Source organism: Gallinula chloropus (assembly GCF_964237585.1).
Source record: "Gallinula chloropus genome assembly, chromosome: 2".
NCBI lineage: Eukaryota > Metazoa > Chordata > Aves > Gruiformes > Rallidae > Gallinula > Gallinula chloropus.
In genome coordinates this window covers 96,897,188-96,969,276 of record NC_140086.1, presented here as the reverse complement: position 1 = coordinate 96,969,276, position 72,089 = coordinate 96,897,188, and the positions used below count along the sequence as shown (strand labels likewise).

At 44.1% G+C, this 72,089-nt stretch overlaps 1 protein-coding gene across 1 annotated transcript; it reads right to left on the bottom strand.

Annotated features, from left to right (window-relative positions):
- Positions 1–15,217: 15,217 nt before the first annotated feature.
- RNF144B (ring finger protein 144B) lies at positions 15,218–64,923 on the bottom strand. The gene is made up of 8 exons (XM_084279761.1): positions 64,835–64,923; positions 47,249–47,437; positions 33,262–33,366; positions 24,990–25,050; positions 18,758–18,962; positions 17,470–17,614; positions 15,690–15,779; positions 15,218–15,484 (listed from the first exon to the last, which is right to left on the bottom strand). Exons 2-8 carry the CDS (start codon positions 47,411–47,413, stop codon positions 15,344–15,346), a joined length of 912 nt encoding a protein of 303 aa, XP_084135887.1. The 5' UTR covers positions 47,414–47,437; positions 64,835–64,923; the 3' UTR covers positions 15,218–15,343.
- Between the last annotated feature and the right edge of the window lie 7,166 nt (positions 64,924–72,089).

The following is a 72,089-nucleotide window of genomic DNA, read 5'->3' as shown; positions in this document are numbered from 1 at the left end:
CATAGGCTGCTTGGTTCAGTCCCCAGGATATAAAGAAGTCTCTCCTCCCTCTCTTCTGCCAGGCCATGGGAACGCTGCAGCCCAGCAGCCGCCCCACGTTAGTGCCAGCTTTACAGGAACCTTTGGATGTGCAAAACCCAGTAACAAGAGGCAAAGGGCAAAACTTCAGCCAAATCTGTTCCGTCATTTCAAAGAATGAGTCGGGGCACGGGCGATGACACAATTTGGAAAGAGCAAAATAACTTCATCTTCCCCCTGCAGTGCAATGACCTTCACAGCCCCAGCACCTTATCATCCCTGCCCTTCTCCAGGCCTTGGATGGCTGCCATATGTCTTAGTCTTACATGTGAGGGAGTGTAGCAATTTCTGGGAAGAAACTGGTTACCTCAGGTGTTCTAAGATCACCGTGTGCATATAAATAAATAGCTAGATAACAACAATTATATAAAATTATACTCTATATGATTGCATAATGATAGCTTGTGAGTAATGGGGTTTATAACACCTCCAGTCGCCGGGGCTGTAAGTAATCCTGGTCACCACCGGCGCTAATCCTCCCCACGTGACATCGACTTAATGACAGTTACAGGCACAGACTGACACAAAGCCTGGGCCTGAGAGGGACCTGCCTTCCCAGAGGAGCAGGAGTGGGAATCGCAGGGTGCTTTGCTGCTCCTGTACAAATGAGTACCCTACCAGGGTGTGGGGACGTCCCTACCATGGGCGCACACGCTTCCCTACTGGGCACCATCACAACCCATGCTGGAGAAGGCCCTGCGGACACAGTGCTGTAGCCCACACCCGCACAGCCTCTGGGGCCTGCTGGAGTTACTCAGGAGTGAAGGTCTTTCTAGCAAAGCCACCATTGGCCTTTCCTTAATTTTAACTGGAAGGCTGAGTCCAGATGTGCAGCAGTAACATCCAAAATGCACGGACTCGGGATGTGAAGGGGACACAAGATGTTTGGAAAGAAATGGCAGGGGGCGGGGGGGGTGGGGGTGAGGGTGCACCACCACCCTCTACCCCCTCAGGTGACATCCGCAATAGATAAGCCTGCTGAAGGGAGGGCAGGCATGCAACCCCAGCAGCCCCTGTGCCACCACCATACAGGAGGTCCAGGAGGTCTTCTGCAGAGCTGCCATCCCACAGAAGTTGACACCCAGGCACAAACCTGGCGTGGAGTGGGCTGGCTGCAGGGGGACGCAGACAAATACATAACGTGGAGCACAACCACAGACCCAAGCCCGAGGCCATCCAAACTCGAGCTGCAGCTGGGAAAGAGTGACCAAAATGCTCAGAGGGATTATAAGCCACCAGAATCTTACAATTAGGGTTTTGCTTTTAATTAACTAAAACACATGCTATATTCTTGCCGAGTTACCCCCTGTTGTTTACATACATGCCCTCTTCTTTGAAATTTTTTATTGACCCCATATGCTTCAGCTCTGGCAGCTGAACTGAGTCATTTTATCAAAATTAGCATAAAAAATAACGTAGTCTTACACATTACTCCCATGATCTTTTTTTCCCCTTACACATCTCATTTGCCTTTCCCAACTTTGAATGCATTTTTCTTTCTTCCCCTCTCTGCATTTGTGTTTGTGTTTCATCTACAACATTCATCTCTCTAGGATTTCCAGGGGGCTTTGGAGGGGTTCAGAGAAAGGACCGTAGCCCACCAGGAGCTACTGGGAAGCAACTCTTGGAGAGACCCCAGAGCAGCAGCAGCCAGGTCTCCCCCTGCTCTTCCAGCACCTACATGGATATGCTCCTTGTGAAACATCTTCCACGTGCTCTATTGAGGTCCCCCCTGGAGGCCAGGACACTGGGAAAAGCTGCCACAACCATGTTCATGCATGCCTTTGCATTCAAGCATCTTCCCAAGCACCTCTGCAGCCTCAGACACTCCCTTACTCTTCTATCTTTGGCAGGGTCACCTCTCCCAGCCCAATGTGCCCAGGGGAACAAGATATGGCCCACAAATGTTGCTAGCAGTGCCACACCAAAGGCAGCCAGATGCCAGCAGTGAGGAGCTGGCTGTCCAGTAAGTTTTCCTTAGAGATGTCATGGCACTTTGGAGGCTGGGCATAGCACCCAGCAGACGCATCAGTGCAGAAGCATCTGCACGTGCATCCAACACAGGTGTCAGGGGCTGGGTCACCTGCTCAGCCTCCACCCTGGTGGGGAAGGAGCCACATCCTCAGAGTTTCTCCCTAAACTGGTCTCAGTTTAAGCACACTGCTAGCTTTCTTGGCTCATTGAGATGGGATTAGGTCTTTGCTGATTGAAATCGCCCCTACACGGAAGGGAGAAGTGAAGGAGCAAATTGGTAACAAAATTCTCCTATTATGTCACCATGGGAGGTCCCTGTCTGAGCTCCATACAAGCAATGAGCGGGTCCCAGCTGAGCTCCTGTGCAGTAGGGGAGCATTTCCCACCTCTCACAGTGCTCAGGCAGAGCCATCCTCTTGAATGGCTGGGCCGGGTGCCAAATTCGAATAATCCTGAAGTGCCACAAACATGAACCTCTTCCCCTAGCTGGCACTTTGCCAGCAAACATGAACCTCTTCCCCCAGCTGGCACTTTGCCAGCCACCATCCTGCCAGAGCTCAGCACTCCCCTGCCCTTGACCAGCCTCCCTACCATGCTGGAGGACACCGCCACACATGCACAGCCTGGGGAGGGCTTGGGAGGCGGGCAGAGGGGCTCGCTTCTCCCTCTTCACAGGATTAACATGCTGAAGTGTAACATAAAACTTAGTTCTTGTGGCTGGCACAAGCGTTTGTGATCCACAGACCAAGTGGATTGCCCCTGGCTAGCACAAACAAGGGCATCCCAGCTGCTCCTGCCATGGCTGTGCCACAGAACACCCGCTCCCCGAAGCAGAGATTAGGTTTTTAAAGCCCACAGGGAAGCACAGAAAAACCCCAAGTGAAGCAGTAGGAGAAAAGCACAAGTGTGGGGGTCACTAGAGCTCGGATGCCAGTCAGACACCCTGCACGTCGAAGCTTCTTGGTCGGGGGTCCCTGGCACCCCCGCTGTCCCTGCCAGGCCAGCTCAGCACCGTTGCTGCTGCACAGCCATGCAGAGCAGCCCAGAGGCAGAACGGGCACTTCTGCCCTCAGCAGCGTGAGCGGCCCGGCGTGGGTCTGCAGAGACCAGGCAGAAAGAAACCCCACAAGCATCCAAGTCTGTATGAGGCAGCTGATGTCACTGAAGTTACTGACCCACTTCAGTCCAAAAACATAAAATTCATGGGACACCACTCATCTTATAAACAGAATTAGTGAGACAGTCATATTCACTGGGGGAGCTTTCATCAGGCTAGTGGGCATCGTTTACTCCCAAAGCCACACGCAATGCAGACAGAAGTCCCGGGTTGGGGCAAGCACGCGGGTTACGGTAGGAAGTTTTTCTGTGGCCACCCCAGGCCCCCACTCTGCCTAGCACAGTCCTTCTGTGGCCGAGCGCCCCAGGCCACATACGGGGGAAGCATGAGGTGATGTGAAGTCAACAGGAGAGACCAGTGTAAAACCCAGCCAACCCAGCCCTCCCAGCAGCAGCTTCTGGGCCACCACAGCTGTATCAGCTCCAGTTGCACTTCCTTGCCCAGCTGAGAGGGACCCAGGTCTGGCTGCAGCCCAAAGCATCCCCCTGTTACCACTTGTAAACCATCACCCAAGGAACCATAGACTGCTGCCTTCCTGGTTGTGCCAAAACTTGTGGGTGACACAGGCCCGAGTGACACTGCCACATTTCAGTTGTTTGTATCTGTAACCCAAGCAAAGCTAGACCTTTCCTTTCCTTTCCAATCAGGTTTTGAGAATGGCACTCCCCCACCACGGTGCCACCAGTGCTGTAACACTGCCTACTTCAGCACACTTCAGCAGCAAGCACGCTGCAAGGCTTCTCCAGCTGAAAGATCATCACAAACAACATCCCTGCCCAGCAACAGCAAAGTTTCAGGTGAGCAAAACTGAACACAGTATACCAGGAAACAGACCAATTCCCCTCTCCTGGCTGTGCTGAGAACAAAGCAGGAGAATTCAGTCAAGCCTCAGCCCTCCAGGGAAGCAGATAGCAGTGCAGTTCTTCCCTTCATCTTTGCCATTGCACCTCTCACTGTCCACTCTGCCTGGGGCTCCCAGGGAGACCAGGAGGGGAAAAAACCCAAGCAAGCAACACACCTCCAAACAGGAACAGATAAAGTTAAAAAAGCCTCAAAGCTTTCTCAAGAGACATTCAGCTGACCTAGCCTCAAGGTCCTCCCTCCTCCAGTAGCCCAAGTTGCTGCTTCTGGGCACCTTCACAGGACACTCCCAAGAGTCCTCCTTCCTGGTCCTTGACCTGCAGATCCCCATCTCAGCACCGACCAAGCAAAGGGATGCTCAGACACACTCACATGGAAAAACACACCAGCTCCCAAGGCAGCATCCCCACTAGCCATGGTATCCCAGAAGAGGAGCAGCTGCTGGGGGTTGGAGGAGTCCCTGCCCTCTCATAATAGGCAGTGATGCAGACTGCTGCAGGCACATGCACTCACCTGAGCTAAAATTCAGTTCGTTAGCCCAGACCCAGGAAAAGTCAATTACTCACTAATTGGCTAGTCCTCTAGGCTTTCTCAAAGTCTGGCATTTTGGCACTGGTGTGGATCTCAAAAAGGCAAGACTGTGAAACTAACAACTGTGCCTGTTGATGGATTATGCTAATAAGGGGCCAGAATCAGGGAGGATTTGTCATTTCTTTGTCATATGCTACTACTACGGAAAAAGACCAAGGGGGTCTCTTGCTTGGAGGTTTCACTCCAACCCATCCACAGGAACTTTCTGCAGCCTTGTCATGGTTCAGTCCCAGCCAGCAGCTGAGCACTACATGCTGTCATTCTCCCCCAACCCCTACAGTGGGGTGGGGAGGACAATGGGGAGACAAAGGCAAAACCTCAGGGATTGGGATTAGGACAGTTTACTAGGACAGCACAGGGAGGGGGAAACACTACAGGACTTAGAATAGCAATGAGGGAATAAAATTAAAAATAAAATGAGGGAAATAACAACAGAGCATACACAACTGTGACAACACAAAGCACTTTACCAACCCAACGACCAATTGGATGTTCAGCCCACACTCAGACCGTCCCAGAGCCACCCCTCCCCACCTGGCCCCCTTTTATGGGGAGCATGCTGTCACATAGTATGGAAAACACCCTTGACCAGCTCCACTCACCTGCGCTGGCTTCTTGGGAAAATAAACTCTATCCTAGCCAAAACCAGGACAGGCCTCAGTTTGAGAAGTCAGAGATCCAGCAGTTCTCCCTGTTTGGATAAACCGTGGGCACATCTTCAGGCAGGTGTGGACACTGGGCTGTTGCCCACAAGCTTTGCTGCCGGGCAGCTGTTCCAGCATCCCTGCCGAATTTTAAAGTGTATAGGTGCGCTGCTTGCTGCCCCTGCCAGAGCTCAGGTTAAGGAACGACAAGAAAGGATTTATTTCTTATGTTGAATATCACAGTACAGATTTGCAACCTTGAGTTTGCCTGTTGGGCATCTGTGAGGCTCACCATGGCAGTGGGTGGAGATGTTGCTCACTGCATAGGTGTTAACAACCCAGGCTTAAGCCAAGAAGCTTGGCCTGAGAGGTCCCACACAAGAAGTAACCCATGGTACGAATGGAAAGTGTTTGCTCTGAAAAGTGTGCTCTTGGGGGTGGTTTTCTTTTTGTTTGTTTAGTTGGTTGGGGTTTTTTCATTCTGGGATATCCCTGGAAAGCTCTAGAAAGACAAGGCTTTTGGTTATAATTTTCAGAGATCTCTCATTTCCAAAAACTAAACAGTTTTCAGGTCAGAAGAGTTCTGGAGCTTGAAAGAGGAAGGAGCTGCCATGCAGCATCAGTCTAAAAGGTCACTGGAAAACCTACTTGCAAGGGCAATCCTTCTGAGAGGCCATCAATGCCCACAGAGGAGGAAACATTCCCAGGGGAAGTCATGGGCCCTGCAGTGTAGTGTGACAGAATGATGATAGGGTGCTCATCATCACCCACGGTCACCCCAGAGCAAAATATCAACCCACTTGTCGAGAGGCCAGAGGAGGCATTTTACAAGGGTGATGTGGGTAGTGTTTGTCAAATTGGAAGGACGGATCAGGCTGAGGGTAGCACTTAAGGCAACACTTGCCCCCGTGCAGAAGGGGGTGTGGGTGGATGGATGGCTGTTAGGACCCAGCTTTGTGGTGGTAATGTGTTGATTCTGTCAAACTGTTGATGGACACCAGCTGCTGGCAGCCAACCTGTAGGCACACAGGTTAAGAAGGCAAGCAACATCTTTTGCAATCTCAAAAAACACCAGGAGTCCAAAATCTGGGGATTTGGTTAAAATAACCCTGAAATAAAAAGCTGTTAGAGAGAACTAGTCTTCATGGCAAGTACAGGAACTGGGGGGGGGGGGGGGGAAACTGCATGTTGAAGCTAGGATCAAATAAATTTGAAGCCATTGATTCCCCAACCCAGACTTGGTCAGAAGATGTTTGGGTTGGAAGGAGTAGTGGCAAGTGCCAGTTCTCCACACACATTAAAGAGAGTGAACTGAATGTGGTAACTGGTTCCTGTTTTCTGCTGGAGAACAAGTGAGCATGGAAGAAGATGTGATCATACAGGAGCTGCAGGGCCTCTGGACTTTCCGCTCTGCTGAAAACTGCTTGGAGTCATCCGATCTGGAATTTTAAAAATCGGAGAGAAATTCAGAAATGTCCGATTTTTCTTGGAAAAGATTTGTTGGGTTTTTTCTTTCAAAGTCACCAGGTGAGGAGCTGGCATTTCAGTGGCCTACCAGGTGGGGAGCTGGGCAGTTTGCCCACCACCGGCAGCTGGTAGGGTGGTAGGGCACCCGGCAGGTTGGCTGACAGCAGCTGGTGTCTGTCACCAGTTTGACAGGATTGACACATTCCCACCACAAAGCTGGTTCCTCGGTAATCAGGAAGATCTTCTGAAGGAAAAGTGCCGTGCTGGAAACCTTCGGCCTGCTGCGGCCCATCACCTATGTTAGCATGTGGAGTGAGGAGAGCCACTGCTTTTTGGCACAGTCACACAACAAGACCAGAGCCTTGGCCAAAAAAAAAAAGTAAATCAATACAATTACTGTGTTTAAGTAGAATAACAGAAGTGTGTGGGGGGAAGGGAAGTACAGGTATGACCAAAATTTGGAGCTGTAGGTGACAGTGGTGACATTCATGTTAAATGAAGACAGGCTGTGAGCACTGTGCTTACTCAGTCTGGAGAAGAGAGGGCTCTGTGGAGACCTAATTGCGGCCTACCAATACTTAAAGAGGTCTGACAGAAGTGTAGTGATAGGACAAGGGCTATTGGCTTCAGGCTGAAGGAGGGCAGGTTTTGGTTAGATGTTAGAAAGCGATTATTTACTGTGAGGGCAGTGAGACCCTGGCACAGGCTGCCCAGAGAAGCTGTGGCTGCCCCCTCCCTGGCAGTGTCCAAGGCCAGGTTGGGTGGGGCTTTGGGCAACCTGGTCTAGTGAAGGGTGGGCCTGCATGTGGCAGTGGGGTTGGAACTAGATCATCTTTGAGGTCCCTTACAACCCAAAGCATTCTATTATTCTGTGATTCTATAATTCTATGAACCCTCATCCCAAAAACGTATCCTCAGAGGCAGACCTCTCAAGACCTTTCAGATAATCCTTTGAGGTGAGAAGCCCGACGGAAGGCATGCTGGGTTTTCACAGATGTGTCACCCAGGTGGAAAATCCTACTTGTTGATGCAGGGGAATTGTAGCTAAGCTGGAAATATTTAATAGTAAACACCACCTTAATATGCGATACTCAAAAACACAGCTGTGATTGTCTCCCCTGAGCACTGCAGGATGTGGGTGTGTGAGAAAACTAAGGAGCGTGTAGATCTGGAATTACACAGCAGGGCGTCGTGTTTCATCACGTCCGTTAGAAACACAGAGCAGGAGGCCTAATTCTGCTGCAAGGGCAGGCAGGGTTGAGGGAGCGAGGGAAGAGAAAGGAGGCTCTGCAGCACCAGACTTCTCTTTATGCAGCCTCCCATGTGTCACCCGCCCACAGCCTGGGGTAGCTCTGGCTCCTCCTGTAACACTGCAGGCCATGGTGTCCACCAGATTTTGCAAGGCAGCAGATTTACAGCACCCCTGCACCACTGTTCACCACTGTGGCAGCACTCAGGAGCTGACCCACAGCCTGCTCCCCTCCCCGCCCTCCCCCCCCCCCCAGCCCGTTAAAAGGATTTCTCACATCATCATTTAGTTTTGAGGAAGTAAGAGTCAAGATCCTTATCCCACCTCCTATCTTCAAAATTCCCATTAAGCACTCCAGATTTTGAATTCCCCCCATAACTTTTCTGTGTTCATCACTTTAAAAGCAGTTAACAATTACAACAAAGTGAGACTTTATCTTTGCACTAATCATTTAATGTTGCACATACTGTGTTTTATAACATTAGATGAAAAAAACCCCAAGGTAAACCTTAAAGACATAAAATAAATATATTTTTAATGAATATATGCAGCGAGAGTGCAAAAAATTGCATCTGTAAAACGCTTAAATGCTGAATCATACAACAAAAAAATTTACAAAAGCACTTATTTCATAGTATACGTCAGCCATCCTCTTATAAACACAAAAATATTTTAACAAATCTTACAAAGATCAAACCCTTTTGCCCTTCACCAGGAGAAAGGTGGTGAAGAAAGTGTATTACCAGGAGGAAAGGGAAAAATAACCAACCCAAAACCCAACCAAACCACAAACCCCAGATGAATGAAATGTAAGCTTAAACAGGTACCAGGGAAACATCATCTAGATGCTGAGGAGCGTGGGAGATGAACCCCCTCAAAGAAGAAGGGGCGGCCCTAGGGAGAAGAGCCAGATTCCTCCAGCAGAGACAAGGCTGCGCCACTCGCCCCGCACAGTAATGCAGTGCCCTCTCTCCTGCTCCTCTCAAGCCAAGGCTTTATTTCAAACAAACACATCCGAAAGCAGCGTCACTCCAGTCAGGAGACCCCAGAGAAGAGCTGGGAGCACTGCAAATAGCCCAGCTAAACCCAGTGCCTCGGCCTGCAAGGTGCAGAGACAAGCCCTGGCCTCGGATGGGGCAGGACAGGGGTCCATGACGGCTGTGGGTTCGCACGGGTGCTCAGAAACGTACCTCGGTTTGGAGACTTCAGATTTAAAATACAGCCTTTTATTTTTCAGAAACAAGCAATGCTGGGGCAGTTGAAGAGCACTCTCAAATTGGCCCTTGGCGCCTGCGATGCAAACGTGAGCGCGGCGCGTAACAGTGCTGCTTTTCTTCGTTCACAAGACCTGCTCATTAGGCAAAGTGAATGGTTAGACCAGCCGAGCTCCAGACAGCTCATCTGAACTGAGGTTTCTTTGAAACAGAAAGGGGCCATTAGCAGAGACTGGGAAACGAAAGGAACAGAGACTTGCTGTGGAATTTGGGGAGTTTTGGGAGTGGGCGGCTAGCTATGGGAAGGGCCAGCTTGAGATAGTGTCCCTGATGAGATACACTCGTGCATGGTGAAACGGCCCCGCATCACAGCTGTGGTGCAGCACCGGTTCCCAGCACTACCCGTGCCGTATAGTTCGCAGCACCCCTTGAAGCTGCCTGGATGAGCCCCTCAAGCACCACATCCACCTCCTGGCTCCAGCAAGCCATAAAGCTCAGGAACCTTCCTGAAATTTCAGCAGCTCACTGCACATGTGCTGCAGCATCACACATTCAACCTGTCTGGAATCTTCCGGCATGTGGCCACCAGAAGCTCCTGCTTCTGTTTGGACATCCAGAAGGCACGAGCAAACGGCTGAAGTCCTTAATTTTCAGCCAAGAAAAGAGAAAGCCTCATGGGCAGAAGGGGAAAGAATGAGCTTATGTCCTCTAAAAAGCTGGTGGACCTTGTCCACCACTATCACCTTATATGGCCCAAATCGGGATGGTCAGTAAAATTCATTTCTCGGAAACTACCTTTTGCAATAATATACATTTTCTTGATTCCAATAACTAACTTGGGGCATCATAACAAAATTTCTGACATAACTAAAAGGCAGCAGTAAAGATTTGCTGTGGACTGCACCAAATCTTTACCTTGCCAGGAACACCACGGCCTTCTCCACAGGGAGCAGAAAAGCAAAGACTTCCAGTATGAATGCAACTAAAATAAATCTATCATATGATAAAAGGCAATGACATTTTAAAAAATAATGTTTTATAGTTACTAATTATAAATAATATGTGAATTGTATAAATTATAATTATATATTATAAAACACCATTGGTACTAAGTTGAATATAGAGACACAAACAATACCTTTGGCCTTCCTGTTCAGCAAAACCACTCAGCTCCTACTTCGTTACTTTACTGACTAAAGGACAAACAAAAATAAGTTTTTCCAGAATCTGAGCACCAAATTCACCTTCCAGCAGCCCGCAGAACAATCAACTCTCCCTATTCCAGCAGAGGTAAATTTTCACATATTTATTCCCAGTATCATAAATGAGGGTCTGACCCTACGTGCTCACGTGTGTGAGATGTCTTACAACTGGTTTGTAACTGGAACTCTTCTGTTCAACTGCTTTGGTGTATTTTTAAAATATCGTACTGTATACGTATAACCTAGAAAGCCTCCAGCAGGTTCAATCCCTAAAATATGAAGCCATACAAGAGAAGCTTTTTTAATTTATGTAATAAAAATATGTGTGCAGGATGTAGACACGTTTTTCCCCCGAGCACATTTCAAAAAAAGTCTAGTTGTTCAGACCCATAGATCCATCTCTCCTGCGAACCTGAAAAGCTGCAGGGCTCCCTTACCTATAAGCTCTAACAGAGCAGTCATTATCTAGGTCTTCCAAAAAAACCCTTCTTAAGTCTGAGTGAGTTTTTCTAAACAAGCCAAATCTGGAATTTCTATCTTTGGTCATTTATCTCAGCATCAAATTTCTTATTAAAACCTGGCAGAAAATTGTTGGAAGATTTTTATCCTCACACAAAGGAATCTATGATTTTGCTCTAAGAATCTTTGGCCTGAGATAGAGGACAAAAAAATACGATCATGAAAGCAACTAGTTTGAGAAAGATGAGTGTGACGTGGAGAAGGAGATTAAAGTGCAAAACAGATTCCAATTTTTTAAAGTGGTGGGCACTCCAGCACAACCACCCACCGTGGTGCCAGAGAACAGAGCAGCCAAAAGTTGATTTCATTGTCCCACTGTGGAAATGCAGTTGATTTCTGTTCATTTGTATTATCTTCAAGAGGGTATGAACATATCATCCAGTTTCTCTTAGTTCATTCAAGTAAAAACTATATACATTTCAAACTCATCTTTGGACTCGGTGCTATGTTACTGGACAGACAACAGTACGTAGCATTTAGCATCATTAAACCACTGTAGAAACATTAATGACCGTTATCCCTTGTGCCCTTCTTTGGGGTAAGTAACCCCATGCACCATTAATAAATAAACAATTGCTGAACTGCAGCACTGACCATCTCCCATAGTTCTGGAACAAACCCTGCAGGGAAGTACTTATGCTACAGCACGGCAAAGATTTTATTTTTAGTAACAGGTGGGTTTGGGAGCCGGTATCATCGTCCTGACTTTAACACAAGGACATGAGATGCTGAGTGGGATCCTCCTCAGCTGTATTTGACACAGCTCCAGTGACTGCTGGGAAACTACCATGAGAAATGTGGCCATGGAGATTTGTGGCCAGTTGCAGTAAAAATCTAGATTTCTAGCACTGGCTTCTAATTTTAGGATCTGACCTTTCAGCATCTAGAACACAATTTTCAGAAGGACTGCATGCCTGCCGGTTCAGAGGCAACAGAGTTATCACCACTTTTGTTCTCCAAGAGGGATGTCTGCAGCCACTATCAACACGATGTTAATGGCCTAAAACCCCCAAGGTCTCTCTCAGAGATTAAAGGCCCCAGGGCAAATTTTGCAGTGGAGCCAGGGTGGGCGGTGTGCTGTAGACCACAGACCCTGCCCTGCCGCAGCCCTGAGCTCTCACCTGGGTGCTAACTGCACGCCAGCCACCTGCCACGGGGGGAAAGAAGAGAGATGGTAAGAGCAGTGAAGCCTGGTACTAACACACTAACCACATCACAAAAAGAAAGCTCAAGAGGGAGGCTTCACAGCTACATCCATTTAGAGAGTCCTGCTTTTGCTTATTTCTCCCCTCTTAGTATTATTTGTTATGCTTGCAATAAATCTCCTATAAAGCAACTTCAATTTTTCAGGTATCCCCGTGCAATGGAAAGCCAGAATATACAGTAGACTGGACACAGCCTCTTAAAGAAAACAATCCTTGTAAGACTTCTATTTGAGGCTCTAAAGCATGTCTAGAGCTTCTTGCTTGACCAGTTTGTTGCATCTATAGAGTGCAAGGAAGGTGTGCCTGTAGCTCGCGCTCTCCACATCCAACTTCTGCGTAAAGACCTCCAGCTAAAGTCTGGGCCACTGCTACCAATCTGCACACAGGCTCTTCAGATGCCTGGACTGGCACTCCAGCTGTCAGGTTGTGCTAACACCTGCCTACTGAATTTTTACTGCTTCTAGTACCCCCACCAGGCACCTAAACTGGCTCTGGCAATAAAATGTGCACATGGAAAAGGCACCGCCTCCCTTCTGCTCTGCAGGAATTAGCCTCTGAAAGGAGTCACCCTTCACTTAAACTGAGGAGTTAAAAATAAACTGAATAGTGTTGTTTTCCCCAGGCTTTACAGCTATGCACGTGTGTGATGCTTCCATAAAACGTTATCCTTCCAACCACTGAAACAAATCCCCACTCTGTGGAGAGATCTGCATTAACTTTAGACAACATTTAAAGAACCAAAAAAGGTCAAATTTGTATTACAGCTCAGATGGTGACCTTGTGTCCATTGTGTATTGTGGGCAAGGCAACTGCCCTGAGCTGCATTTCTCTCACAGAGGGAAGAACCTGGCAGTTTCATTAACACAGCAGTATTAATGAAAGAAACATGAGACCCCTTCATTCCAATAGGCATTTTAGTAAAAACAGGCCAAGGGAAAGAACGGAGAGGACAAGGGGAGAAACTGGACTCGCAGAGGGTGCACTGGGCATAGGTAAGACCACAAAACATGAAAACCCCGTGAATTTTAACATGTGAGGGATATTGGTACATCTCAATGCTGGTTATGGTTTAAGAGACCGAGCAGCTCCTATATCTTTGTCCTTGAGGGTTTGTTAAAGTAAGACTCTCAACTTGAAGTTCATAAATAAAATGGAAATGGCAGTAGTGCCATAAAAACGTAGGTAGAAAAATAGTACAAAGCCAAGGGCTGGACACTTTAATCTGTCACAAGTACCCCCAAGCACTACCATTACTGCTTTTAAAGAAAACACATACAGAAAACATTCTCTATTTATTACAAATGGCAGTTGCCTGCATTGCACTCTTTATTTAGAACGTACTGACTACCTTTCTGCTTCCCTTCGAAGCTGCGGCGGGAGAGTAAACGCAGCCTTTCACACTGGCGAGCACTGCCTGCCCTCCAGTCAGCAAAGTCAGACAATATTTTTAACAGAAATCGATTAAGAAGTAAACCAGACAAGTTCATTTAAGGCCTTTGTCCCTGCTAGTCTGCTCAGCAGACTACGCTTTCTTCAAATAAGAACATCTACCGCTTCTGTTACAGTAATAAGAGAGCAAAGTTAAACACACACACACACACACCCCAAAAGGTCACATTTACGGCTGCCAAGAAGGCAAAGTTCCTGAGGCTCGGCCACATGCAGCAGCAGAGACGCTCTTCGCAGGACTCTTCGGGCGCCTGGCACTGCGTGCGCAGGGCAGGGCAGGGCCGGCGCAGGGTGAGCCCCACGCGACGCTCAGGCTGAGCATCTCATTTAAATCCTGCAACCCTTATCGAAAGGGGTTTGGAATTACAACTGGTTATATAGTGCAAACTCGTCTCGCTTCCCACAGACATAAAATGCACGGACAGGAGTCCAGGACAAGAGCCGCCACCGGCCAGGGTTGTGAGGAGCACCAGCCATTAACGAAATAAACTCCGAGGACCAGATCTCAGCTACTCCTGAGTGAGCCTGGAGTAACTCCAGCTCTTCAGTGGGGTTGCAGCGAACTTATACAGGTGTAACAGATACCAGGGTCTGAATCAGTTTGGCGGTGAGGCACCAAATGAAAACGAAGAGTTCATTAAATTACAGCCTTTCAGATTTAGAGTATCTAAATGTTACTGGTAACAGTGTTTGTTCACCTTGAGCAGGACAGAAGAAATACCCACCAATGGATGGAGATTACAGTTACACAGCATTTCTCAAGTATTTACTTCAGCGGGTCCCCAAGGTTTCAGAGGGCGTGGCTTAGCCCGGTCTGAGTAATGTTTTAGAGGGTTCCTGCTGCCACCCCATGCAAACTGTTGGAAAAAATATACTGACTGTCTAGAAAGTAAATTGTCCATATGTACTTGGCCTATCCACGCCTATACGGAGACACTGTACACGCACAACCAAGATTCCAATACTGCGCACAAAACAGGAGCTGTATTGTGGCCCTTCTGAAAACATTAGCTTCGTGGTGAGTTTGCTACACCTATGTAATGGCAGGGAAACATGCATACTCCTAATCATGGAAACAGTCTGGGTTGGAAGGGACCCCAAGGATCACAGTGTTCCAACCCCCCTGCCACAGGCAGGGCCACCAACCTTCAGGCCTGGATCTACACAAGGTTGCCCAGGGTCCCATCCATATTTCAACGTAGAAGCATCATGTTTGATCTGAAAAAATATCAGCTTTCTCAAGGTAGTCCAGTCCATCAAATGAGAGCCCTATCTTTCTTACAACAAGTTTGGTTGGGTTTTACTTCTGTAATCGAGATCAATAGTGTAAATCAAACTGATTTAAATGCTTTAAGAAATGCCTTGGCAGCCAATTGACAGAAAACTGTCAATTTTTTTTCCTAACAGTTTGTTACCTTTGGTAGGAGACAAGCTAGCAGACAGAAGCACTGCATCAGGCTTATTCCCTCTCCCTCTTTTACAAAATATCCAAAGCTTCCTGAGAAATCATAGTGAAGATTTCTCTTCTCTGAATGGTACCCTGTTTTCCTTTTAGAAAGCAAAAACCTACACCACACGTACTGCACAATAATCTCGACTTTTCCCATGCTAGGACTTGTTAGTGATAGAGTAGCCTGTAGAGAATAGGCACTTATCCCAAGAATTGGCAAAAAAAGGGGAGTACTATTTGGTAGTTATGGCACCAAAACACAACCGTTGTGCTTTATCACATACATATGCTGTACAGATGGAGGCTCAATCAGACACAGAGTTTTAGGTTGTTGGAGGGCTGTGTTTCTTCTTTTTGCTTCGGCAAGACTTGCAAATGCAGCAGATGATGCATGGAGACGCCATGAGCAGCAAGGGAGAGGTCACCAATGCTATGATACCTAGTCCAACGAGGATCCCCACGACCTGAAAGACACGGTCATGAAAAATATGTATTTAGCTGGTGTAGAAAATAAAATACACGTGTGCATGCATAAGCAGAGCACAGCTCACAAAAGGAAAAATAAATAGATGAGAAGATGAAAATAATCATCTTAGTCCTTCATTGAAGGGTAAAGTCTCTTTGCCTCATGCAAGCGTGAGAGTTCTGTTCAGCTGGTGGGGAACACACCTGCGTCCTGTTCCACATCACGGAAGCCCGCGAGTGGCCCAGCTTGTTTCTGCAGGGGCCTCTGTCGTAATGCCGTAAGAAGATATCGTTCTGAAAAACAAAAGGAGAGGCTGTAGGAGCAGGTTACAGTACTGCAGGGAGGGGTTCAGGGCTGGACTGGAAACACAACCTTCCTGACACTGCTTTAAAATTACCAGCTGCCAGCAGGCAAGTTCACTCGTCTTCCAAATTATTATCTAGACCAACTTCTTGCAGTTTCGAGAAGTGTGGTGAGTTTGGGACCTGAGCTGATGTACAGCACCTTTCCCCCCACCCACTTTTAAAAAGCATAAGCATATGCACTGCCCCTGTTGCAGAAGTACCTACTCTGTAATTCGGGGATGATAAAGGAGTCTATAAACAGATATTTCTAGCGATCTTCCTGAGGTACTTCTACCTTCTGTTCTCCTGCTGTCCCTACACTTTACCATAATTTTCTTCCTAGGCTTAACAGGAAAATCTAAAAAGTAGGAAATCCCTGTTTCCTTTCCCTTTTTACCCATTAATTCTCCATTTTTTTCTTCAGACGGTGACTGCTGCCCTGCAGGCCCCTCCCCTAGCCAGCTGTGCTGTAACCTGATGCTGCTTCCTCTTTCATTTTTCAGTCCTACTCCCTGGCCCTGCACATTTAGAAAAACTCCAGGCACATCACTGCCACCTCTCTGAGGTTCTTTGTCTCTTTCTCATTTGAACTGACAAACACTTGGTGAAGGCATGTCTGTCTGTGCAGCCTGTGAGAATCTGAACCCCTCTCAGCCCAGCACGGTGTTAAGCAATCAACACACACCGTGTACGCTCTGAGGCAAGCCCGAGGACGCATGGTGAAAACGCAAGCTCACACACACAGAAACAGGACCTAACCCGACGTGAAACCTGTTCAGCGTGCTGAGAAAAGGAACTATGGAGAAGGAGGAAGTCTCACTCTTTGCTGGTTGTGGATAGAGTACCAAAAAAACACAAAGGAAAAAGCAAAGCCGTGCAGCATCTAACATTTTGTTCCAAGTGCTGATAAAGTCCTTTTCACGCTCCCACAGTTGTTGCTGGTGTCCATGTCAAAAAGGGAAGCTGTCATATGCACAAGCATGTTACTTCCTGTACTCTTAATCATGCTAGGGAACTTGAAGTCCATCCAAGTTCAGACTAGTCAGTATCACTTGAGAAGCAACTAGCAACTTGCACACCGTAATCCATGTTCATAATCCAACATTTTTATCCTCAAGTCTACTAACCTATCATTGTCTTCAGCAAACATGGCACTAGAGATGGACTGGCAAAGGAGACCTAGTTCATATGAGCTCTTAATGCAGCTGCTCATGACACAACCCCCATCACCCTAGCATAAGTACCATAGCACTTTTTGGACAGTCTGTGACCTTTGCAGTTGGAGCAGATGGAAGACAATTATTTCCCTGGCTCTCAACTTAACTGTTTTTAGCTACTGCACTGGAAGAGGGAATCAAAGAAAGGTAGTGCTGCAATGGACCTCCAGAAAGCAAGCAGTTTGCCCTGTTTCCCTCAAAGAACTAAGATGGGACCCAGGGACATGGCTGTAATCTTTTATGGAAAGATTATATTGATATAAGCAATAACACTGGATGAATGAGAAGAAAGAAATTAAGTTAGAAGCTGAATTGAGCCGTTCACTAGGGCACCAATGACTTGGTGGAGAGCTTATATAGGGCCTCTGACTAACCCCAACACCCAGACTCTTTATCTAAATGCTTTTTTCTGTAGCACTTACATCCAAGTTCTGTAGACAGTACCAGCAAAATGTGTGCTTGCAGTTCTTGCACATCATCTGAGCACAGCCTTCATTTCGCTCAATATAGATCCGACAAACTGGGCACTGCTTAATTGGTGCCTCTGTCTCCGCTCCAATAAGTGATCTAGAAGAGAAGGGAAATGCTGAAGTGAAATGTGAGTGCAATTACTGTTGATATTCAGCTCTACTGCCTAATGTGTACCATGCTTATTTTAGAGCATCTAATGTTGCTGCATTCATGCACTTAATGTGCGAAGCTTGTTATATTCAGTATAACACACTGAAGTATACTCACTACTAGGTGTAAGACCACATAAATGTGAAACTCAATTGCCTTGGTCTTTTATGCTACATAAAACAAACACTCACTGTACCCACTGATGTATCACCTATAGCATTGAAAATTAGCACTTTGTAAGACAGCTTGCATCATTAATTAAGTGGATTATGCCGTTTATAACACTGTCCCTGCCTGAGCAAAATAGCCTTAAACACTACCAAAGCCAAAGATCAAACCCAGAGAATAAAAATCGGTGAGAAATATTTGGTAATTCCTTTATTATTAAGTCTCTAGAAGCAGAATGCTTAGATTTTATGTAAAACTTTAATTTCTTGGAAAAAAAGATAGAAAACCTTGAATACCTGTGAATGAACTTCATTCTGAAAACAAAGCCATATACCCACAGACATTATATAATTTAAACACAAAAGTGTTTTCTTTCTTTAGATTAATACTTTATGTAACCTGATCTGTAGGTTGTTTACACCTAAGCAAAATGAGCATAAATCAGATTTCTCACACCAAATGGGACATTTTACACCCACTCTGTCTAAGATCCAAGATTCGGCTATGCAGAGATCCTATAAATATTAAGGAGGAGTGATTTCTTAATCATTGTATAAGCAAAGTTTTTATCCCACAATATTAGTGTATCGGATTTTTTGTATGGGCACAAGTAATAATTCTAGCAGAAGAACAAAGCCTGTAGGTAGATCTGAAGTCCTGGGGGACTTCACCTTTCAGAAGTGTCAGTGGCATTACGAGTTTGGTAAGTATCCAAGTAATATTAATAGTAAGTATTAAAAACCAAAATGTAACATTTAAATTAATATTTAGTCTGGAATTATACTTAAGAAACACCATGAGAGATGGAAAGTCTCAGAGATGCACCTGAGATGTTAGAAGGAAGCCGTTTCATGAAACTGATATGAGTTCCAAAAGAAACTGAAAGACCACGTTGCCTCGGTGGGTTCCCCCCCCTCTTACCCCTGTTCGGTTGGTATTGGAGCAGTTTGGTTTTCCTGGCAGAGGTGCTGTGGGTGCCATGCCTCCTTGCAAGAGGAGCAGAATGTCAGGTGGCAAGCTGGGCACTCCACCAGCACCGGCGCTCCTGACTCGCTCGGTGCAATACGGCACACCGCTTGGCAGTCAGCTGAAGGGCACCATGTTCTCTGGGGGTCCAAGTGGACTTCTGAAATGTAACAGAGAGAGAAATAAAACTGTTTATCCAGTCCCCTTCTCATTCCAGACCCAATTCTGCGTGTGGGTGGGAGAGCTGAAGCCCTCTGCACCCATGCCTATGAGCATCCAGGCCCACTCCTCTTTAGGCAGGTCTGCAATCACACTACAAAGGCAGCCGCGCTGGAAGCACTGCAAGAACAGCAATAATCAACATGGGACATAATCTCTGCCTTTATAGGGAGATACAAAAGACAAACATAAGTGCTGCTTGCTGAGAAGAGTGTGTCTTGTGGCATTAGGCCATTCATTCCATGTCTTCCCATGTGCAAGCCACACGGTATCTTTCATGCAAATAGCAGAAGGACTGTCCTGTCATTAAATTAACTTCAAGTCACTTTCCACACCTTGCTTCCTCCCCTCTATCTACTATCTGCAACTAAAATTCACTTTATTATATCATCTTTATTTCTCAGGTATCAGATTACAGAAGTCAAGGCAAGCTTTGTGGTGGAGACATTGAGGTACAGACATCACCACATGGCAGCAAATCATAAATATTGATTCTTCCTCTTGCTTGTGTATTCAAGGAATTTGGGCTTGCAACAGCTGAAACACATTCACTGTTAGGGGTGCCCGTTGTGGTTTATACTGGCTCAAGTGCATGGGCTGCAACTAAACACTCCCACCCTGCTGAGCAGCAGCTACCTGCCTCTTGTCCTTCCCTGGGAGCTCTCTGGGTACTGCCACTGAAAATAAATAGATTTAAGGGATGTCTCAGGAACAGGTGAAAATCCCTGACTGTCAGATATCAAAAGCCATTACAATGGTTTTCTGCACCTCCAGCAGATAAAGCATTGTCTCACTTGAAACAAAGGGCTACACAAGGGCCCTAGACATATGTTCTCTGGCAAATTTTGCTGAAGCAGTTGAAGGCACTTCCTCCTATGCACAGCCCCCTGCATGCACTGCTCCTCTGCAGGAGGCCACTGGTAGCCCACAGTGAAGGAGGCTGGTGGATGGATATCTAGCAGATGCTCCGCTCAGCATGAAAAACATTGATACCATTTCAGTGTCCAGATACCCAGAAACTGGAAACTGTAGAACCAGAAAGGTATTCTAAGTAGCAAAACTCTTCCCCAATCTCTCAAGCATCTATATACTCATGCATGAAATCTGGAGAGAAGGACACCCGAGGAACATCATAACCTAATGTGCACTAGAAACTGAGTTCTCTTCCAGCATTCCAAACCTCTCTGTGTACCTTGAAAACATCCAGTTTGTTTAAAGCCATCCCTCCCTTCTGTTTGTCCAGGACACTTAGAGTAAGGGACCAGTGATCATCCTCTCAGCTGGCTGCAGGACACACAGGTACACCACGCTCTGACTATAGGTGACTTTTAAGTATGTGTCAGAGATGTGTACGTCTCTCAGATGTGGGGAATTTCTACACCCATGGCAAAGGCTGTCATCTATAATTTGGGCAGTGCCAGCAAAACACCTGTACTGTCTGCCTTCAGCCACTTCTTTAATCTAGCTCCCTTCTTTCCTCTTCCTTTGCCCCCCACAAAATAAGCAAACATTGTGCTTTCTACTGAATGAAAGCCAGAACAAAACCATTTGCAGCATCATTTCTGGGAAGAAGAGAGAGATGTAGACGGGCAGTACAAGCTATTTTACATTTTTACATAGTTTTTAGAAGTAGTGTCCTGACTGAGAAATCACCAGTACTGTAGTTTTGCTCTGCTTGAAAGAATTCTGCATGGGGTAAGACCATGGCTATTACATTTGAGTACCAGCTATTGCATTGGAGTCTTCACACAGTAGGTACTATAGGCTTTCTGTTGCTAAATTGCAGTTAAAATGGCAGAAAAGCACAGTTCCTGCAGATAGCTGCTTAACATGATCAACTGGAAACCTAAATTATTATCCTGTCCTGGTTTTGGATGAAAGACAATGTCTGGTTTGGACATCATTAGGAGGAGAGGAGTTAGGGTTGTAAATCTTACTGATTTTTACACATTCGTTGCAGCAAAATGTAACGCATGAAATGAAACTCCTTCCTCTCCCACTTCCTCCATTTTACAAAGAACCTACAGATGGTATTTTGCAATCCATCCTGTCTCATACTGCTTAGTTTACCATGGAGTACAAGCAAAACCAGAAAAAAATAAAAAGGAGCAGCCAAAGAGACTATTATATTACCCTGACAAGGTGCTCCTTTTTTTCCTTTGTTAGGGCCATTTCTCTCATGAACCTTTCCCCTGCTTCTCCACAGCCAGTTCAGGAGCACTCGCTCCACTCTCAGGAGGAAACCTTCCCCAAACTGTGCCAGTGATGGGCTGGGATCTAGATGGTTTTCACAAAGCATGCAAGCAAGCAGGTGAGATGTGGGAGACAGATGGAGTAAATGCAGCATCACAAAGAAAGGAGAATTGCTGCCTCAGGAGAGATACCCTCTGAAAAGGTAAGTCCATGCCTTGCTCAGAATATTAGGAGTACTTCCCTTTAAAATGGACCACTTTTCAGTCAGGCATAAAATAGAGGTTCTCATCGTCTGCCACTAGGCCTATCGGGCAATTGTGACAGAAATAGAAATATAATGAATATGTCCTAACCACATCCTATTCATCTATTTCATTACTTCTGATGACCACATCAACCCCATCCTAAACAGACATGCAGCCATTCCTGTTTCTTCTATTAAAATACGCTGCATGGAAGCTCTGTGGTTAGGTCCCGACTGGATGCAGAGAAGTTACAGATACGTAAGAAAGCTTGATTTTAAGCCTGGAAAGATTTGCATTCTAAAAACACACACACACACACAAAGAAGATACAATATTTCAGGTTCATTCCTTATTAAACTAAGCAAGTGCATATAGATGTATATAGATAATACAATTGTAAACCAATGGCTTCTTGCAACTTTGTCACTCAATATTATCTGTCATTTTTTTCAAAAACCAACGAAATGGAGTGGAAATACATTTTCTTAAAATAGCTAGCACAGATGGGGGTTGGGGAAAATAGCTTTATGCATTTGTAAGTCTTTCTTCATGTCGTCAAAATTTTCCTCAAAATTAATCTCCTGATGGAAAATAGCTGGAAGGGTGAGAACCATTGGCTTTACCAATTGCTTGAAGAGTGGTGAGCAAAGACTATAGAGCAAGAGGAAAAAAAGGCTTACCCAAGAAGCTGGTTATTTATTTCTAGCATCTGTAGTAAAGCAAAGGGGACGCTGAAGCAGAGAGCCTCTATCTCAACAGAATAAAGCTGAGAGAAGTGTTTAAGTATAGCAAGCTGAAGGGTTGGAATACAGGTGCTTTTTTGATCAGACCAAAAGTCCTGAAGGACACACTAGCACCTGCCTACTTTAAGAATCAGAATCTGGCCTACTGTATCTTTAAGCATGGAAAGGAAGATGGTACACTTCAGGCAGCAAAGTCTGGAAAACTCATTGTGCTCTATTTATTCCCATTGCCATGCTGACTCCTTCTCCCCAGCAAAAAAAAAAAAACAACCCTACCAAGCCCAAGCTAGCTCTTCCCCAGCATCTGGCCTGAAGAAAAGCCTGAAAACTAAGCTACAAATATTTCACATCTAAAGCTTTCCTTCATTTTTAAATCAACCCTGAAAGGCTGATTCGAGCAATGCTGCCTTTCTGTTCTTTGAAAAGTTCTCTGTCATTAAGTAAATCAGATGAATTCACGGTCCTCAGATGGTGTGCTTGGCTCGGCCTCTGGCTGACATAAGGTCTGCCCACCCAGCTGCATCCTGACCAGAGCTCATGTATTTTTTAGGGAAAGGTCCATGGTCCCACCACAAAGATGGATGAACTGCTTTTGCTGCTGGGTCGAGGAGCTGCAGCTGAAGATTGGCTTAGTGCTGGTATGAGAGTGTCTGGTGAGGCACGGAGTGGCTGTGGCTGGCGAGGGCCCACGGGAGAGGGCAGAGTTAGGCAGTAGCAGCCTGGGCTTTGCGTAGCACTAGGTCTGAAAAGGGTTATGGCTGACACAGACACGTGGCACACCTCAGATCTCAGCTGCTGGAAGACCCTGGTCAGATTCCAGGTCAGAAGTTGGCTATAGCAGGTGCTATCAGGAAGGCTGATCACTAATTTTAGATCATCAGGCCAGTGTTGGTGTTGGTCGGGGAAGGCAGGCATAGCCAGGCCTGGGTCAGGTCCGAGAGCAGAGCTGCTGGCCAGCAGAAGCTAGTAAGGCAGGTCCAGCTAATGAGTCCCAAAAGGTCCGTCTTGGACACAGTGCTAAACACAGGACAGACAAAAGGTCTTGGCCAGGGTTGGGATTAGTGATGTTGCCGAAGTCAGAGCTTGAGTTAGCAGGAAAATGTTCCCAGGCATCAGTAAACTGGATTTATTGCTGGGACTCATAGGCAAGGCAAAAAGGCTAGGGTTTAACCCTGCCACTTTTATCCCAGTTTTACTTCTCATCATCACGGATCTTAGAAACATCATCAAGAGAGGTTGTGGAGGAGGATTTGTCAGACTTCGGCAGGAAAGAGAAGGGAAGGAGGATTTAAAAAATAGACAAGTTTCAGGCTTCTGTGCGTGGGAGGCAATAAAAAAGAGATGTAACAGGGAGCTGGACAAAAGATCATGAGTTCAGCTTTGTCTTGTTACAGAGAAGGAGATACCAGGAAGTCATTAGTTCACAGTCTCTAGTTAAAAAAATGTTTTACATAAAACAGATTAATATTATTGCAAGAAAGCCTCTTTCTTAACCCTTTAATATGGTGATTTAATAAGCTCTGATTTCTACTCTCTAGGGCTGCAGACAAGCGACTGCTTGGCTTATGATCTGGAGGGATTTCCTAAGGAATTAAGGATAAATGAGAAGGTTAATTAGGAGAGAGAAATAAAAAAAAGAAAGGAAGGTTTGGGATTTTTTTCTTGCTTTTTCTTTTTTTCTTTTTTCTTTTTTTTTGTCTGAGTGTCTGGAAATCATAGCTACAATCTGCATCTGCCCATCAACTGTGGGCCACACTTGGTAATACTCATTGTACAGTTTTTGTACTTTATGGGCATTCACTGTGACTCATGTCAGATGAGATTCTGCAAAACCCCATACATTCTTCTATCTGACCATCTTTTTAAGTGCATTACTGTGCTTAACTTTTAGGAACCTCTTTATTTTCACACACACTCCTAGTCCATCTGCACATACAGCAGGAACAAAACCACAGTCTTTCAAGGCAAGTTTGAAAACGGGCAGAGTCAGGGCAGGTCAGTTGCAGACACATTACCCTGCAAGCTGTTATGGAGGGAGTTCTTTGACAAATGCTGCAACTTCCAGCTGAGATTTTCAGGCTGGGGGGAGTCTTTAAAACCAGTGTGGGATCTCATCTTTCTAACTAGCAAGTTTCTTCTTCAGCCTTGGCAAAGAACCATCTCCCAAAGCAGAAGGCTGACCTCTTGCACAGGAAAGCTTGGCCCCAGTAAGACTTTCGGTTTCAAACTTCTTTACTCTGTAATGAGGGGTCCAACTATCCCTCAGGAAAAAATAAGATATACTAGATGAACACACATCAGGCTTCTACTTAAGAAAAGCTCTCTTGCAGGGATGTTTGCAAAACTCCACATCAACTTCCGGGTCTGTCTTCCCCAGAAGTTTAGAAGATCCCTATGGATGTATGAAAGAACTATGTGTGTCCAGCACCACCTTTTAGCACCTAGTCTAATTCTACCAGTACAACCACCATCTCAAGGATGTGGGATGAGCACGCTGCAGGAAGGATGATGGAGCCTCAGGCACACAATCTGAGTGTTAAAAGCTTGAGTACACAGTGTGGTATTTCAGTAGGATGCCACTCTGTTGATTCTGCTCCACTGAAATAATTTCAAATTTGTCTGTGGAGCACAGTCAAACCTGTGATTGCTCTTAAACTATTTCAAAACAAAGACTTCTTCTCCTTCTCTTCCTTAACTTACCCAACAGGCTTTGTCTTTGCAGTATGCAATACTGCTGCCCCCACTGATATTTTAAAAATGAAGTAATAGAAACCAAAAAGTTCGCACCTCGTTCGAACTTCAGCCTCTTGTATAACTGGAACTGGTCAACAGGCACCAAACAGGCAATCTGAAATGAGAAACACACACACCCAGCAAAAGCATTAGAAACACAGAGATTAGAAAGAAAAAAAAAAAAAAAAATTATAAACACCCTGTTCTACAAGCCTGCTTTCCTGAGCTGGGTCTCAAATCCACCATCTTTTCCTGCTTGCTCTTCTTACCATGTTTCTCCAGACCTTCACTTCCTTCTTCAAAATGTAACGTTGTTAGTGAGCTCTCCTATTTCAGCCACACAGCCTAGCAGTTTAGCCCACATCTTTCCTACCATGCACAGGAAAGCCTTCCTTGTGGATTCTGCATTTACTTCAGGCTTCTCAGTTTTATTACATGTTATTCTAACGTAACAAAGGGTGACAGCTTACCAGCCTTGGAGACTGCAGCCTGTTGTTCACAGACAAGAATATAGCCCAAATTAATGGTTCCTCATTCGTGTCTCCCAGTCTTAATGGCAAGGGTCAGCTAGCTCTCAGGAACATGAAAGCTAGCCTGGTTTCCATTTTTTATTCACTGCATGGGTTTTGGGCTAAGACAATGAATGCCACTGCTGTTGGAATTTGCCTTAGATATGCACCAGCCCACTGGGAACTGGACTGAAGTTACCAAATTTAGCTGGCATAGACATACAGGCTTTGCATTTTACATATTACCATAAGGCTAAATGCTTTAATCTTAAATTACCAGTCTACGTAAGAAAACCAAATACCCTGATTAGAACTAATGAGCATATATAACTCTGCATATAGAGTAAGGAGGGTTTTAAAAGAAACTTCATGAACGCTTGTTCACACTCAGAATCCCAACTTCATTCTCTTTTTTATTTGATCCAGTCATAATCATATCCCAGCACTGAAAATGCCTTTCTCTTTTACTGCAGATAAACCTAGACTAATACACCCCATCATTCGGAGTAGTGTGAGACAGTGTAGAACTGACAGCTTCAAAGCGAAGTCCCTCAGCCCTCACGTCCAGCATCCCACCACAGTCCTTCACATTACTCTAAAAGGCAATTTTTTCCCCTCAGCAGACACTGGCCCTTGCTATCATTCTGGGCTGTGTGACATGGCACTCATATGAGAAGAAATACAAAGACAAAAAAATTCAATATATATTCAGTATCATGCTGTGAACACATTTGCATTCATAGATGGAGAAAGGAAAATAAGATATCCATTTGTATATTATGAAATATGAAATTGCTTTATTAAGATATCAAATAAATTGGCATTAAAATTGTGTTTTGACACAGGTATTTGGATCATTTAGTATTTGACCCAAACCAACATCATACAAAAAAAATAATTCCACTGATGTAAGCACTGAAAAATTCTTAAAAGACTTGTAGTTGAAGTAATCACAGATTTTTAATATGTCAAAATGGGAAATGCCAACAAATCTTTACAAAACATAGTCTACCGGTCTTGAGGTCAAAGTACTGTCCTGCTTCAGTTTCTGAATTCAGAGGGTAAACTATTTTTAGTATGAAAGTATTGAAAGTATGAAGCTAAAGTGTATTATGTTATGACTGTAAGGCACAGAGACCTTTCTGGGAAACTCTTCACCTGTTCATCAGGAATCAGCTGAAACACTCTTGAAAAACAAATAATAAATCAAGCAAGGAAAAAAGAGTGAAGTTCAGCAGCCTCAGCAGAGAATGAAGCCAACCAAGAGCGTTATGTCAAACCCACAAGATACATCATTTCAGTATTGCCCACTCCTCCCCAGGGCAGCTTCAAACCTTAAACTGTTTGGAATCTTTAATCTGTTTGGAAAACAGAGTCATCTGCTTTTCTCTAGCTGGGTGAGCTCTGGCAACTACTTTAAATTTTCCTTCATTACAACTAAATTAAAACAGCGAGTCTCAATGCTGTAAGAGCCACTTGAGTGCATTGTTTGTCCTGGGTCTTTTTGTGCTTGCTCTTGCTTTGAGCAAACAGTTTTTCAAAAGCGGTTCTATTGAGCCCAGACTGAAAATTTGGCCTCCTTGATTACAGTGGGACCAGAGTTAGGAGTGTTATTGCAGATTTCAATAGGAAGTAGAGTCAGTGTTGAAAGCTTCCCTTTCTCCTTTTGAAAACTGGATCTTACCATGCCAGACTTGCCCACTGGTATCCCCCAGCCCCACACTTCTTCCTCCATAGCTTTTTCACTGCTCAGCTCCCCCTTCCCTGCATGCACTGACAGATGCAGCCCACCACCTCTGCCACGACTCCCCCAGGCTTTGAAAGACCCACAACTGACATAACCCACTTGGAGGTCGACCTGAGAGCCAATGCCCCTTGCAGATTTATGATCTTCAGGTATGAGGAAAGGAGCACACCATGTGCAACTCACTCAATTCAGTGCTACTTGAAAGCTGTACAAGCAAACTCAATCAAAGAAACCCGCAAAGCAAACATGGGTCAGATTCCCCCCAAAACCACCAAATCCTTTCCTCGGTGAACTTTTAATCTTGTTTATGTTTAATCAAGAAGGACAGCCCTAAGCACAGTAAGGGAATTAAGTGTTTATCTTCTCCTACTTTGCATCATCACACATGTGATGTGTTCCTCTCCAGCCCCACCTGAGTGCCCGTCCCAAACACCTCCTCTCCTGCACTACCCCACAGGCTGGGGAAGAAGCAAACCAGCAACATGGCAGATCACACAGGGCCAAAAGAGAAAGTCCATGAGCACATCAGAAATCAGGCTTTTCTTATTCTAGCCTATGAAATTGTTCTACACACCAACAAATGCTACAGGACACCTTTTCTGGTTGTGTTTGTTTTGTTTTTTTAAAAAAACTGCATTAAGGTTGCAATAAAAACCTACCAAAAAAAAAAAAAAAGGGAGATGAGGACTCTGCTCTCCTGAATGAAAAGATGTTGATTTGAGACTTTGAGACTGTTGGGAGCTGAAATAAGTTTTCTGTTTTTTCCAATACACTCTAAGCAACGTTTGCAGTTGAAGTACTCTTGTCATAGAGCAGAGGAGCACATAAGAGCTCTCACTAGGAACAGCAGGTTTCACCTGAAGTAAAAATATCCATGAAAAAAAAAATTCAAACAAAATTTCAAACAAAATTTCAAAGGTTCACTGCCACAAAAGGCTGCAGCTGGACCCTTGCCAAGCATCCAGAAAGATCTCCCCAAAAATAACCAGGGGCGCGATTATTGCATGAGAGAAAAGAGCAGAGGAAGGAAAATGAAAGGCTGTGAAATAATTGGGTTCCGTTTACACAGGGGCAGACTGTTCCTGTAACCCAGGCAGTGCGGTAACCAGGAGCCAAGGAAGAACAACTCCCCTGTTTTTAAACACTGGCTACCACAGTGGAAAGTGAAAATCACTGCTCCACCTATTCTCAGGCTTTCCAGGGAGACCCAGGGAGGCAATTGAGAGGACTGAATAGGTCTTACTTCCTTTCACACCCGTATGAATCAAACCTTGGTAATGGCAAAGGAGGAAAGTTCACCAGGGACAAGTGCTTCTCCCCTTCTCCCTCGAGCAGACGGGCAGCAAAGGCAGACCCTGCACTGGCAGCTGTGAAGGCCACTAGCAAAGGGTGGCATTGCCCACCTCTGCCAAAGTACCACTCACAGAGGCACTGCCTCGTTTGGCAAGGACTGCAAAATAGTTTTAGCTTGGGCTGTGGTTTGCCTTCCAAAGGGGTAGGGGGGTGCAGTCTCTTTATTGTTAAAGTGTATACCCACTCCCTTCTTCATCAGCTACCATGCTCACTGGTGGTGTCATCAGGAAACATCAATTTATTAGTTTTATCCATTAAGGAGTTCTTCTCTTATTCAGTGATAAGTAAAAAGAAAATTAAGACTCTGTCATCTCTTCCCCTTGGATTTATTTAGAAACAAGTAAATAAGAAGAACAAAAAAATTAATTTTGACCCAGAAAAAGATAGGTTAGCCTACAACATTTCCTCACCTTCTTCCTCATTTTACCATTTCAGTTGCCCCCAGCAAAACGTAAACCAATTTTCATATTAAAAATAAAACTGATATTTTAAACTGACTCCCAGTGGGATTTTTGTTCAGCTATGTATGAAATATAACACAATTAAGAATTCTAAGATCTGGGTCACTGTCCCATTTCAGCACTGCTTTACAAAGCCCTGACAACCCTCTGTCAGGTGAGCACTGGTGTAGATCATAGATTTACACGGGTAGAGCAGAACCTGCACTGCATGCAAAGGGGTAACTCTCCTTGTCAAACTTGAGAGGCAAAAGGAGAGCCCAAATCTCTTTGTCTCCTTTACTGCCTGCTGCACAGTTTTGATCCAAATCAGATTATGTATACACGGATCATTGGCATCAATGTTACAAGCTTCAAAACACTACAGGAATCAGAAACAGCAAAGCACAATCCCCTTGAAATTTTCCAAGTAAGCACTGCATTAGAAATCCCTGTGTGCAGCAAAGACTTACCCTGATTCATAGCTTACACTGGTGATTGGATTTGTACCAAGTAAAACCATTTCAAAGCATGATAAATTACCCCTTATTTAGATTAGGGATATTAACTGGTCCAATTAAATCAATGGAGCAAGTTCCCAAGAGAGACGGGCGTATTCCAGATAGAAGTCTGCACGGTTAAAGAGAAATGCATTAACATAAGATGTTCCTTCTACCTTCTGCTTCCAGGAAAGAAGCCAAATAATCTTTGTTTATTGTACTATTAGAGCTTGAAAGGACAAACATCTTGTTTAACAAGATTGCTTTTAAACTTTCCTTTTTGTGTGTGCATCCAGCTATTTGAAACAGAGTCTGTAGCCAAAACCATTGCCTTCCTACCACAAACACCCATTTATTTCTACTTGAAACCAGCTACACTGCAAGCAGTTGCTACCTGAATGTAACAGGTCAAGATATGACCTAGGATTGTACTTGATTTCCAGCACTCTAGTGGAACAATTCCTTTTGTTTGAATGCACTATTTGTCAAAACAAAAGAACTGCTGGGGAACATACTGTTTCCAAATAGATTTTGTTACAAGTCAAAATAAGAAAACAACCAAATACAGGGGTTTCAGAAAAAATATTTTCAGAGTACTGAAAAGTACAATTTTCTAGTTCGAATTACTTCTCATTTTAAGGGTTTTTTTTAAGAATAAAAACCTGGAACATTTTCTCCTGAGGTCCAGCGAGACACGATGTTCTACCCAAAGTAAAGCCTTAACTCCCAAACACCTCCTATACTGTACGAATAAGCACTTTACTCCCCAAGCACTGATGAAATATTCAACTGTTTGAGACAGACACATTTCTGCTATTCACACTTGCTCATTTCTTCGTGAGACATGCAAGAAGAAATTCTATTCCCTGTTCAAAATGTTGACTAGTTTCTGACCCTCTCCACCCCCCAAAAGCAACACAAAAAGGACATGTCTCAAAATCAAGGCAAGAGCTGTGAAAAGGCAATCTTCATTGAGTAGCAAACAAGATAAAACTCTGAAGAATTTTACCAAGAAGACAAAATTCACAGTGAAGGCAAATAGGTCACTGGAAAGCACTAAAGAAATGTTACATGCCTTGAATAACGACTTGAGAGAGGGAGGTAGAGGAACTTTCATAGCTGTAATGTGCTAGAAACTGCTTAAAAGCTTTGTTACTAATTGTTCAGCTTCCTTATTCAAGAGAGCTCAATCCAAAACTGCACTGAAGTCAATAGAAAAGCTTTCCTTCGCTCCAAATTATGCCTAAGTTCACCTTATCTCCCTTGCACAGGCTAGGGCAAAAGGCATTTAAAAAGCAAACAAAACAACCACATTGACTAACATAATTAGGCACAATCTAACCCAAAACCATAGGAACCCATTTAACACTATGTCCATAACAAAAATAATATGATCTGGTATTTATTCTCCAAACTGTAAAGGGTAACTGGTAAATGTTGGTCACAACAGAGTCTGAAATGGACATGCACTTTTTCAAAAACCCTGACGCTACCAGAGGGGAGAAGGAAAGACCCATTTCCTCCCACTGTCACCCCTGGTACAGGCAATATGTCATTCCACATGGCACTGTCTTTGTGAGGAACCTTTTCCTGCCAGAAGCAAAACATTTAGACCCTCCAGAGGTGAGAAGGCTTGTACTTTTACATCAGGAGTTTTCACAGTGTGTAATGAAAAAGCTGTAATTCTAAACAGTACTTCTATGCCAAACAAAGAGCCGTACTTAAGCATGTTCTCTGCCACCTGAATACGGTTCTGTTTTTTAAATAATAGCTTTTAAAGGCCACATTTTCACGTGGAACAGTCTTTTTGGAAAGAAAAAAGAATACAGAGTACTCATACAGACCTGTGGTTTACATACTAATCTTAGAGGTTATTAACAGAGACATTCTATTCTTTCTTTTGTTCCTGGTCTTTTTTTTGGAGTTTCTTATAAGAAATAGGTATTTGGTAAAATACATAAGCTGTTCACTTTAACCAGATTGGAGGCCTGTTTGCATTTCAACCTGGTCTGCGTTTCAAGCACATCACCAAAAGAGAGCGTCAGAACATTCATCCATCCACAGGACACTAATGCACATTTGGGCTGTTTAGTCATTCTGCCTCCAGCCCAAAAAGAACCTGCAGATTAACCGAATGGTCCATTAATACATGCCCCAGAGTGTCCTCCTGTTTTCCTGTGGGGAAATATATCTCTATAATTCCTACAGCATCATAACCCTAGCTTAACAGAGCTTCCTCCCATCGGTTAATTTTCTTTAAAAAGTATTTCAGTAAAGGCTGGTTGCCTTCAGCCTGGTACAATGGGTGGGAAGGACACTGTTCTCTAGCTGTGCAGAAGAAAGAGAAAAGGGCATCAGCTGGCTGCTTTCCACAGTAGCTGGATTCAGCCAAAGAAAAGCTCCACCATATGCCTGCACACCGTAACAAACATAGTTGCAGCTCCCAGGCCTTGACTGAACTAAGCAGAGTGTTTCAAATGCATGCCAGAGCAGAGAACCTGATCTGTGTCTGGAGAAAAGGGCATTTTTTTGGTGTTGGGAACTGCACTGCCACTGATTGCATTTGAATAGGATTATATACTTCTAACACAGTTATGTCATCTGTATACACAGGGCTCAAGGGAACCCAGAAGATCATAAGCAGCTTTTCTTCAGCTCAGGGATGGAGATCTGATTCTCCTTGATGTTGTCACTGCAAACAAACACCGACAGAATGCACAAAACCAGCCAAAATCCCTTAGTCACCTTGATTTTTTTTTCCTGGTTTGGTTTTTTTCCTGCTTGCATTCTCAGGCCCAGCAGTGGCCTACCTTGGCTCACAAAGCAAGCAAGCAACAATAGCCGCAGGGCAACATCAGATTTGCCTGCAGTTTTCCATGGCCTTCTAGACGCACGTAACAGCTGGCACGTACGAGGGTTCCAGACACACTGCCAACAGCCCCTCCCCATGTCACAGGTTTGGCCCTAAGCCTGGTGCAGTAACTTTACACCAGCCCTAAGTCAGGCGGGAGGCTGCTTGAGCATTGCTGGGAGGCCGTGGCAGGAGCTATCTACAGAGCCCCCTTGAACCCCGTTGTCCCAAGCAGTGCAAGAAGGTCTGAGAAGCACGTTTTCCCTCCAGTTTCTCCACCTTCACCTTTGAAACTGCGACTGTGCACATGCCAGATGTGAAAATAGCTCTGCCTAAACCTCATTCAGCTTCTGAGCTCTCAACCTCTCCCATCTCCACCTTGGCAATGGAGACAATTCTCATACCTACTTTCACCAGTGCTATGCAGATACCTCTCTTTCCCTATAATTACATGATCTTGCATGTTTATATTGGGCTGCAAATTGATTTTTGCAGCCTGATGTAAGCATGCACAAAGACATTCTGGCCTTGTGTACCATCAGGTTGAGTTCTTAGCTCTTGAGTTAAGAGAGGCACCAAAATTCCAGTGTTTGCAGTCAAATCAAATCTGATTTAATTGACAGTACACGTGGAGGCTCAGCAATGCTGGGATACAGGGTATTCTGGTTAAGTCACCTGCATGGGTAATTCAGCAGTTGTCCGGATGCCAAGTAAGCCTTTCCTCAAGGCACAGAGGGAGGGAAAAAGGAGCAAAACTCTTGAAAAACATCTGTTTGTTTCTAGTTCCTCTTGTCAGTCAGGCTTCTTGCCAAAAGCTCATTAAAGATAATCAAAGGGAGGGAAAACTGGATCATATGTATTATGTAGAGAAAGAAGTTCGGGGTTTTTTTTTAAAAAAAAAAAAAAGAGAAAGAAAAAAGTGTTGATACCTCTGCTTCTTGTAGGGTCCCATGGTTCAAGCATAACATGTCTGGACATGTGATAGGAGAACCACAACCTTCTTGAATTGCCAGCTGCATGTACTGTTTTAGGCACTAGAAACAAGCAAGAAAAGAAAAAACAAAAAGTTATAGCCCACATGCTGCTAACACACAGATGCTAGAGATGCTGCACAGCTACCACCTCCACTGCCTTAATTGGCTGTCCTGAAGCTCCTGCACACAGAAAACATCAATTATTATAAGCGTGAATGCTACAAGTCATTACATTGGAAAGAATGCAACAAAGAACAATTAATTATGCATGACTTCATCTGCCGAGCATTGCGTTTACCCAAGTCAGCAAGTCAGACCTTTCAGTGCTAACAACCCCTACGCTCTGCTAAACTTGGATTGGAGGACTGGGAAGGAAGGGGGGGGTAGGGGGAAGTATCTTTCATCCTAATTAAACAGACTTTGCTCTTTTGTCTTTCCTCCTGTGTCCTTGATTCAGACTCTTACCCAGCAGTCTCCATTGCAGGAGACCTCGTTTACAAGAAAGAAACTACTGTTCTCATCTGCATAAAAAGGGAAGGGGCTGTATAACCTGGTTAGAAGGTTATAACCTGCCCTAGAAGAAGTGCAGCTCTCAGTTCTTTCTGTCTTTCTCCAACCCAACCACCCCACAGAGATGAGGTAATTTCCATGGTTTACCATGATTAATCATCAGCCTTCAGCAGGACTTCAAAGTCCATCTCAGTATGGAGTCCTTCTTATGAATGTTTCCAAATGGTTTCATTACTCAAAAATGGCAGGCCTTCCCCCTCCAAGATAAAAAAGTCCTGTGTTCTCCCCCCATTTTATTTGGCATGCCAGTTTCAAATATATTCAGCTTGTCTTTTTAACATATATTATAAAGCTTTTAATAAAACCATGGCCTAAAACTGGTGCAATGGACCAAAAAAGGGTGCTCAAATTATATCTCCAAACTGCACAGGTAAGTGAGCTCACCTTTAAATCAAATAAAACAGCCAAGTCTCCTCAAAATAATGACAAAGCACACAGTAAATTGCAAATCACTGTTAACAAAATAACAAAACATGGATCTCCGGCAGATTTTGGTACCATCTTGCATAGGTTATTATAAATGAAAACTAACATTTTACAAGCAGTAGGACTAATACAGCTTGTTCCCTACAGATTTGGGGTTTTATGCCCATGTGGTAAACCCTTCCTCCTCCTCTTCCTCAGTATTGCTGGCTTCTTGCCTTGTTGTCCCATCCGTTTTCAAGAAATATGATAAAATGGAAGGTCTTTGAGACCTCTGCCTCTCTGACAACTTTTGGAATAGCCACTGAGTTCAAAAGGTACTAAGATGGGTTATGGAGAAATCACAGCCTTTCAGAGCATCAGCTCTGAAAGCCCCAGGACTCTTCACAAACCATTTTTCCAGTATTTATAGGCATTTAACATTTAAGTCTGCATTAGTTTGGACTGCTCTGAGAAGACCTTGCATATTGTACTCTGATTAAAGCAATTTCCTCATTTGTATTTTTATTGGAAAGCTGCTACCCTCTTAAATGTCAGGATAATTAGGACTTTTACAAATGGAAATGAGGTTTCTTTATTATTCTGTCTGTCTCTCTAGTGAAACATCCACGTCCACATGTTTTGATTAATTCTGATGAACTATATGGAGATATTCGTTCAAGAATGTAGAATCAGCTTAACTTAGTGGCATTTTAAATGAGCTTACCTTTGATTTGTAAATATTTGAATTATGTTCATTTAGAAGAATGTAGGGGTATAACCTAAATGGTAAGCTTTAAGTATCTAGCTCATTAAGCTCCTAATGGATTCAGATCCAGCATGCACCCCTAGAAGAAAGCAGGAGAGCAGGCTGCAAGGAATTGCTGGTGCAAATAATACGTGAGAAGTGAGGGAGATACAGGTGAAGAGCAATAAGAAGAAATCATGTCAGCAACTGAAGGAAGTATTCGCTCCCTGAGGAATATCAGCACAGATTTCACCAGGAGCAATTCTTTTATTATTCAAGCAGTCTCAGCGCCCTGTCCCATCTCGCCCACCTCTCCCAAAGGTATTTAGGCACAGTGCTTAAAAAAAGTTGGTGTCCCCACCAGAGACTGCTCCACAGAGCAGTAAGGAGAAGCAGTTACACAACTGCAGGGGTGCTCGGGAGTAAGTACGCTAGAGACACCGGAGCTGCCGGGGCCCGGCCAACATCTACTTGCACCACAACCAAGGCAGTGGCAGCAGGTGACACAGAGAAAGACAAAAATAATTGTCCCCAGAGCCCAGGGTGGCACCCAGTGCCACGGTGGATGCAGCTAGAGACCTGCTCCTGCAGCCCCACTCATTAAGCACCTGCCATTGCCCACTGGAGAAATGGGGTATCAAGTGCTTACTCCCTGCAAAAATTTTCACGCTGGTTTGTGTCTGTACCCATGAACGATGCAAACAGAAAATCCTGCCCTCTAAGCCCCTTCCCAAAAGCCTCCGTGTGCTGCAGGGTGTTGGGTGCACGTAGCAATATGAACGATGCTCCAGCAGGGCCTCCTTACATCTCACTCCCTCTCCTCGTGGGAGACCTGATTAATTTCTGGATCAAGTCTCAAGGCAACATTTGGGGAAGGGGGAAAGTTTCCCTCCCACCAAAGCATTTAGTTTGCCTTAATTCCTCACAAGCATGGGAGAGCAAGCTTTTACTTTCGCTAAGATCCTGGCTTCTGTCTCCTCCACGGTGCTGCCTGATATTTAGTAATGTGTTTTGACAGCATGGTACAGTGGATTTGTATTCTGGGGGCAGCTCAGGTCAGCCAGTTACAGAAGGAGGACAAAGCCTGAGAAGTTACTGCAGGCCTAGCAGCAGCCCAGAGGCTTGTTCTTAATTTAGACTTCCAGGACAGAAGCTTGAGCACTGGCAATTACCCTTCTGTGCAAGGATGGGCACGGAGCTCTTAAGGAGCTTCGATCCACAGTATGGATTTTGCAATCAGTTTCAATGTGCAGTATCTCAGTCGTTAGGGGTACCAAGCCAGGAGAACAGAGGTTACTGAGCACTGCTAATGCGTCTGGATTCTCCTTCTCTTCTAACCCACTGCTTGGTTGCAGGAGGTGATGGGTGAGCAACCAGAGCTTTCTGAGATACTTTCAGAGGGTGACTCGGAGAGATTTTATAACAGCACAGTGCCACTGAGCTTCAAATGCTTCACAGAAAAGTGTTACGTAGTTTTAAAAGGCATGACATCTTTTGCCTCCATTTTCTGCGCTTGGAGAAGGTGCTGTGGGTGCAATTCAACAAGCTGATGGAAGGACTTCCAGGTGCTGGGAAACTCAAAGGATGTATTTATCATTTACCACTGAAGGATTAAGCTTTTTACCCAAGTCTGCATATGAATGAAGATGTGAACTTGTTCCCAAGTTAGCAGCAAAAAAGAAACAGTGAAAAATCACTCAAATTTTAAAATATGCCTTCACTTTAACAGTTTGATTGTTTTTAGAAGGGTTTTACTATTATTTACAGCACAGCTACTAATTTAGCTGCTTAGTTGAAAAGCAGCAAATGTAAGTATCTGAAAAGATGTGCAAGCTGCAATTGTGGTGAAAAAAAGATTCAATGCCTATATAATGAATCATGACTGACCTTCTCAGCAGCATGTCCTCCCACACAATGGAGAATACATTATACAGACTTAAAATGGTAAGACTTTTAGTGCATTTGTCTACAAAAATCAGCAGTATCTCAGTTAGGAAAATTGCTTGTGCTACATGTGCTACTTAATTGCTCTACAAAGTGAAGGCAGGATCAAGATAACTCACCCTCTGTGGTATTAAGAGTTCCTAAAATGGATCTCAATCTTGACATCCAAGAAACAAGCAGGTCTCAACACCTGTGAGTTACACTCCCCCACCTATTTCCCACAGTGTGGTGACTTACAAGCACGGAGAGCAGCCAGTGGCTGGAGAGGCCACACCACAGGACCTGTGGCTAACACTAACAGTCATACCGTTGTTTTATTCTCCAAGGCCAGAGCAAATCATTAGCAGTGACCTTCCTACCAGCACAGCAAGATTTCCACGCATGCATCACATAGTCAAGGCAAAATGGTTGAGGCAACAGAGTAAAAATCTACTGAGGTCTTGCCGAATAGGTTTGAACTGGGCTCACTACAGATGAAGTTGAAGGACTGGCTCTATAATGTTTACCCCTCAAATAAATGGTAGAAACCAACACAAGGAATTTTAGCTTTCTTACCTGTGTACCCCAGTCAGTAACGTTCAGTTTACTCAGATTTTCCCCACTGAGCAACTATACCATGTACAAATCTGTCTTCTGGGATACATAACAAAATCCCAGTGCAAGCAAGCAAGAGGAATCAATTCAAATGTGATAATGTGATTCCACCAGTAAGATTCAGTACATCTAACAGAAGGTTTTGATGCTGATCTAACTTTGCCAGGCAGGTATTGCTCCCTATGGACTATTGTCAACTTCAGTGGGAAAAGTATGATGAGTAATTTTTCTCTACCTGAGATTCATAATGTACTTTTTCAAATAATCACAGAATCATCTTGGTTGGGAGGGACCCTTTAGATCATCAAGTCCAACCATCACACTAACCTGCCATCCACTATTAAATCATGTCCCTCGGTACCTCCAGGGATGGAGACTCTACTGGCTGATTCTTTTGGGGCAAGAATCTACAAGGGTATGTAGTGATAGAACAAGGGGTAACAGCCTTAAACTGAAGGAGGGCGGATTTCGATATTGAGAAGAACTTCCCTGTGCAGGTTGTGGGACCCTGGCACAGGCTGCCCAGAGCAGCTGTGGCTGCCCCCTCCCTGGCAGTGTCCAAGGCCAGGTTGGATAGGGCTTTGGGCAGCCTGGGCTAGTGGAGGGTGTCCCTGCCCATGGCAGGGAGTTGGAGTTAGATGGTCTTCGAGGTCCCTTCAAACCCAAACTAGTCTGGGATTCTATGAAGAAATTTTTTTTCCCCTCATGCTCTTTCTGTTTTTCAGGCCATCACCTTTTAACAAAATAAGGTCAATATCCATTTACCTACCATCCATTCACACTACTCATGAGTAAATTACGGCCAGTAAAGTACCTGGATCAAATTATCATGAGGCATATATGCATTTGTTTTTTATACTGCAGGACTTGTAAGATAGATTACACTTTAGGCAAATATTTGCATATGCCCCAAGTACAAATTCCTCTCCTTGAGCTAAAGCTCTGTTGAAAGTGTGTGTTGTAACATGAGGGAAAGATCTTTAAGAAAGCACTGAAAAGCCCAATCCAGAAATAGACAAACTAGTAACATAAAAATTTCCTTCTTCAGTATTACTTCCTCTAATCTTGGAAAGTGTTTTCTATGGTCAGCTACAAGCCCCAGGAATAGAAAATTCTGTGCAGGCTATTCATGGATTCTTCATTTCAACACTTCTTATACGTGATGCTCTAACTTCAACTTCCCCCCCTCACCCTGCCCCAAACTATATTATACAGAGGAGATCTTTAATGTGGGGAAGGGGGGGGAAGGGGAAGGAGAAGGGAAAGGGGAAGGAAAGGCTGCTTGGCAATGTATTTAATGTGCAGAGGTAACATAACAGTTCTGCATTATAAGGTAAGAATATGTTCAAAGCATAACTACAGTGTTATATTGCTAGGTAATGATGTGACAAAGGCACTACAGCCCTCTCACTGTGAAATCTTATGTTTCTATTCAAAGCCATTTTCACATAATCTCTGTACCAGAGACAAAAGATGGATCTCAGTCATTCCTACATTTTGCTTTTTTTCAAGTACCTTGACATGCCCCATTACCTTGCTTGTCTCCTATCTGCAGGCAGTTCTCCAGCTCCCTAAATACAGCCTCATCGATGATAAAATGAAACAGGTAGCTTTATTAAGGAACATGGAGGGATGGCTAGGAAGAAGCAGGAAATGGAAACGTGCCAGCCTGTTTTCCTGTCAAACGCTACAGATAGTGCTGCTAGCCACTGGGCAGCAGCTCATACAGGATGAGGAATGGTATTTGTCTTTGCTTAAGTTGTTGAAAAGGAAAAAAACCCCAGATTTATGGTATTTCTTAATCAGTACTAGGGCACGATCTACATTAAAAGTGAAAATGCAAGAAGTGACTGAAGGCATCTTGCCAAAACAAGAGGGGCTTTCCTATGAATGTGTAACTGGAAAACAATTTCCGTTTCAGAGAAATTAAGAAAACCTCAGGTTTCCATCTTAAAATCCACAAGACTGATTTAGAATGTTAAATCTGTCTTGCAGATTTGTCCTCAACACTGTACTGGTGTTTTGGTGGGTTTTTTTAGCCTTGAGCCTTTCTACATTCTGAAAATCTGGGGGGTGGAAAAAACCCCGACTGTATATGGAGAGAAAAAATAACTTTTCATTTGGCATTCCAGAGTGTCTTATGATTCAGAACAGATCAACAGATAGGCATTCAGTTTTTGTTTCACTTCTGGACAATGTTTACATACTTTTTATTCAATAAGGCATAACTTTCATTTCTTTCTTATCATTTATAAATGTTACCTCCTCTCCAGTGCATACACAAGACAATGTAGTAGTCATGTAGTTTTAAATGGAATCTATAGTATTATTGACTTTGGTGATACAGTTCATGTCAGAACTCAAATTTAACCACCTCATGCACTCAGCACTTCATCACTTGTGTACTTCAATAAATATACCACCCAAAAAACCCCCACAGTACTCATAGTGTTTATTACTAGGCTGCATAACATTTAGTAATATGTTTATCATTGTCCTGACATCTGTACTTCTACATGCTCAGTCTCTAAAGTGGGCCAGTCACTTTCAATGTGTGGTAATCAATCTCCTGGAATCTCTCCATTATTTCTCAAAAGCCTATTGGCAATTAGCTTGAGGGCTTCTGTACTTCATGTAGGGAAAAACATAAAGCTTTTCCAATTAAAGAATGTTTTTTTAGAAGCACACCACAGAAACAGCCATTTAGTAATTTGTTAGAGATAAACCTTGTGATAGGCATGGTTTAAAGTGAAAAACAAAAGTCTAATGAAACAGGCATTTGTATTGCCCAATCTATATTTTAACTGCTGAGGACCAGATGCAGTGATAAATGAAGTTGTTTTCGAATGGGGAGAAGATGAGGCCACATAAGAGCCTTATTGAGAAAGATACTCGGAAAAAGTGAAAAAAATGTCCCTTTAGCCTCAAATTGCATATGGTCATCTCATGGCTCAGTAGAAGGGGAGGAGTAACCTCACTGAAAAGCATTTTAATTTGTCATGACCAAGTGAAAACACTGCAGTGTGCTAGGTACTGCTCAGATACACCATCTGAAACCAATTTACACACGGCCTGCCTCATCCCAGTAGCCTTTCATAAAAGTCAGTATAGGTTCCTGGTGCCTGTTGCCATGCAGTGGTACCACCAACCAGAAAAGGACAAGAGAACAGGAACAAAGAAGGCTCACCCTTCCCAAAACTGACCCAGCTGTGAATACTATTTCTCTTGCAAACAAATCTGTGTCAGGCCAAACCGAGCCTAACCAACATGACCATGAGGTTATGTCACAGGCTGGCTCAACTACTGTGACACTCTGAGGCACTGACAACTCACTTCGAGTCTTTCTTCACTTGAGATAACACTAACTTCACTGACGTGGTGCTGTCGTTAAACATGTTGGTTCTCTCTTCCTCACCTGTCTTCCCTTGGCCACGCTGCTACCTCTGTTGACTTCAGACACATGCAGCCCCTCTTTCAGAATAGCAGCATCCATAAAAAGGCCATGGCTACATTTGTGCTTTTTGGGTACCCCTACGAACTGCCTGTGATGTGTCTCTGCACAGAAATGCATGCAAGAAGTTCTTAAACCATCTAAATTACTATAAAAGCACCATGTGTTCAGTGCCAACGTTAGCAGGTGTGGGAACTTTCTTTTATATGACTTTAAAACAAAGCTATTCTGAAACATTTCCAATGTCAAGCTGGGAAAAAAAGAATCCGAAATGTCAAAACTTGACAGCTTGCTACCTGTGGGTGGAAGCAGAAAACAACCTGAGGTGAGCTTTATATAAATTAAGTGGGGCACTGCAGTACCAGCTCTATTTATGAAGAGAAAGTAGTATTCTGGTGTAGCCCTGAGCACATACAGGTATCTCCTAGGCTGGGGAAAAGAGGAGGAAGAAGAGGGTACCAAACCCCTTCTTGAAAATCAGCACAAAGAAACAGAAGAGATATTAAACCCCAGTGATGGCTAGATGAAGGCAAATCCAAATTTTCCCTTACTCATAAGTTTTACTAAGTAGTCTTTCACTGGAGTATTCGTGTACATCTGCTCCATTTAGTAGGCATCCCACGCTCTTTGTCATCTGCCTCCTCCTTGCCTTTGATCTATTCAGTCTCCTCTGCTCTCAGGCTTTTCTGCCCGTGTTTTTTGCTGACGATGCTGATGCTTCACATCAGTTTGTCTCCAGTTCTCCACTGCTCCTCTGCACAAGTGATCCAAGGCTTTACAGCATTAAGGACAAATGTCAGTATTTAGCCACCCAACGCAAGCAGGGAAACGTACAGCTGCTCACAAAAATGAAGGAAAGCAGAGGAGCCTTGGAGTGTCCTGCTGGTGAGGTGCAACAGAGAAAGTTCTATTTCTGGAAGAACTTCCCCTTCCCCTCTAGCAAAAGGAGCTGGCAGCAGCATGCAACCCCCTTTTTTTGAGGCTGCAGCCTCCGAAGGCCCCAGCTCACCAGGCAGGCAGTGCCCAGGGCACCAGGCTGCAACAGAATCACAGAATTGTAGGGGTTGGAAGGGACCTCAAGAGATCATCGGGTCCAACCCCCCTGCCAAAGCAGCTCCCTAGCTCATATTGCACAGACTGGCGTCCAGATGGGTCTTGAATATCTCCAGAGAAGGAGACTCCACAACCCCCCTGGGCAGCCTGTCCCAGGGCTCTGTCACCCTCACTGTGAAAAAGTTCTTCCGCATGTTGGTGCAGAATTTCCTGTGCTCCAACTTGCAGCCATTGCCCCTTGTCCTGTCTCCACAGACCACTGAAAAGGGGCTGGACTTTTCCCTTTGCATTTTCCCCCTGCATCCCATAAAATAGCAGCAAAAGAGCCTTTTTTGCCCATGTCTAGCCCTGGCCTCGCTGTCACACATCATCACTACAGCAGAGTATCTTCTTCTCCCAAACACCTTCAGAGCATTTTCTACTTGCAGAGTAGCCAAGACAGCACAGAGGTTACCTGTGCTTCCGTTCAGCATTGCACACTGTCTTCTTTTAAGGTTGCATGAAGTTTAATCTCATTTAGACCACCTTGTTTGCACCAAAAGGACAAACAGGAGGATCATCGTGATGATTTGTTTTGCACATTTTGTAACTCAGTTACCTCACACACTTCTCAGAAGTACAAGACCCAACAAAGAACCTGCTTGGGAAAAAAAAAAAAAAAAAAGAAGGATGAATCATGCTAATTCTGCAGAACATGTGCTGACAACACAGAAGCAAAATACATGAAAGTACCTTCTGCTTTGTGAAGTCTTTGACATGTTGTCTTAGGCATCTTGAGCCCCTCTCCAGTAAATAAAACCCAGGATGGACATAAGCTACTGCTTGACGCAAACAGCAGTGATGCCATTTATTGCTCACCTGGCTCTCATAAAGACTTCAAAATGCTTAGGAGGCAGTAAGGGGGGAGAAGAAAGACAAAACCACACAGAACTGATGTGTGGAGAAGCAGCCAACACCAGCTTTATTACTGACTCCCCAAAGCACTGCACTGGTTCCCTTCTGTCATCGCTGCCAGCAGGGACATCTTACCACACATGGTAAAACCTCACCTCCACGACTACTTACAGGCTGCAGGCTTGTAACAAGTCTTCCACAAGGCCCTTGCTATTTCCAGGATTACTGCTAGTCCTGCACTCCTCGCTTCTGCTTCCTCAGGGTAATTTATGCTGTGCTGGCTACCAGGGCGTTTCCAGCAAGAGGAAGTGAGGTGCATGCGATCACGCACACATCATCTCGCCCAACTGTTTTCCCATTTTAGCCAGGTTCTGAAAAGGTGGGAGTCTCCAAAATGTATACTTCCCAGACAGTCTAAATGAGCGCCAGACACTGGGCAACAGCCAATGTCCTCTCCAAAGGCAAAGCAGAGGGGTCAGCCTGTCTATTTCTGGCAGTACCCTACCCGAGCACTCCTGAGGCTTGCCCAAGTGATGCACTGCTGGAGCTATCTGGGGAAGGGAGGAGAAGAGCAAAGGATGCAAACATATAGGAAAATTGGTTAGATAGAAGTGTTACATTCAAAATACAATTTTTTAATTGGATCAGTCAGTATGTAATTAATATTCATTTGCTCTGGACACAGATGTAAGTGCACTAAAAGTGAACAATATCTTGTAACACTGTAGCACACAATGTTTGTAACACACACACACACTGTATAATTTTTTCACATACATATGTGAGTGATGTGACCAGCACAGGGTCAGGAAGGATGACTGACAAAACAAAGACCAGTATCAGTATCAGGAACAGATGAGATCCCCTCACCTTTAGGGAACGCAGTAAGTAACATATAACCGTGCAGCTTAAGCAATTGCTGATGATATGTATGTAAGAATCTCTGGCACTCCACAAAGTTTTGGAAATGACCCGAATAATACCAAGCACGGCCCTCTAAAACTTTTGCAGATAAAATACACCTCACATCTCTGCCCAACCTACTGCAGAGATCAATCATTCACTCAAAAATAACACAGTCCAAACACAATGAAATCAAGCCATCAGGTACAGTGTAGCCATTTCCAGATCCTTGGGATGTGTGAACGTGTGCTTTATCTCTCATTTCAGTGGAGTCTTATGCCCAGCGCAACAGATGCTGAGAAATGCCCAGCTGATGCCTCTCCAGACCTGACTGGGCTACCAAGTAAGATGGCAAGTGTATTCTGCAAGCCATCTGCTTTCTATTCTCTGAGCAGAGAGAGTAAAAATGTTTATAGCTCTGTGAAAAATCCCTCTCTTACTAATAACATTTCACCAAAAGGGAAATACACACCTTCTTAAATGCAGTTTACTTACTTTGGCTGGAATACAGCTTTTATGAGGTATAATCTTTATTACAAGTGTTTCTAAGCTGGAAAAAAAAAAAGCCTTAGACAATTCTAACATTTACATTTCTTGGTTTTACAGGATGGAAGTGAAAAGAAGATATAAGCTTGCCCCTGCAGATGCATAAATAGTAACAACTTCCAATTATTTCCACAGCCAAAGATGCTGTAGTGAAAAACAATCATAAATGTAGAGTCGTCATTACAATTATGAAGAAAAAAAAAAAGACCTCGTGTAATCAAAGAAAAAAATTTAAAAATTAATGGTTTGGTTAGAGCCACAAAGATGGTCAGAGGACTGGAGCAACTCTCCTGTGAAGACAGGCTGAGAGAGTTGGGCTTGTTCAGCCTCGAGAAGAGAAGGCTCTGGGGAGACCTCAGAGCAGCCTTCCAGTACCTGAAGGAGCTTACAGGAAAGCTGGGGAGGGATTGGTTATCAGGTGGTGTAGTGATAGGACAGGGAGAATGGCTTTAAGCTAAAGGAGAGTAGATTTAGATGAGACATTAGGAGGAAGTTTTCTCTGTTTGGGTGGTGAGGCCCTGGCACAGGCTGCCCAGAAGAAGCTGTGGGTGCCCCCTCCCTGTCAGTGTCCAAGGCCAGGCTGGATGGGGCTTTGGGCAGCCTGGTCTAGTGGAGGGTGTCCCTGCCCATGGCAGGGGGTTGCAGCTAGAGGCCCCTTCTAACCCAAACGAGCCCATGATTCTGTGATTCACCTTGGTAGAGCAGAACATATTATGTCCATGTGAAGCCTTTTTCTATTAAAAATTTAATGCTACTCTTGGATCTAGATGATTAACTTTAGTGATAGAAAGTAAGAATAAGCTATACAGGCCTAAAGTATTGCTGGCTGAAAAACTGATACGGGTTCAATTCTGTAGCTCACAGCTGACATTCCTACCCCAGTATGTGTCATAAGGGCAGTGTGAAGGTATCGAGAAGCCCTGGCATGGGTGGGAGGAAATTTAGGGCATTGCATACCAGTGCAGCTACTTCAGGCTGTGCCCAAGAAATAATCCATGCAGGCCCCAGCACTAGGGCCCTCTGTGACAAGTGCTTCTGACACTGTTCTTTGAAGGCTGCCTAAAGGTCCAACTCACACAGCCAGAAACTGCTCTAGATTCAAGACAGAAAGCAACATAAGCAGGTTAAAAGTTTCCAGAGTACCCCTTGTTACAGGATGCAAGATCCACGTGTCTCTGTTGCATCAGCCCAGACATGTCCATCAAGAGGCTGTTCAGCCAGACAAAACCAGCCAGACAAAGGGTAGGCATGGAGCATAACCAGAACCAAGACATACTACGCCCACTGAAATAAATAGAGCATGTCTAAGGGCTTCTCCCAGCTGCATTCAGCTCATGGCTGGCTCTTGTTTAGACAAAGTCAGTGAAGTTTGCCAAACAACTGTGACTGCACTTTTCACTCTGTGTCATGGCACTGGAGAGCCAAGCTCAGCGGGGATGCTCTTCCTGTGGTAGGCCAGATAAGGGGTGTATGTATGGGGTGGGAGCTGCAGCACAAACAGGCAGGGACAACAACTTCCCCAGACATCACTGATGTCTCCCTTTGGTCAGTGCCCTGAATGAGTGGAGAGCCCAGCTCTGCCTGGCAGTCCTCAGCAGTCCTCCCTTCCCCAGGGGAGAAAGGGTTACTCTGCCCTGCTAACAGTGAGGTTAATGTGCCTTAAAGGATAGTAAATGAGAGACACTAAATTCTTGGAGAAGAGTAAAGGTAAAAACTTCTCCTTTTTTTTTTTTTTTTTTTTTGTATCTTCATGCCTACCTGTTAGGTATGTTCTAAAACTTTTGTAACAGACTAAAACACAGAAATGTTTTCTGCAATTGAGTATGGAAGACAAACTTCCTGAAGTTCAGGTTAAAAATGCATATTAACTAATTTTGTCCTCGTTTCTTGAAACACAAGCTCGATTCTTATCCCATTTAAGTTACCCTGAATCTGGTAAGATACTGTCACTGGATTCACAAATATCAGATTTCATCCATGAGTTCAAACAATCAAGGGCAAATCTTAAGCATGCTTGCTTATCCACAATTTCTTGTTAAAAAATAAAACCAAGTACTTTTATTCTGGAGTTAAAAAAACACAACATCCCTCCAGTGGCTTCTGACCTCTTTCCAAAATCCATTAGTCAGGTACATCAAAGTCACTATCGCCAGAGAAACTGGTTACATTTTCCCATGGTGACAAAGAGACCAGAAGAGTACTAATATCTGTAGGGCTTTTATCAGCTCACTCAACCTCTGCCTTTATCACTTCCACCAGCTTTATTTGATCTGAATTTGCAGGACAGAAAGTCCTCACTGTCAACTATAGGCAATGCATGACCTGGACAACATCTCTGCAGCACCAACTACAGATGCAAAGGTTCAATAGGCCAAGGTTCGTTTTTGTTTACGTTTTCTGATTGCCCTAAAAAATGACATAGAAGATCTCAGAGGTCTCAGAGTACTCAGGAAATTAAAGAGGGGAAACAACATCTCACAGTTACCCTATGATGTTTCAAAATTTTGCTTCAGGAAAAATAAATACTGAGATTGCATGTGGACTGTGTATGTTCTCTGACAGTCTTAAAATGCATCTTCTTCCCTCCCCCCCACCCCCAATTTTCTACTGGGATTTATTATTATTTGTCTATTAGAGTTATGAATTACCAGAAGCAGAATGACAGAGAAGTCTTTTAAATAAGGCAAGACAGACTAACACCAAATGTTCTTTAGGAAAGCATCTTCTATCAGCATGGATAACTTAAGTTTCTGGTACTGGACATGCAACCCCGTCTATAGTTCTGTCTATCTCCCATTACCCTGCTCCTGTAACACAAAGGTGCTGCTGGGTCTTACCGATGTGCAAAAGATGCAGCTGCATTCCTGAAGAGTGGTCATCTTATCCAAGGAATATTCACAGAGACACAGCTTGCAAGTGAGCAGGGGCTCCAGAGATAACTCTCCGGCTTCTGACTCGTCAGCTGTCATGGTGTGAGGACAAGCCTTCCTGGCTGAATCCATTCACTCATTTATGGGACACTCAGCCTGAAAAGAGAAATCAAGAGCTGAAACATCCTGAAAAGCCATGTAGGCACTTCTCACTGACGAAAGAATGTACAGCTCACACCCATAAAAGCACCTGCACACGTAAATGTACTACTGTAGCGTCTTGGTGCTACTGGGTTGGGTTTTCAGAGAACATTCACCTTGCTGGCACAAAGCACCTCAATCAGGCCACTTATGATCATGTTAAGAAAAACAACAAACCAAAAACCAAAACAAACCCCAAAACTCACACTACAAATGTTAAATGCAACAGTACAGTGGTGAGAACCCTCACCAAAGTCCTAGGAGCGGGGACCTGACTTGGGACAGTGAATCCAAATGAACAGGAAACTTGAATGAGTTTCAGAGTCATACCCCTCCCATCCCTATGAATCCTTCAGTCCTCTTTGCAGACACCCAATTTCAGTGAGTGTCTCTACCTGCACTTTCCATTCCAGCTGGTGGCTCGAGAGATCTCCTGGGAGGCACAAGCCACCCAGTACAGATTCCCACTGCCTAGGCAAGCACTTCAAACATCCAGCCTGGAACATTAAGCAGTGGGTACCATGAACTTAATCTTTGCGAGCCGCTCACTGGTATCCAATTCTTCTATCTATTTTATTGGGCTCTAGGGCATCCAACTGAGGTTTGTGAACCATAAACTAAGTGTAGCAGCACTTTGACAGGGAGATGCTCAGAATAGCCATGTTTCCATCACACTTTATGTCACAGCAGCGCTCGAGGAAGAGATTTCTATCCTTTGAGATGCAATAAATGAAAATATCATGTTCACATGCAATGAATGTTTTTTGACCTAAGCATCTGAAAACACTGCAACTAAACCATAAAAAACTTCAGGTCCCTCATTCTTACACAGTAATACTGAAAGCGAAATTAAAGAGAATCTCCTCATGCTCATGCTAAAAAAAACAGAAAGCAAATTCGCAGATTTTATTTACCTCAAAATAGACATTAGAGATTGGTGCAGCATTGAAGGAACTGGAAAATATATTCCCATCTCCAAGAAACTTGGCTCAACTTCCACACATCTCCTTCTGAATGCACTTAGCTGGTGGCCAGACCTTGACACACATTTCTTGCAGAGGCCTGGTGGCTGGCTGCACACAGCTGCTTGCACCGGCGCCAAGTACGAGTGCAGCTCTGCTACATCTGAAAAGCTGCCTCACGAACGGAGGCCGCGCGCACAGGAAAACAATCCAGACCCACCCATGTGCCTGTCAGATCTGACATCTCACGAGGCAAACAGGAGACTCGAGCCCTTTGGCCCACTGCTGCTTGCTTCCCCTGCAGCCCTGAGTGTCCTCGTGGCAGGGCTGTCAGGTCACATTTGGCAGCACGTCGCTGCTGCCGTTCCTGGGCTCCCGGCGCGGCCAGGCCAGCTGCAGCCGGTCAGCGTGTACGCGACGTGCCGGCTGGCAGTACCTGCTCAAGGAGCTCGAGGGCTAAGCGCACATGAAACCTTGCCCCACAGCTCCCACCTCACAACCTGACGCAGAGCCGAGCCCTGTACACAGGCCTGTCCTGTGAGCCTCATGCTCTGTGTTCCCACAGGTCTGCAGGAAGACACTTTCTCATCAAAAGCCATGAAACCACAACAAATCCATATGGAAGCACGCTTACCCCTTATTAATTATTACACTTCCTTAGTGCCAGGCTACTTTCCTAGCCTAACCCGACAGAGCAGCCATCAGATGTGTCCTTTGGGATGTCTTTCCTGTAAGCACCCAGTTTTAGAGACTCAAGTGTCATAGCCAAGATTCCAGTAACCAAATTCCTGGCCACGAATCCAAAACAAACTCTCTCTTTAATGGCTTGCTATCACTAGTTCAAAACGTGTACCGTGCCCACGTTACTCTTGGCACGGTCCACACCGCTACCATGGTGCTCCCCACAGTTTGCTCCATATGGCTGCAGAGCTGGAGCTCCAGCACAGCCAAGAAGCCCAAGAAGGAAGACTCCCTCTGAACTGCAATGCTCTTCTGTAATTACTGCAGTGGGGTGGGGGGGGAACAGTGAGTCACTGGGAATGCTATGGCAGATCAAGAACTACCTGTTCTTTAAAACTACGTGCTATATGTTATCTCAGCATTTAGGAGAATTGTAACACATTTAGTCAGGTGTGCTTTTCAACAGCAGCTGCATCTGTACAGGTAAGCTACTCACCACCACGTTGCGTGGATCTGGTATTTCTTCATTTACATGGCAGAAGGTGGCAACGTTAAGAGGAGGGATGTGAAAAAGAATAGGGAGGGATATTTCAGGATGGATATAAAATGGGTACCGCTGTTTCCAAAGTCAATGTTCTTTTTATAACCCAGAGGTTTATGACCCTGCACACTGTTATTAAGGCAGCAGTAGAAAGATTCAGGTGTATGACTGAGGTTTAGAGCTAGGGGCTAGGGACTAATTTTAGATGACTAAATCTGGCTCTTAGTGTGATAGCAAGACAGTTTGCTACAGTGAAGAGTAGGCTGATGATACTCTGCTCTGCCCTAGTAGCAACCAGATGCCCCAGTGAGATGACTGTGGGGACTCATGATATTCCAGTCCTACTGTTTGTAGGTTAAAGTCAGTTTTGCTCCCTGTCATCCCCCTACCCCTTCCTCTCCTTCCCTTCCAACAAGACACCAGAGCAGGGCTGAGATTCTCCCTAGAACAAGCAGAGCACCCTGTGGAAATCTCCAGCAGATAACACCAAGCAAACCTGGCAGACCAGAGGATCCAGCCCCTGCACAGCCCAGACCGGATCAACTCACCACAGCCTCATTAACCCAGCAGGAAGCAAACGAAGCAAATGGAAGAAAAAGAGACAGCTGCCCAGCCTGCCTGCACAGCCCATGGAGGGGGCACTGTGGCTGCGAACAGCAGCCCACACTCCTTGCTCCCCAAGGAGACAGCTTGTCCATAGCCTTCAGGTCAGGCTGGCAGAGGCAAGGCCATGCTGTTAGTACACGAAAAACAGCCTGTCAAAGAGGGAGAGGATGTGTGGCCTGCGTGGCCTGCTCCTTTTCTCTGAGCCACCCAAGCAGCTGGTCTCTGCTTCTGCTCACAAGAATTGTGATTTCTGCTATTTCTGCCAAGGAAAGCGTGCAAGAGGAAGAGTTAATGGTTATGGAGAAGGGTAGCCCCATCCAGCAGCAACTGGGCTTTGAAGAGATATCAGGCCTGCAAAGTACATTCATTTCCATATTCAGATCAGATGGTGAAATAGATGAGGAGAGAAAGACGCGTCTTCCTCCTATTCTCACCCTCTACTCTCCTACGCTTTCCCAACACTTCAAGACTTGTTGTCCTCTCAAACCATCTCTCCCACTTTAATATCCTGACTTTTCCATGCGCTACAGAGAATCCATGAGGTTCCACCTCAGATGCTCCAAATGTTTATGGCTTTCACTTTGCTAGGCTTAGTCCCACAGACTGTCATTAGTTAATTATATATCCACCAGTTCTTTTTACAGTGGATTAAAATTCCTAATGTAATTACAAGTGAGTTGCCAACAGTTAGGTTGAAAACAAAACACCTTGGATATATATGTCATGCAGGGCAAGAGGGAATCACCAAAGAATGAGTTGTGGACAAAGAGAAAAAAAAAAATCCATATTTGCTTATATTAATAAAAGTGACCTGAAATAAAAATAAATTCTAAATCCCTGAAAAAAAAGGACCCTCTTATAAATAAAATACTTTTCTAAGCACCAAGACCTACCCTTTCATGCTCACAATCAGAAATGATCCATTTAGGATAGAAACCCAAATAAAGCAAGAAACATGTCACTGAAACAGGAATACTGCCCCTAACTCCTCACAAAACCCTCCACTGGATAGCAATGCAGGCTCCATGAGATGTGTGGAAGACTGATAAACACATCTTGAGGATGCTCTAACCTGAAGGAACATAGTAGACTAAATTCTGCACCAGTGAAAGCTGGTGGCAAGGAAGGGCCAAGCCATCCCCAGCGTGCATACACACTCATGAACTGCAAGGATCCAAGGTTTTTTTTACACAATTCTGTCAGAAACGTAAGCACACACCCATGCACAGATCATGCTTCTTTCACATTGCACAGAATTTCCAGGAAATGGGACGTATTTCCTCAAATTGTATTCGGCACAGCTCATAAGGAAGAAGAACTTTTGGCAAGACACATCCTTCCCTGGCTCTGAGGCGGCCGGTGTTGAGCCTTTAGGACGAGGCAGGCCCAGAAAGCCTGAATGAATGTGAGCAAGCTAGATGGGGTCAGCCCTCGGAGGGTGCAAACTGCACAGTCACCGGGACCACAGTTTGCCAACATTCCTGTTTCATTCACCTGCCTGTGGGCACGTTTGCGGTGTCTCTGGGAGGTGACAAAGCTCTGGGCCTGCACCTCGCACTGAAATGTCTCAACGCTATCCATAAGCAAGTAAACAAGTTGAGCGGGCTCAACACAGGAAGAGAGAAAGGGCTCAAGGGGGGGTGGGATGGGTAAGTGCAACACTGACAAAAAAAAAGCAGTGGAGATTTTGAATGAGATATGAAAAAGTCAACATAAGCAGTGGAGGAAGGAGTATGGAACTCGTTTGCCTTCAGGGCCTCATGACACCGTGGTGTCCTGTGTCTGGCTTTGAAAACAAAACCCTAACAGCGAATATCTGCTGTACCTGCTTCTAGACAGGTACTGGGTTGCAAACCTTGATTTTAGCGTTCTGAAGTGGAAACTATTAACTCCCTGAAGTGGGAGAGAGGGAGCATCTGGGTGGCCATATGGCAGCCAGCCAAGGTCAAGCCACCACTGCTCCATAGGGATGTTAAAAATTGATGCGACCTGTAGCCAAAACTTTCCCTGTGAGCATGCAATTGTGAGGTAACATCCTTGTTACAATCATAGGAAGGCTCACTTGAGACTGGCCAGGTGCCTCAAACCAAGATTGCCCAGCTCAAATAAACCAGGCAGCCTCCTGAGCTGCAACACTAGTGGGATGCTGTCCGTGTGCCTGCAATCAAGTCCCTGTACTTGGCTAAAAAAAGTATGTCTGAACATGACTTTCACCACTAAGAAGCATCACATAAAATCACGAATGCCTTCCTCCACTGAAGCTGGAGGAGAATGAATGGATTATATTCAGCACTGTAAATCATCCTTTCATTTTTCACGTGCTGCATCCAATAGCAACAGCAGTGTTCCTGGAGAAGCTACTTCAGCCCCTGTGTTTACAAACAGTTCTGCTGAAGTTAGTAGAGAGGTATGCTTATAGCTGAATTCAGAGTTTAACAGATGTCAATAAATGTACAAACATGAGACACGTTACTCCAGGAAACATTAATGGAACACAAAGGGTCTTTTATGTATTTTCCCCTGTGGGCTGGGGCACGTGCCTGAGCCCACCCTGTGGGGTGAGCCCTGACAGTCCCCCAGTGCCCCCCAGAATTGCCATAAAACCAGCCCCCAGGCATGGACTTGCACAGATATGGTGGGATCATAAAGAGGTTTGGGTTAGGTTTAAGGTCGCGTGGGGGTCTAACATATTAGATAGCACTTCCCTTGCTTTACAAGACTCATTTTGGTATGAAAATGAAAGGACCTACACACCTTTGCTAAGTTCCTACTTAGTCTACCAGGCATTCACCGAACTTTCCTGAAGAAACATTTGCAAGCACTGTAATTGTTTCTCATGCCCTAGAGATTTTTTAAGTACTCCACCCATTTACAGAATTATTTCAACGCCAGATAAAAACCTGTTTCGACATTGTTCGACTGAGGCTTCTGGTGTTTCCTGTAACTAAGGTTCCCCCTTTGATAATAAAATAGAAAAAAAAAAAAAAAGAAAAAGAAAAATACCTGAATAATAAGTGTTCAAAGCCAATGCTAAAAGTCAAGCCCTCAGAGAAAAAGAATAATTATAGAAAGATTTTTAAAATATAAGAGTGGTATTAAGATAATGGGGTCAGATCACAGAAGATGTAAATTGAGCTATGAAATTAGGACATGTGAAGGCAGCTGTCAGAAACTCATATTTCTATCAGTAATACCCCATCATTACCAGTTTTAGCTACAATTCCTTAGCTGTCCCAACTCTCTCCAGTCAATATTACTCAAAATTCACTTCTAAGGCAGCTTTTTTAAACTCAGCCGCTCTGAACACAGAATCACTTTGAATCAAGAGCTCTGGTACGCCTGTGGTCCAATAGACTGACCGCTAAACCACGAAGCATTAATTTCTCCTCCTGTGGATACGTGCTGCCTGCACAGAGCTACCTCTCTAGTCCATACAGCATCACTCACCAAGCAGTGATTCAGTAAGGCTGTAAACTGTATGATTAAAGCTCTGATCCAGGAAAGCCTTCATCTTCAAGAAGGACGTTTAATCTTATGTTTAGATGCTCCTGGGTATCAGAGCCTGAATATTTTGCTTCATTGCTACGAGATTATTAACAAGTTAAACAAGTACATAGAATTTTCTGAGACTGCAGTGTCAGAAAAAAGCATCCAGACCCACAAATAGAAGGTCTAATTTTCAATACATTTTTAATGTATTCAAATTTGCTGTATTACATCCCTGCCTTAATAAAGCAAGCAAGCCAATGACTTGATTACATGCATGTACAAGGAAAACCCATTTCTGGATTACCATCATATGGCACCGAGCTGAAGTATTAGAGAGTATAAAAGTATTTCAATATCGGTTCTCTTTCAGCAGGGCTTAAGAAAAGTCAGATGTATAATATTACACGACAGCTTTCTGCACTATAAAATTTTTATTTTAAGAAAATTTGTTCAAAGAACAAGCAGCCTAAGTAAACCTGCTGTCTGGTACATGAGAACACACCGAAGGCAATTTCTCTCACTTGTTTTCATTGGAATGCCTGGGAAAAAAAAAAAAGAAAGAGCCCTTGAGCTGCTGTTCAAGAGGCACTGGCTGTATGGAGTATTTTCATACCATGCTAGCAAACAAAAAATAAATGTATCAAATACTTTGATAGGAATGTTGTGAGTGGGAAGCCTCTTGCAAAAAAAAGTAAGAGATAGACTCCACTAATTAAGAATATCATCCAGCTTCCTGCCAGGCATTTTTATACCAGCACTTCAGGACGCCTAAAACAAACACTGAACAGCTTCCCAAATCTCACATGCACCCAGTAATTCCAAATCATTCTAATAAATCAAAACATCATTACGACACACATCAATCAGTCTCCACAAGTCTTTGAGAGTACACTTGTTGGGTACTATCTCTTCTGTACTGTAATACTGTGAGGTACAAATAACTTTGAGATTTAAGAACACCAGTTCTTCACAGTAACTTCTAGCAACCCTACACCAGCATGTCCTCAGGGAGTTCTTTTGCAAGAAGGCCACGGATTAACTGAATATAACAAAACACTTCCCTGCCCCCCCAACACAGATGTGACTCTGCAATTATGGAAATCCTTTATGTGTTTCCTTGTGTCCTGGTTTCAGCTAGGATAGAGTTAATTTTCTTTCTAGTGGCTGGTGGAATGCTGATGTTTGGAGTTCAGATGGGAGCAGTGCTGGTAACACACCAATGTTTTAGGTGTCACCCAGCAGTCAAGGACTTTTCAGCTTCTCATGCTGATCTGATAACCAGAAGGCGGGGGGCACCCAGGAAGCTGGGAGGGGACTCAGCCAGGACAGGTGACCCACACTAACCAAAGGGGGTATTCTATACCAATGATGTCATGCTCAGCATAAAGGGGAGGGGAGGGCTGGTAGGGTAAGAGCTTGTGGCTCCAGGATGCACAGCTTCAGGACAGTGCGGTTCGGTGAGAAACTGCATTGTGTATCACCAGTATATATTTGTGTATTTGCTATAAAAGTCCTGCTATTCTCATTTCTCCCCCCCTTTGCTGTCCCAGCAAACTGTCCTTAGCCCAACCTACGAGGTTTGCTTTTGTCTATTCTTTTTTTTTTACTTCCCCCCGGGGTTAGGGGGGAGAGCAAGCAGCACGTGCAGCTCAGCTACCAGTGAACCACGACACCTTGCAATACTGTTTTAGAACAGCAAGAGGAATAAAAATGGGCTTTGCACCCTTTTCATTCCTAAAAATCCAGGGAGTCCAAGAAGAGGGAATCTGAGGGAATCTAACAGGTACAATAATTGCTGCTGCTAGCTGACAGGAAGCTAGCAAAAGCACTTTCTTGTCCCTTAAAGATAAAAACATAAAGACTGAAAAAGAAACAATGCAGCCTGATACTAAACTGAAATGCATAATCAAAACATGGTCTTTGTCTCTCTTCAGTACTGACAGGAGCCACACAAGGGCAATGTTCACTGAATCCATGAGGACAGGAGTAAGCTCTTCCGCATGGAAAGAGGTCAGCCATCACCTTCACCCAGTTCTGCTGGAACTGAGCTCAAACTAGGACATATCAAAGTTCAGGACACAGCTCTGTCAACACTGGCAGGCTGGAAAGCTCCCAACACCAGACCTGCTGGATGTAAGTCCTAGGCAGGCCTGTGGGCATCAAGTTTGGGATGACCCAGATGTATCAAACTCACTATGCCTGAGCAGGGGGATGGTGCCAGCCACAGGCAGCAGGCCCTGGTGATACATCTGGTCTGCAGGCAGTCAGTAGCAGGATTCCCCTAAAGTTTTGTGTTCGCTCTGGCAGGCACAGAGCTAAAAAAAGTGGATCAGCACAAAATCCAGTGAAACAGGCAAAGTGCAGCCAGACAACAGAACTTTGCGTATTTTGGCATCAGACGTTTCCAAATATTTCCAAAACACATTGAAACAACAAAATTACACCAAGTGGAATTCCAAGTATTGCTTACCAGTTGTAAGATTAGACTCTAAAGCTTATCTAAATAACACCCCCTATTCTTAATGACACTATGCAACCTCTGCTAATGCTAAGCTACAAGGAATTCCCACCCAAGCTTGTTTGGTGCACTTTACTTTTAACTTCCTGTTGACAAGAGGTAATATACCACTATTAAATAAAAACACACTCTTCATGGCATTAATGACAACAGCAAATGACAGGTCTTCCTTTCTGACCACATGAAGGCCTCTGGTTACCGCAGCATTTAGTAAGTAAAAAGGAATTGAGCTTTTGGGAGGTCAAACGGGTTGATAACTTGGCTAGCTGTCTCAGCTGAGGCAGGAACAGGAAGTCAGATGTAACAATTTGCCTTGGACACACACAAAAAAGTGTTTATTTTTGCTAATCGGGTAATAAAATCTGGAGATATGTTAACTCCTTGAGCTGGAATGTTTACAGTTTTGACAGGGTGTGTTCAGAAGGTATTTGTGACATTGTCCTGTTCTAACATCAAGGATTTTTAGAAGATATTTGTAAACAGACATTGTTAAAGTGGAAAAAAATGGTAAGTTATTCAACAGAGTCGGTTCATAGTATCTACTCTTCTAAGAAGACATGAACTGGGCTGTTGGGATCCTCTGGCTGGACACGGCTCCTTTTTCCGAGCAGCCGATGCTGTGTGTGGAGCAAGCAGCGTCCTGACTGCAAGGACAAGCAGGTCAAGGCAAGTGGAGACATGTCACAAAGCCAGGCCTCGGAAGTGACAGCAAGAAACTTCTCAGGGTCAAGGAAAGCACGCAGAGTTTACCAGAAGCCAAAGTACAATTCAGCTGACTGAAATAATGAAACTGATCCTCCACTCAGTTCTGCAAAAACACCATATACTAGAAGAATTTATTGACCACCAACACATACTTAGGTATTCATTTGTAGAAGGGATGATCTGAGAAATGGTTTTTTTTCCGTGCTTGCAATAAGATGATACCTTTAACGTCTCTCTCACTTCATTTTGTCAGGCCAAGAAAACAGCAGACTTACAAGATTATGGTCCTACAGTCTTTGCTCACTACAGGGATCAAAAAGCACTTTCATACAACTTCAGATTTACATAAATGGGAACCAAAGAATAAGGTTATGTTCCTTTTACAACAATTTTTGTGTGACTGCTCAGTGAATAAAACTAATAATGTTTTAATTTGCCCCTACCTAATCTTGCAGTCAAATATGCTGCCCATTATAACAGAAGAAACATGCTGTTCAAAGTAACCACAATAAAACAGGTAAGACATTGAGAACTTCCCTTGATCCAAATACCTCTCAATGACTTCGAAAGCTGGCGGGGGGGAGGGGGGGACACACAACACTACCCAGCGGCACCTTTGAAGCATCAGAATGACATTCAGTGACGCAAAGACTGAAAGTCAAATCTGAAGATTAGACCATGGGGAAGCCACCATCTCTATATTCCATTAAGGAAAGATCACAGAATCACTAGGTTGGAAAAAACCTTTGAGGTCATCAAGTCCAACCCTACCTGTCCTCTAAACTATATCCCTAAGCACCTCATCTACCCATCTTTTAAATACATCCAGGGTTGGTGACTCAACCACCTCCCTGGGCAGCCTATTCCAGTGCCCAATAACCCTTTCAATGAAGAACTTTTCCCTAATGTCTAATCTGAACCTGTCCTGGCGCAGCTTGAGGCCATTCCCCCTTGTCCTGTCACCTGTCGCTTGGGTGAAGAGACCAACACCCACCTCTCTACAACCTCCTTTCAGGTAGTTGTAGGTGGCAGTAAGGTCCCCCCTCAGCCTCCTCTCCTCCAGGCTAAACAACCCTAGTCTAGATGAATAGCTACTGACTATACTGGAGTTTGACAAGAAACAATACAGCCATTAAGAAGCAAGAGCAGAGGTTTGGACTGGGACATAAGCAGTTTTGAAACTAAATACTTGACATTTACTGAAGTAACTACTACAGCTTCTCATGGCTGGTTATTAAAGTAATTGGAGTGTACCCCTAAGCCACTCCTCTGCCAGCTCCTAAATGAGCCTCACCAAAGTCAGCTGCAACCAGATATGACGAAAGGACTGAACACTGAACAAGTCCCAGCTCTGGCCAGATCAGCAGAGGTGAAGAAGAGAAGTAAATTCCAGTAACAATCTCCTGGCTGAGCCCCCCTCTGCTGCTCTCTCAGCAGCTATGTTTGCCCTCCCTCATTTCCAGAGCAATGAGAAGAGCAATGAGACCAGCACGCTGGGGAGACAGCCCCCAGTCGGAGCTCTACTGCATCTGATTCCTTCTGCACTGCCTGCTGCCCCAGCGTGAGGGAGCACCATGGTGCCTGCCCCATCAATGAGGATGGGAATTTGGGGCATCTCTAACCTCTGATAGGCTCCACATACACGCTACTGAATAGAAGTTGCAAACTATGCTGGAATAGCAGTAATAGCTTCAACTACAACTAGTCTCATGCTCCTGACTAACTCTAACAGCTATGTGTTTTTAAATCACACCTATATTCCCACTTTTATAAATATTTTTAACAAAGCATGATCTATTTTGCTCTGCATCTTATTAACTAGGTAAGACAAATATGTCATTTTCTTAAACTTGAGCCAAAAAGCATTGCAGCAACTTGGCTGATGGCACTGGCTATCACGTGGTGCAAGATTGCCTCATTACTGCCCCACCTGACTTTCTTCAGCCACCTTCTGTCTCTGTGTTCCAGGCTGTATGTGCTCACAAGAAGGTTTTTGCCTATACAATGGCAAGCACAGTGAACACAGTTTCTCAGGGGCTCTGTGCAACCGTACAGAAACCCAGATGGTATTACAAGATATGTAATAAAGCAGAGGTGTACATCAAATGCAGTTAGAGGTTTACCTTCACCGCTCCCTCACTCTGACTTCAAATGTCAACCTTCATTACAGAATTCATTTCAAAGGAGAACATCTGTAAATATACAAGATTTCAACCTCAAGAGCTTTAGTGTCTGTTAACAACGGGCTAGTATCTATATGATCTTAGCCATGAAGTCAAAACCCTGACAATGGGAGTATTTCCAGTGGTTCTGGTGTGCCTGCTTATGTCTGCAAAGGTAAGCAACTACAAGCAGTTGAAATAAGTTGCTCCACCTCCTAAATGCTCAGAGAAAACACTACCTAAAACACAGCACTGAAGGAATTCAGACTAGACCATACCATACCATACCATACCATACCATTATACTATAGGGTGACAGTCTTACAAAAACATTTCTAAAGATACCTTTCTGCTAGCTGGTCTTTTAATTATGACCATGACACCTAATGCTCCTCAAATAGGCATTTTGTCCTTGCTGTTAAGAAATTATGAAAAGGAGCTACAGCAAGAATTCTTGACTCCTCCTCTGCTCCTCTCCCTGCAACTGCATGCTGCTTTCATTTGTTGGCCCATCCTCCCAAAATGCGGGAAGCTAGGTCAACAAAGGGCTTGAAACTGGACAGGCCATGTACACTGCTTGGGTATTTGCAATAAAAACATTGACCAATCCAAAAAACACATGTCCTTAAAGTAGTATTGGATAAATTATATATACATATATGTGGCTTTTACTCCACTCCAGGCAAAGGGCATGATTGTCTTTCCCACAAATCCTCTCCAGAGACTGTGATGGAGATTCCCCACCACTGAACAAATTTGTGCAACTGTGAAGAGGTCAGGAGGGTGCAAGATTGCATCCTCCTCGTTGTGCAAAACTTCATCAAGCAAGTTATTGCAGGCCCAGTGGATGTTATCTTGGCCCTGTGGTGGGGAAACCCCACTGGGAAGGGATCCAGCACCAGTGGTTAGCTGGGGGTCCGCTGCTGTGAAAAAGCTTCAAGTGAGTGCAATGGTAAATAGTCCCCAGGATCAGCTAGTTCTCCCCCTAACTACACCTGTGTAACCTTCTTTTTTCTGAAGGAGGGAAGACCAGCTTGTTTTCCTTCAACATCTCCCCACCTCCACCCATCAGAATGCTTCCAAAACTAAGCACAGGCAGAACACACAGACTTTCCCATCTACCGCTCAGACATAACCGATGCCAGCCTGCACGTCACAGCTTCTGCTTGATCCTGGAATTTTCCTTGCATGCAAATATATCAGCCAATATACTAGCTGTCATGGAATGTGCTTTTCCTTCTATGTGCATAGGGGTTTAGAGCATGTAATTTTGAATGATTTGCAGCTATATACACATGAGCAAGGAATTCACCCCTAAGCTGCAGTAGCTACATAACAGCGTTAAGCAGAGGTAGCTGTGAAGGACCCGTTTCAGACAGAGATACGGGTCTTCTGTTGCAATGGGTTCTCCTTTCTGCAAACATACACAGCACATAAAGGTTGTTGGTTCTGCACGTGTACTCCCCAGCAGTCTGAAGACACACTAGTTTGTATAACTGAACATGAACATCAAAGCTTCTGTCAGACACTCAGGCAAGCGTCCACTCTTTGAGTAATGATTCATGTCTTGTGCTTTCTCTCTTCTCATTATTACAGCAAAGTGAAAGGCAGAAAAGCTTTGCAACAGATACAAATACTGACATTCTCAATTAAAAGGGAGAAGCATGAGCAGTACAGAAATTTTTTTTTTCCTTCTAGTAAAAGTAATTTTGTCTCCTAATCAGCATCTCTTGACTTTCCTTCAGACAAAAAGCAGGTAGGACAACTCTCTAGTGCACAGGAAGAAACCCCATGCAGGGGATGTGTCCTACCACGTCTGAGCCCACACACACAAGCTGGACTTTGCCACAGTAATATGCTGGCTCTATTTTTCTGACATGACTGCCACGTCTTGACTTCACCATATTCACTGGTAACATGTGAGCATGTTTGAGACCAACACCAAAAAGTACATCTTATTAAGTCCCAGTTCTGGAGACACACAATAGTCCCACTCTGACTCACCCTTATTTACAGTCTTTGAAGTCTCTTGGACTTTCTCATTAGTTTTTATATAAACATATGATTCTATGATTCTATAATTTATAAAAACAGTCCTTTGACTACAGCATGTCTGAGACTATCTTACTTCAAGGAGATTAACTGTTCTGTAGCATGATCCAGATTCATATGGTCCAAATCGCTGCGCCTAGTGCTGGCTGTGGGACTCCAGAGATACTGACCCACTGGGAAACACAAGGCACAGGGATGCTTATAACTTCACCAAAGTCAAAACTGTACTTGCAGGAACCAAAGGCGTTCACAGAATCAGGTAAGCTGTGGCATTTCTCATTATGGATTATGGATTTTCCCTTGGAAGCAGAGCAGGTTCCCCTAGAAATATGGTAAAAAAACACCCAGTTCTTGGGCAACTCGTAAATTTTTTTTCTTCACTAAAATAGAATAAGAGGAACCAGAAACAGGGAACGCATTGTGTGCAAGTATCAACACATACAAAGAGATTTCGGAAACTGCATCAACAAAATGTGATTTATGTAGCTACTTTTTTAATTTAAAAGTGTTTGCAATGCAGTTAATCTTGTTGTGCTCTCAAGCCTAGAAATTTCCACCCAGCACCTCTGCTTCTCCCTGGAATACTAGGAGTTGGAAAAGCCCCACTTCAGCAGGAAGTGAAAGATACAATCCTTTGTAATTTGAGATCCTTTCTTTTTTTATGAGTGTTTAATATCTGCTAGCAATGATCTACTTTATAAATGTAATGCCCACTCGTTCCCACTGAGCTGAAACCCTTTACAAGAGACACAGAGGAAGATTACTAAACACTGTTTTCTTACTGATCAGCACAAAGTTATTTGGCACAAGCATCTCTGTAAATATTTGTCCAAGACTGGGTAAATTTTCAGTGTACGATGGCCCTCAGACCTGTACTTCTCTCTATCAAGTGAGAAGGCTCATAGTCTAGCGCCGGAGCTCGGCTGTGCTTCCACAGAAATACAAAATGCCAGAGGATGAGCTTTGCACCGCTGCTATCTTTCCCTCAGGATCTGTTCTTTGTCGTTTTGTTCAATGTTTCCCTTCACAAACAAAAAGAAGATGACTTCTGAGATGGAATGAACGTAAGGTTATTCCTGGCTGTTGGGTAATGAAGAGAATTTGTGAAGTGCATTCATTACACAGGGCTGGGCTTTGGCATGGGGAAGCCAGAGGGAACTGTACCCACCTCCCCGTGAGAGCACACAGAGGAAGAAGACAGATCCAGAACCCTTTTCAGCCTTGTGAAGCTGAAGGCAATGTCTGTTTTGGTATGTGCAAGGAGGTCCAGTGGACTCAGTTCACAGCAACACTGGCAGCCTGCCACAGTATTTTGTTCACGTGTGCTTGTGACATCCATGGGCTCAGAGCTGTAATTATGGTCTCAGATGTCACAGTACTACAAGCCCAGGAGATATTTATGGATCTGATACGTACAGGCTATAGGCACTGTGTAGTTTCAGACACATTCAAGAAAAAACCCCACTCAAGAGGCACAGCAAGCCTATAGCTGCTTTCTTGAGCTGCGTATCAAAGCGATGGACTCCAGTGGGTGTCACCACTGAAAGTCACTGAAAGGTCCGGACAGGGCAGGCTGCAGGCACAGGGCTCAGACTCGTACCATGGGTATTACTGTCAGAGGCACACTGATGACCTGGGAGCCAGGTTCAGTATTAGTGCTGCTTGTTTTCCTGTAAAGTGACTTGCTGCTTCTCCCAGTCACATTTCGGACTGAAGATGATAATAAGAACAAGCAATGTACTTTCCTTCTCTGCCAGAAGGGAACAGCCAGATAACAACTTCCTTGCTGTTTATTTATGTCTACAAAGCTTATGAAGCATTTAGAAAATACGGTGTAATCCAACAACCTCAGTAGAGAGAAAAAACTCCATACTGTTTGCTATTTATATCATTACCTTTCACTCCAAAGTATACCACCACAAAAACATAATCACCAAAATGTCACCATCTGTGGGGAAAGAAGACTGTCAGAGAGGAGCACTCAGGATATAGTTCAGCATGGGGAACAGAAAACTGTATTAGGTTGCCAAACGCTATTCCTACATGAAGTGTAGGGAGATTTCTGTGTCCTTGTATGAGCAGACAGCACTTTGTGTTAAATATCCCCATCCGGCAGTAAGGGGCATGGAGGGAAAAAGAAGCCTGATTCTCATCATACTGGCTTGGTTCCAGAATAGCTCCAGTTTATTTTGAAAGAATACCTCTCACTTTACCACAGGTTTAGACACTCTGCAAACACACTCCCCTCAATCCATAATCTCCAGCATTACTTTCAGGAGCATAATTGCAGCCATCCCCTTATCAATATGCTGTATTTTTTTGCAGTGCTCACTGAGGAAAGGGTTTCAGCCACTTTCATGCTATGACAGCAACCCATACACCCACTCACATTCAGGCATAGACAAGTCCTAAACAGGACAAGAATCGGGTCAAGATATTTGTTTGGGAAAATATGTAAGGACAGGATTTTGAAACTTTCTGTTTCCAGAAATATTGGTATCTTCAACCCAGTGTTACCCTTAACAGGGACCACTTGCCCTTCAGGCTGAGGGTAGCCAAACATATCATGTTGCTGTGCCTGCTCAGTCATTTGGAAAGCTGCATGGGGGTATTTCAGTCACAGCTGGTATCTCTGCTAAAATGTACTTCTTAAAAGCTTTCACTGTCTGTTTACCAAGAGGATGGGAAGTCACCCTGCAATGCTTCCTTAACTATAGTCATCCTAAATATTTTACTACTTACGGTGCTCTCTGAAGGAAGATATTTGATATTACTGTATACAGTTAGAAAGCAGAGTGCCTTTGCATCACTGAACATACAGAGCTTGATAATAAGCCAGACTGAAACGTCTTCATTACCGAAGCAGCTTTGCACTATTAAAGCCTTCTGCTGAGAAAGCAGTGCAAACATACCAGTAAATGCAATTTTCTGGGTTTAGTGTAAAAAAGAAAAAAAAAAAAAAAAGCAATCTAGAAAACATACTGTGTATTTTGTATGTGCTTACATAAACCACATAACCCTAAACCCTGAACAGATTATGAGTGTACATTAACACTTAAAGCACAAATCAGCATTTTTCCTTCCCAATATCAGCTGCATGACACTATGACAGAAGAAATGCCTTTAAATCAGGAGGAAATCTCTGCATTTTAAACTCAGGCTCTCCCTCCAGCTTTATCAGATGTGTTTTCAGCACAAACAGAGTTATTGTACTTAAACTAAAACAGATACATGACTGACAGTATGCCATCTTAGCAACTGCTTTACACGCAGGTATATCCTAACACTGCAGCATTTTCAAACACTCCACACAGATCTCTTTTTAAAAGTTACACTGACAAAAGTAATTTCACCCTTCTGGGAAGTACCTGATGCCTGTTTAATTTTCTGCACCTTTAATAGCTGGGACACCAAGATTTCCTTTTGCCTGAGCTCTAAGCACCACATAGTTTGATTTTAGCCAAACAACAAATAACATTTAACTCCTTTATCATTCTAGTTCTTTTCCTTTCTTTTTTTGTAACTAAACCTTTTCTACTTTTTTCCATTAGAAGCAAATGCTGGCTTCCTGTTGTTTTCAGGCTATCCTTTGCTTTTAAGGAACAAAATAGAACAGAAAGCTGTATTCCAACATACCTTGAAAGGAGAGCAGCGTTCCCTGCCAGCTGTGTGACTTTTCAGTAGCTGCACTCAGGCTCCAGCCTTCTGAAGAACCACGGTGTCACAAACCCCTGAAGCTCGCAACCAGGAGCAGAGGCAGATCGCTCTCGCACGCCCTTCCCCTCTTCTCCCGGGTATCTGACAGCTGTACACTTTTTTGGACTGCAGCAGGAGTTGCCTCCCAGCCCCTTCGCCACTCTGATAAATCATCCCCTCCCTGCTATTAAAAGCGAGCTGCCATTATATCTTAAAAGCGCGTCACAGCGTGCACACAGTAGCTGTGGGAAAGCTGCATTTATTTATACAGGAAGCATGAGTACAGCACTTCCTACTTCCCATCTGAGTCTCAATTCAACTGCAGGTGATTACTTAAACCCTGTCAGCCTCCAGCCAATGCCTACCCTACGTTCTTATTTGGGTATCTGCGCTGCTTTGAATTACAACTCCCATCTGAGCCCTGACGAGACAAAGCTGGAAGAGACGAGGCATTAGAGGCAGCACTCATTAAAATGCTCCCGATTGCCATTTAACCTGTTTCAGGATCACAGTTTGTGTAGCAGCTGCCTTACTGGCAGCTGATGTCTGAAACACTGCTGGCTCCTGCTCATCTCCGTATGTGAAACGTGTCATCTCACAGCAAAGCAATTTCTTCACGTTGGAGAGGAAAGGAAGCAAAGAAACCACAACTCACAAGTGAAGTGCCAGTGTAATATCAAATCCGAGCACCAGCGCTCAGCTTACCCTGCCAGTACTGAATACGGACTCTTTTAAGCTGGGCTTGTGCATGAGAGGGGTTGGATATTCTGCAGGCTGGTACTCCCAACCCACAGGTGTAATTCACACTAGCCAAACAGCAGGAGAAGGTGCCACTTGACACCGAACCCCTCAAGAACTTTTCCTGCTGTAGGAAATGCACCACACTCCAGAGGTACAGGTATATCAGAGTGTGGAAGTGAGAGGGGGGTGCAGAAGAAGAGAGGGAGAAACAAGTACAGATGCTAATCTCCAAGTTTCTTCTTATGATTAAGTAAGTTTACTTTGTACTTCATGCAAATATTGCTGGTGTTTTGCCTTCAGGACTTTGCCAGTGTACAGGCACTTGATCCCGGGTGTGAAGAAACTTACAGCTGAGCTTATGGTTATTTTCAGACAATTATACTGTATCAGGTGAATTTAAGGAATAGGCAGGGATCTTGTGGAACTTGAATTCAGCCTCCTCGCACCTATGCATCACAGCTTTGCTTGAATTATCACATACTCTTCCCCTCAGAATAAGCACAAACTTGATCATTTTTTTGACATTGGGTGTAACATATAGTTTTATACCTGGGCAGGGAGAGAACAGTCACCAAAAAAAAAATACCTGTTCCAACACATGGAATCATGTTGATCCCTACAGTATTCATCAAAAGGCTTAGGCCACCTAGAGCCATGTCACAGATACTGCCACTTGAGATAGTAGAGCATTTCCCAGCAGCAGCAGAACCTTATCCTCAGCAGTGACCAATATGAGACAGTACTCAAGAAAAACCTGGGGCTCAGACCTATTATTTAGGATGCAGAGCAGGATGAAAATGTGGAATTCTGTGTCAAACTACATGATTAGAAAAGAAGTCCCCTTCAGTCATTAGATTTTTATCCTCCATCTTCTTTTCTACTATAAAATAACTTAAGCCTCTCTCACTTTTCAGTACCTCCCCTCTCTTCTCCATCTCTCTGTTCCAGCTCCTCTATTTTCTCCCTGCAGCTGCTACCTTTGCTGCTCCGCCTCCATCCCACAGATACTTATTAGACCACAGATGAAGTGCAGCAAGGAAAAATCTCCCTGCTCTCAGCTCCTGTGCTCAGCACCACAGCACCTGAACAGCAAAAGCACAATTATCACAGGGAGGACAGTGGTGAGAGAGGGAGGATGAAGGAAATCAAGACGTCATGCAGATGTAGAGAAAACAGAAGGGCAGTGGGTCCAGAAGTAGAGCAGGGCAGCTGCCAGTAGCAAAGGAGCAAAAGTAGCATCTGGTTTGGTATTTAGCCCTTGCTGGCACTATAAAACAAAAACAAGCTTCACTGCAGTATCCTCCGCCAGTCAAGAGAAACAACTGCAAATAAAGACTAATCATCTTCCCTTCAGAGAAATGATGAGGCCAGCTTATGTCTAGAGGGGCTGTTCTTTTGAATTAAGAAAACTAGATCAGTCCATTAAAATGCAGATAAATTCTGGAAACTTCAGCTGCAAACATCCCATGGTATTTTTATCCAGTTCCCTACTATGTATCTCTTTGCATAGAAGTTACAATGTGACTGCAGAAACGTGCAAACCTGCTAATAGCAAAATTAATTTCCCTTAAACACCACAAAATCAGTGAGAAACATAATGAATGTGTCTCAAGACATTTCATTTTCTGCAAGATGTTAAGATGTGCTCATTCCAAGCGCTCCACTTCTAGAGTATCAAGCCCTAAACTGTTGTCCCCAGATTTACATCCAGGACAATCACTTACTGATTCTCTGTGGGCAGCTGGTTATTCCCCTGCTTCCATCTCCATTGCAGTATTTGCCCCAACTTCTGTGCTTATCCGGGGCTGCTGCAGCAAAGAGGACCTGAAAGTGACGTGGCACGGGTGCAAGAGCTCAGGCTACAGGGACTTGAGATGATCACAGCTGATGATTCTTCCCATTGCCATCACCAAAAGGCTTGAGCTGGACTGTTATGAGCTCTTCTGTCAAAATGATTTCTCTTCCGGCTGTACCTCAAGCCCAGGTACTTCAAAGCTTCACAGAAGCACATCTTCTTGGCAAGCTAATTTTGTCAAGTGTTATGAGTCATGCTAAAATTGCTACCCGTCTCAACTCTCTGAATCTCTTAGCCCAGATTGATTGATTTCCTTCTGGAGCCAACAAATAAGTAAAAAATATACCAGTTCAGAACGTCACGCAGTGCCAGTCAAGGAACAAGCTCAGCCCTCCCCGTTTCCTTTCTTCTTCAGTGAGGGTGATACAGACCACAATGCTGAGAGGGTCCGGTTAAATTTTTGGACACATCTAACTGATGCTTTTATAGCTCCAGGGCTGGGAGGGGGTGGCTGAGTCTCTGAGATGCTACATGCCAAAATGCAACATCATTGTGAATTTTTAGTTGGGTTACTAGCTAGAATAAGAGTAAAGGTTGGCATAGTTAATTACTAACATTGCTGTGTCATCCTTGCTGCTACTCGAAATACTTACAAAATGACTAAGTCACTCTGGCATTAACTGAAATTACTAATTAATTTATGATGTAGGTAGGTGAAAAAGTAAATAGCATGTTCACTGAAAAGATCTCTCACATCCCACCAACAGAATAGCATTTACAGAAAGTGAAAACACTGAGTGAATGTATAACTAACAAACAGTTTTGTTACGATTCTACAAAAAGAACTAGCTTTCGAGCAAAAAAGAAGAAATTTTCACTGCCCTGATTCAAAGTTTTCAACTAAAAAAGGTCAAATGCCCTGAAAAATAATTGCTATCCATAGGTGTAAAATAAAACCACATTTTCTGACCAGCTTCCTAAAGCCAGAGTTCAACTAAGAAAAACATGTCTTTATCCACTTATTTACTGTACATGCAAATTGTCCATTTTCCTGTTAAAAAAGTATTTGTATATGGAATATATAGTTTCACAAGAATAACAGATACTTCCGTGAAACATAACCAGTGCTGAAAACAAAAAAAGGAAGGGTTTTTGCACAGTGAGTATATCTGTATTATTTGAACTTGTACTATGATGCCCCTGATGTCATAAGCTAAGAATAGTCTCCTTCAATGGGAACTATTTTAAAGGGGAATTACACCATCAAAAGTAAATTTTGGTACCTTCACAAATCAAACTTCTTCACATAATCACACAACACTAGAAATCAGATGTTACTGCAAAAAACAGAGAGCTGCATAATACTTCAGATGGAGACAAGTGTTACTGAGAACAGCTACAAGAAAATCAGGATCACATCTTTTCCTGTTTTAATAAACCTTATTGTTCTACAATTCTGACTTGGTATGCAAGTCACTCACTGACAAATCAGGCTTGAAATCTTCATTATTCCCTTTAGCTAAAACATAGTAAAACTTTATTATAAGGTGTTTTGTATTGGAGTGAAATAAATCAAGTTAAATTATTTTGAAAGAACAGTAGGTACTAATCTAAAGGGCTTTTTATTTTACAGTTAAAAAGTGAGTGGGATGGCACATTGTCTACTGAACATTTATAATCTTTATGATCTCAAAATGCATGGGTTTGTCTCAGACACAAAGAAAAAGTGATAGGTGACTTAATGCTCATCCTGCTCTATGAACAAGGCAAAATGCAATATCCATTAAAAGTTGCTGGCACAGCAGACTGTCTCCAAACAAAACATGATCATATGGCTTCTATACAGCTCTGTATTTGTTCTCTATTGATATTTTTTCTTGTGCTTATACTTTGAAGTACTTCCTGGTGTACTGAAAACTAGCTTTTGGTGTTTGATCCATACAGAACAGTGCTGGAGAAAAAAACCCCTACCCATACAGCCTCAGCAGAACACAGTGAGAAGAGAGCCTGCCGCCCCAGTGGGGTAGCTGGGTTTGGGGTGCTTAGAAATCTCATCTTAAAGATCAAGGCCGGTGGCTTTGACGGTATGTTACTGGAGTTCCAGTGCAACCTGGAAGCATTAAGAGAATGTTTATCTGCCCAGAGAAGAAACGCTGCTGGTGGCAGAGCTCTGCTGGTAACACCGGCAGGAGCGGGATTTTTGCCGCCGGCAACTGAACAGTTCTGCAACAGCTCAACATGAATTTTTAACTTCTGCTAACTCCTGCCTGTTCACTAAAGACGGTGGAGGACCAGCCTGCAAAAAGGAAAACAAGCTGAGTTGCTATGAGTCGGCCATAAATAAAATGCTGATCAACTGCCGCTGAACCGCAGACATCCAGCCCAGGAGCAGCTGGCACAACACCCTCAGCCTCGGACACCTCTTTGCACTCACAGCCAGGGAAGAGGCAGGTTACTGTCACCCTTCCCTTTAACCTTCTCCTGTGACACCAGACACGCCAGTCACCAGTTCGCAAAGCGGTCACGTCCCTCTCCACGTGTACAGTGAGCACGGGCACAAAACCCTCCAGATGGGCAGGAGGAACTGGCACACCAATGACATGATGGCACTACTCCTAGTGACAAGGCAGCTGAGGACACGGGACACCTCTCAGGCTCAGAGAAATTCCCTGTGCAAGTGGGTCCAGTTCACAAGCTGGACAGCACAGGTAGCTTCCCCCAAATCAGCCTTACCTCATGAACTGCTGGAAAAAAAGTAAAAAGTAACTAGTGAAAAATAAAACCCAATAATTTTGCCCCGCTCTTGTGTTCATATGCAACACATACAGATCTGGAGCTGCTCAGTTCTTCTGAGTATCAGATAACAGGTGATAATTTTTAGCTGTGAAGAGTAATTTATAAAGTAGCCTCCAAGGAACCGTATTACATACATACAAAAGAGGAAACACTGCAGTTGTCCTCTTCCGCTCTTTCCTGAAGTAAGCAGACATTTCAATGAAAGTCTATAAAGACTGCATGGGAAAAACTTAAGGTTTAGTTAAATGAATTTATTCACCTACCTACATCATAAATTAATTAGTAATTTCAGTTAATGCCAGAGTGACTTAGTCATTTTGTAAGTATTTCGAGTAGCATGGCACAGACTTGCAATTATGCACAGGTGGGTTTTTTTCCTTTTGACTTTGTGCCCAAAATGACACAATCTGTTGATTTTTAACCCAGTGTCTTGGTAATGTACCTAAATTTGCAATGATTTCAGGTGTCAGAATCACCATCAGTCTTAAAACTGAGAGGGGAAAACCATCCATCCTGGAAGCCAGCACAGACAGCTCCTCTGTCTGTAACAGAGGAGGTCACCAACCTGTCCTTAACATGTGAAAAAAATGTGCGTGCTGTTTTCACTTCTCTATTTCTAAGGCTTCTTCTGTCCTGCCTCAAGCTCTTAACTGGCCTTTTTTGGAAGAGACAGCTTTATTCCTTCCAACCCAAGCCAGATCCTAGGTGATGGCTTTGCCTTAGCCTGGTGAGGCTCCATCTACAGGCTTAAAAAGCTGCTAGAATGGGGAAAGGAGATGGGTGGTGGGAGTGGGGGAGGGACACAGATGACTTAATAATACATTTCAGCCCAGACCTTGTTGTTTTAACTATACCTTCTGGAATCGTGGATGGGTGGGTCAGAGATGAGATAGAGCTCCAGCACCTAGTTCTATGGCTATTAAAGCCAAGGACAGGGCTTTTACAGACATCCAACAGGCAGGAGCAAGGTGTAGAGCTAAACCTTACCTTTGATTCATACCTCTTCTCTAGTATTTAGGTTTGACACAGACTTACCTTTTGATAATTTAAAGTGAGAAATGGTTTCTGAGTTGAGAGGGTTTACTCTGATGGCCTAGTTACGCAGCAAAATGCCAGAATGGAAACACATCCCTACAGGAAAACCAAGAACTTCTCCAACTCTTCCAGAATCCTTCTCCTTACTCAACTTCCAGGGAGGGTTCTCTGCACCATTCTCTCATTTTATAGTCTCCTTTCTCTACTCTAGTCTACTTCTCATGCATTTATGGTGAGACCAGATGTGAAAAGGTTTGTCTACATCCACTTTTTTTTCCCTGTGGACTTTAATCTTGTGGTTAGAGAATTTCAACTAATAGTTTTTAAGGATTTCAGCATTTTAGTGTGCCACAGTAGGGCTGTCCAAGTGAGCTTTCCCTGATGTTTTGTTCTGGACACCTTTGCCATGGCAACACCCAACAAGGACAAAGTACCACTGTTGTACCAAGCAGCAACTTCTCAAAGCACACAGTTGTTTCTTGGCAGTGATGTCATATCACAGCCATAGTAACAAAATCCAGGATATGTCCACACTCAGGTCCCCTGTTAGGATAGTGATAAAACATTTTCCCCCCTCTTCTGCGCAGAATGGAGAAGACAGCAATTACAATAACCTTGAAAGGACTTCTTTAACATGCTCCACCTAGCAAGTGGTTGTTAAATTCAACAATCCCCAAGTGAGGATAGTGGGAAATCAGAAACAAGCAGATTGCTTGCTTTCTGCAAGTGACATAAGGATTTATTCAGTTGCACTGAAATACTTGGGGGGTTTTAACTTCATGTTGTTTATTTTTCATTCTTTTACATTTGTGCAAGGCCAGAAGGGCA

Bases quoted from the DNA above. Each gene is read 5' to 3' on its own strand.
- RNF144B (XM_084279761.1), bottom strand. From the start codon at position 47,413: ATGGATTCAGCCAGGAAGGCTTGTCCTCACACCATGACAGCTGACGAG. The intron at 18,963-24,989 runs GTGCGAACTTTT...GTTACATTTCAG, and splicing joins GAGGCTGAAGTTCGAACGAG to AAGTCCACTTGGACCCCCAG. The intron at 15,485-15,689 runs GTGTGTTCCCCA...CGTGTCTTTCAG, and splicing joins TGATGTGGAACAGGACGCAG to GTCGTGGGGATCCTCGTTGG.